The 72,089-nt window shown below is 35.6% G+C and overlaps 7 protein-coding genes and 3 pseudogenes across 7 annotated transcripts in view; all 10 read right to left on the bottom strand.

Moving 5' to 3' along the window:
• Positions 1-908, bottom strand: part of LOC122473708 (olfactory receptor 6C3-like) — a 1,105-nt gene extending 197 nt beyond the window's left edge. The window contains exon 1 of the mRNA XM_043564324.1: positions 1-908. This exon is cut by the window's left edge and continues 197 nt beyond it. Coding sequence (XP_043420259.1) covers positions 1-908 — 908 coding nt within the window.
• Positions 909-5,770: 4,862 nt separating this feature from the next.
• Positions 5,771-7,803, bottom strand: LOC122473707 (olfactory receptor 6C1-like). Its single transcript, XM_043564323.1, has one exon. The coding sequence runs from the start codon at positions 7,715-7,717 to the stop codon at positions 6,770-6,772; it is 948 nt and encodes a 315-aa protein (XP_043420258.1). The 5' UTR covers positions 7,718-7,803; the 3' UTR covers positions 5,771-6,769.
• A 4,600-nt stretch (positions 7,804-12,403) lies between these two features.
• On the bottom strand, positions 12,404-13,393 carry LOC122473632 (olfactory receptor 6C3-like). Its single transcript, XM_043564272.1, is given in 3 exon segments — positions 12,404-12,850; positions 12,852-12,943; positions 12,946-13,393. Coding segments are annotated over 3 exon segments (975 nt in total). The 5' UTR covers positions 13,382-13,393.
• Positions 13,394-23,128: 9,735 nt separating this feature from the next.
• Positions 23,129-24,360, bottom strand: LOC122473631 (annotated as a pseudogene).
• A 2,073-nt stretch (positions 24,361-26,433) lies between these two features.
• On the bottom strand, positions 26,434-27,780 carry LOC122473084 (olfactory receptor 6C1). Its single transcript, XM_043563192.1, has one exon. It carries the CDS (start codon positions 27,505-27,507, stop codon positions 26,572-26,574), a length of 936 nt encoding a protein of 311 aa, XP_043419127.1. The 5' UTR covers positions 27,508-27,780; the 3' UTR covers positions 26,434-26,571.
• Positions 27,781-34,050: 6,270 nt separating this feature from the next.
• Positions 34,051-35,393, bottom strand: LOC122473083 (olfactory receptor 6C3-like). Its single transcript, XM_043563191.1, has one exon. The coding sequence runs from the start codon at positions 34,987-34,989 to the stop codon at positions 34,051-34,053; it is 939 nt and encodes a 312-aa protein (XP_043419126.1). The 5' UTR covers positions 34,990-35,393.
• A 4,506-nt stretch (positions 35,394-39,899) lies between these two features.
• Positions 39,900-42,436, bottom strand: LOC122473630 (annotated as a pseudogene).
• Positions 42,437-42,772: 336 nt separating this feature from the next.
• On the bottom strand, positions 42,773-44,345 carry LOC122473082 (olfactory receptor 6C1-like). Its single transcript, XM_043563190.1, has one exon. It carries the CDS (start codon positions 44,093-44,095, stop codon positions 43,157-43,159), a length of 939 nt encoding a protein of 312 aa, XP_043419125.1. The 5' UTR covers positions 44,096-44,345; the 3' UTR covers positions 42,773-43,156.
• Positions 44,346-51,033: 6,688 nt separating this feature from the next.
• LOC122473705 lies at positions 51,034-52,890 on the bottom strand (annotated as a pseudogene).
• A 14,702-nt stretch (positions 52,891-67,592) lies between these two features.
• LOC122473081 (olfactory receptor 6C6-like) lies at positions 67,593-68,941 on the bottom strand. Its single transcript, XM_043563189.1, is given in 3 exon segments — positions 67,593-67,691; positions 67,693-67,741; positions 67,978-68,941. Coding segments are annotated over 3 exon segments (939 nt in total). The 5' UTR covers positions 68,769-68,941.
• Between the last annotated feature and the right edge of the window lie 3,148 nt (positions 68,942-72,089).

The following is a 72,089-nucleotide window of genomic DNA, read 5'->3' as shown; positions in this document are numbered from 1 at the left end:
ACAGTATCCTTAAAGGCTTGCTTTACTTGCTGGTTCCTCAGGGTATATATAAATGGATTCATCATAGGAGCCACAGAGGTATTCAGAATAGCTACTCCTTTGGTCAATGATGCCTTCTGTTTTGCGGAAGGGTTGGCATACATGAATATGCAGCTTCCATAAGAGATGGAAATGACAATCATGTGAGAGGAACACGTAGAAAATGCCTTTTTTCTCTGACTGGCGGAAGGCAGTTTCAGAATTGTTCTCATGATGAACATGTAGGATAGAATTATTAATGCCAAAGTGAAAAGCAGTATGACTATTGCAGAGTAAAAGCCAATCACTTCTAGGAGCCATGTGTCTGAGCAAGATAACTGCAAGAGGGGAAAATAGTCACAAACAAAGTGATTGATGACATTGGAGCCACAGTAATCTAACTGGAGAAAAAGAATAATTGGTGGGAAGATATTTAAGAATCCTGCCAGCCAAGCACAAAAGACAAGTAAAATGCAGACTCTTTTGTTCATGATGGTTGCATAATGTAGGGGTTTACAGATGGCTACATAGCGATCATAGGACATGGCAGTTAGAAGATAAAACTCAGTTATACCCATGAAGATGAGGAAAAACAACTGAGCAGTGCAATTATTGTATGAAATTGTTTTGTCTCTGGTGATAATTGTGCCCAGAAATCTAGGAATACAGACAGTTGTAAAGGATATTTCTAATACAGAGAAGTTCCTGAGGAAGAAATACATAGGGGTCTGTAGATGGGAATCCACCAAGGTGAGAGTGATGATGGTCAGATTTCCAGTGACGCTTAATATATATGTGATAATTAAAAAGAGAAAAATCACAGTCTGGAGCTCTGGGTCATCAGATAGCCCTAGAAGAATGAATTCTTTGGGTACTGTGTGATTTTTCATCGCCGATCATTTTTGCCCACTTTCGAACAGAGACTGTATGTTCCCCTATAGAAAATAAAAGAGTTAAAAGAAGATTGAGGATAGAATATAAAATCTTAAAATGTCCATGATGATGAATAATCTATGAAAGCCAAAAACACATGTTCCCCTTCAGCAACTCTGTCCAATTTCTATTGGACCTTACATTCAAGTAATAACATGATCTGAAGTTAAAGATTGATCTTTTATTGTTGAGTATATACAATCACAGGCCATGGATTATAAAAAATGTCTTTTGGTAACATTTAAGCAGAAACTATTTCTTCTAATGTTTTAAGATTAAGCTTGTAACAATTCTCTTTTTTATAAAAACATAAAAATATTCTAATGATTTTTCCTTTACCTCAATATTATAAAAACTAGTCTGGATTATGGATAATCTAAATATAGGGTTTGAAATCTTATAGGAGTCATTTAGGCTGCCCTCACATTCTATATTTTGAAGCTACATAGTTGAGGGAACTTTCACAAGATTAAACAACTTGTCACTATAGTAATCATCTCACTTAGAACATACATGTTTATCCATGGGAATGTTTTGTTCACATTCTCTCATAAATCACTTTTTTAATAAAATTTTTTTAAATGTTTACTTTTAAGAGAGAGAGAGAGACAGACAGAACGTCCAAGTGGGGAGGGGCAGAGAGAGAGGGAGACAGAGAATCTGAAGCAGGCTCCAGGCTCTGAGCTGTCAGCACAGAGCACAACATGGGGCTAGGACGCAGAAGCTGTGAGATTATGACCTGAGTCAAAGTGGGAGACAACTGACTGAGCCACTCAGGCGCCTCATCTCGTAAATTACTTTCTTAAGGGTTTGATTGATGTTATCTCTCTCTTATCATTTGTTTCCTTTTCTGATAAAAGGCCAAACAGCCAAGAAGGTACCCTTCTATTCCTTCTATTACTAAAATAAGTAATATCCTGGAAATAGTTTAATTCATATAATGCCTAACATTTTTTTTTTTTACAATATTATCATGGAAGATAAACATGTAGATAATCAAAATAACAGATACCCTTTCCAGTAGGGAATTTCAAAAAAATTTATTATCATTTTTTAATGTTTATTTTTTAGAGACAGAGTACGAACAGAGGGGTGGGAAGGGGCAGAGAGAGAGGGAGACACAGAATCTGAGGCAGGCTCCAGGCTCTGAGCTGTCAGCACAGAGTCTGACGCAGGACTCTATCGAACTCATGGACTATGAGTTCATGACCTGAGCCCAAGATGGCTGCTTAACTGACTGAGCCACCCATGTGCCCTGGGAAATTTTTTAAAAACCCTACTTTTATAACAGAATATGATTTCAAGTTAGAAAGAAATGGACAATCCAAGATTTATTTCTGTGTTCCTCCTTTAACATTGTATTAATAGTCTCGGTAGTAAACAGTTATTTAATTTTTAATAATGAAAAGTTTACAAATCCCCAAACATATACAAATAATATTTTTTGAAGATATTGGTATAAAATGAAGACATATATATTGAATGAAAAATTTACTTACTCTGGTTCTTCTGGATGATTTAATCTCACATTTTGTCATCTGATTTGCTTAAATATTTACATAATTTCAGAGCTGCTAAATTGAGTTAGCAAAAGACTTGGTTTCTATTGTGCTCTCAAAAGAAGTTTGTTGTTTTAGCTTTTTCAAGTTCTTAAGGATCATAATTCTCTTTGTTGGTAGATTAATTATATGTGACTCACGATATCCTTCATTCCTGATACTATGAATTTCTGAAAACATTTTATTGTAGTACAACTCATTCTGGCTTTTCATCTCTTATCAAGCTCCATGTACTAATTCAGTTACACCTGGGTTGGCTAGTAAAGTACCCTCCCATTTGCCTCTTTTCATATAGTACAACACACTGATTTATTAAATCATTTTTCTTTCTATTCATGTAAACATTTGAAATCAATAATTTGTAATTCTGATTATACATCTATAAAATCTAAGTAGTATTTTCCCTAGATTCAGGGACTGCTATATTTTGCTGCAAATGCTTCTTTGAAAAATAGAAAATAAGGAATGTTCCTTTCAATGTTTGCCATACAAATGGAACTGGACCTATTTAACTATGTCTTTTTGTTGGCCCAGGGGAATTCATTAAGTAAACTGAGTGCCAAGGAGAAGAATCATTAAAGATACAGGTGAATCATTTTTATAAACTTGATTAAGAAGTATAAAAGCAAATTTATGAGGTAAATAGGCAAATACATAAACAGAGTGATAATGAGTGTGTGGGAGCTGGACTTGGAATTCACCCTTCTGATTATACAAGGAATTCACATTTTCTCCCAGAAACTCTGGACTTTTCCTCAGTAGAATTGGTGTCCTTATATCCTTTGAATTCTGGCAACCCCGAGAAGAATTCTTTAGCAGAATGAAATGGTAGAAAATGCTGCTATGGATTTCTAGTGTGACTTGATTGCCTTCTGAAATGGACAACCAATTAAAGACATGAGAAGGTTTATCCCTGTATTGGCCCTTTGAATTTAGGGAAACCCTTCCCAAAGCTCCTGCTAATGTGGCTTTTATTGCCTTTTGACTACTTTCTTTCATTATGTTATTTACTTCCATTAAATCCTTGTTTATATTTGTGCATATGACATCTTTTCATTGTGAGAATATTTATGAACCAATAAAACAATCAGTCAGTTGAGACTCTTGATTTCGTCTGTATCCATGATCTCAGGGTAAAGAGATCTAAGCCCAGGCTCCGTGATGAGCATAGAGCCTGCTTGGGATTCTCTCCTTCTACCCTTCTCCCCCGCTCATGCTCTATCTCTAAAATAAATAAAAAAAATTATTAAAGACTTTCTCTGAAAACCTTAACTGACATCATATTACTGAATAATTCCAGTGCATATTACTAATTAATTTCAGTGATACATTATCATCCTTTATAGGTAAGTCCCCTCCCACCTCTCAGGATGTCTGATTGGCCTCCTACTTACTGAGCACCACCATTTAATTGAGCTATTATTCTACAAATTAAATCTATAATCTCAGAAGTTTATCAATTGACAGATGATGTTGGATCTCATGTATTATTAGGTGTAGCCCAAATAGTTGTAAGAATTTTTCTATGAGAAAAACAAGGGTTTGCATCCATTAGAGCATCCATTGCTACCATTAGAAAGCTCATTAGGAAAACCTTAACTAGAAATGTTGTAACTGATTGCATGAAAAATCAAGGAAATAGATTTTTACGTAGTTGTCAAGTGTCCTAATGTAAAATAAAAGAAAAAATGAGCACCAAATGCATTAGAAATATTCAGTTAATTATTTCTTTGTCATTCAAAGTTGTCTAGTTATGATGAAACACACATTTTATTTGAACATTGTTTTAAAAGCTAACTCAGTGTCATGTACATTATTATATAAATAGTATGTGGTTCTGTTGGACAAAATATTTAGTCAGGGCTCTGATTGCTAGGACACTGGAGCCAGTCTACATTATTTAAACTTATTCATTATTCAAAAAATATTTATTGAATACCCACTACATGGCAGACACATGTCCTAAATGAGGAGGAATAGTGACTTCCAGTAAATGTTTAACAGCTGCCTCAGCGAGTGGAGGTGAGGAGCCCATCGGTAGAGTTTATCAATTTTTAAGATGTAAAGTCTCGCACCCTGGCAGGTGATGTGGCCTTTCTGAATGCAGAATTGAGGAGACACAAGCACAGTTGGCTGTTGGGAAGTGTATAGGCAGGTCCCAGCACAGCACTGCTGGAACACATCACTGTGTCTACAAAGTGGACAGAGATCCCTGCTTTCATGGGGTGAGGGGTATAAGACAGACAATAAACAATGGACATAATTGATTAGTACATTATATGGTCTTTTGTAAATTAATGTTTTGTAAAGGAAGAGGAAATTTAAAAATCTTGGAAGTGGGGAGCCACTAAATTTTAAATAGTGTCATTGGGGTGGGCCTTATTGAGGGGACATGTGGATGTCTGGCTTATCCCATGCAGATATCTGGCAGGGGAGTATGTCAGGGTTAAGAAACATTTAGTGTAAATGCAGTAAGGCCATAGGAGGAAAATAATGTTCTTTGCAAAGAAAGATTTATTTGTTTCTTCTTTTCCAGTAGTTTTAAATGTATTTAGTATTCTTGTGCTAATGCCCTGGATAGAACCTCTAGTAGAGTAATGAATAAAAGCAGTGAGAGTGGGTATGTAACTTATTTTTGTTAAAATTACTTTTTTTTTTTTTTTTGGTGTGAGCATGTGTGAACCCAATGTTCATAGCAGCACTCTCAACAATAGCCAAATTATGGAAAGAGCCTAAATGTCCATCAACTGATGAATGGATAAAGAAATTGTGGTTTATATACACAATGGAATATTACGTGGCAATGAGAAAAAATGAAATATGGCCTTTTGTAGCAACGTGGATGGAACTGGAGAGTGTGATGCTAAGTGAAATAAGCCATACAGAGAAAGACAGATACCATATGGTTTCACTCTTATGTGGATCCTGAGAAACTCAACAGGAACCCATGGGGGAGGGGAAGGAAAAAAAAAAAAGAGGTTAGAATGGGAGAGAGCCAAAGCATAAGAGACTGTTAAAAACTGAGAACAAACTGAGGGTTGATGGGGGGTGGGAGGGAGGAGAGGGTGGGTGATGGGTATTGAGGAGGGCACCTTTTGGGATGAGCACTGGGTGTTGTATGGAAACCAATTTGTCAATAAATTTCAGAAGAAAAAAAAAATGTGTGTGTGCATGAGAGAGAGAGAGAGAGAGAGAGAGAGAGAGAGAGAGAGAATCTCAAGCAGGCTCCACGCTCAGAGCGGAACCCGATGTGGGGCTCAATCCCACAACCTAAATCAAGAGTTGCATGTTCAACTGACTGAGCCACCCAGGCACCCTTAAAATGATTTTTCTATTAACAAAGTATATTATGAAACAAATAAGATTTTGCATCTTTTGCACTTAAATGAATTGTATGTGTAAGCTTTCATATCAAAACAGCCACAAATGGTATGAGAAACTTATAACTTAACTGATTTTCAAAAAGAGCTGTTTAACATCAAGCGTTTAAATACACTACTGAAACACCGTATATGTACTCGATCTGTATCTAGGAATATTTATTTCTTTAGGCTTTTAAAAGAGCTGATATGGTGTATATGGTAATTATGGAGTTCCAAAAATAGGGGCTGCTTCAAGTTTTTCCTAAGTAAGTGTATATTTATAATTGTGTTTTCAATTAATTATGGCACAGAAAAGTTAAACTCAGTACTTGAGAAATACTTTTAGAGTTCTCAAAAAAATAATTGTTATTTTTTTAATTGCACTTTTTTTGCATAGTTACTAACCGTGCTATAAAATGGAGAGGATAGTCTCTGTAACATTCTAATAAGACTAAGTTATATTTATGATACTTATATAGTAAATTAAAAAGAATGTTACACATGACAATATTTTCTGAATTCTTTGAAAGAGTGTTTCCTGGTAAAATCATAAAACAATTTTAACTCATTGATCTTGGGTCTCTCTTTGCATTTCTTTGATTTTCTTAGTATGATTTTGAAAGAATTGGTATTTAAAAATATTTATAAGAAATGAGGCCAGTCTCATGGTTACAGAGTGGGAAGACTAGCTCAAAGGAAGGGAAATGCATGAAAGATGGATTGGAATTTAAATAGAAAAAACATGTATATATATATGTCTCCTCAGTAAACTGCTGGTAATAAAAGTTTAATTAAGAAAAAATAACTCCAGTGAGGCTGTGTAGATATTAATAAACTTTGGAAGGGCCCTACTTTTGTTTAATTGCTCATCATGTGCCTTTAATTATAATAACACTTTTATTTCTTCATTTTTTTTGAGAAAGATACAATCTTTTTTGCCCTGTCCATGAAGGCTCGCCTGACTTGCTGATTCCTTAGGCTGTAAATAAAAGGGTTCAGCATGGGGGCCACTGAGGTGTTTAGCACAGCAACTCCCTTGCTCAGAGACACTCTGTCTTTTGCTGATGGATTAATATACATGAAAATGCAGCTGCCATAGGAGATGGAGATGACGATCATGTGGGAAGAACAGGTGGAAAAGGCCTTTGTCCTCTGACTAGCAGAAGGAATCCTCAAAATTGTTCTGATGATATATATATAGGACAGAACTATTAATGCCAAAGTGAACATTAGAGTAAACACAGCGCAGGAAAAACCCACTATCTCTAGGAATTTTGTGTCTGAACAAGAAAGGTGTAGTAAGGGGAAATAATCACAGGTAAAATGGTCTATAACATTGGACTTACAGTAATCAAGTTGTATGAACAGCATAAGTGACGGGAATATGATTAAGAATGAAGCCAGCCATGAAGCAAAGACAAGGAGTATGCAGACTCTGTGATTCATGATGGTCATGTAATGCAGAGGTTTGCAGATGGCAATGTAACGGTCATAAGACATGGCGGCCAAAAGGTAAAATTCAGTGACTCCCAAGAGAATGAAAAAAAATAACTGAATCATACAATCATTAAAGGAAATGGTTTTATCTCCTGTAATCATAGTGCCCAGGAACTTGGGTATGCTGACAGTTGTGAATGAAACCTCTAATAAGGAGAAGTTTCTGAGGAAGAAATACATGGGGGTCTGGAGGTGGGAATCCAGCAGGGTAAGGGTGATAATGGTCAGGTTGCCAGTGATGCTGAGCATGTAGGTGATGAGCAGAGAGACAAAGATCACCACCTGAAGCTGTGGGTCATCTGACAATCCCAGGAGGATAAACTCTGTTATTTCTGTGTGGTTTCTCATATTTTTATTCTCTTGTATAATCTAGAGTAGAAAACAGAAATAGAAGGATTAAAGAAAAGACGGTTACATAGATAGATAGTGCTGAAATTTGTCTCTGCCAAGAAACAAATTTAATTTAATATAGAGGTCTTTAAGACAACTTAATAAAAATAGATAAAATGTTTTAAAGTAAGGTTTTACTACATACCACACTCTGTGTTTTACATAGAATGATTTTTCTTAAAGTCCTTATTTCACAGATTGGAAACTGAATCTAAAAAGATTTTTAAAAATCTTGTCAAAATCGTATACCTGAATGAGAAAACAGGGATTTTAACCTAGGTTTTCCTGATAACTGGAATAGAAGTGCTACCTGTTGACTTTTTAAAAACACTTCCCTGAAGGGTTTTCTTCCCATCGGGAAACTCCTTGTCCTTTTTCCAACCCCAATATATGTGACTCATTTCCTAATTTCTGTCACCTAATTCCCCGTGTTATTACTTACTAGTATAACGTAGAAAAGATGATGTGTTGGGAGAAAGGTCACTCAAATGTGAATGCACCAAAATTTGAAAGTCATTGAAGTTCAATTTTTAACAATGTGACAAAATTCCTAAGTTTTCACTCCGGTTCACATTCTTTTGCAGCCTCCAACTCCTCATCTGAAGCCAAAGGTAATGAATTCTTTGACATGATATCCTCAGATTTTAGAGAGTACAGAGTGGAGAGAAGGCAGGATAGAAATTTAGTAGGTTGGATCCACATAGTCACAGACTAAAGAAACCGAACTGTATGAATACTAAAATTATCTTTTACAGAACTTTCTTCCTTCAGAGTTTCTTCTATTTAAATGTTGTTAGTATTATCTCTCTATATATGAATTCTGCTTTCTATTCCATATTATACTGTTTATATTTTTCCTTTTATCTACATGAGCATTTATCTACATGAGCATTTCCTTTTATCTACATCAGTTATAGAAGCTTTATTTTGTCAATGCCTTGGAGTAATCTATGAAACAGCACATAAAACCTCCTTATTTTCTTTTCCTAAATAATTAATAATAATAATAGTAATAATAACAATGCATTTTAAAGTGAAGCTAAATTTTCTTCAGTAAATCAAACCAGGCTATTATCATATCCCGCATTGTGTTCATTGTCATTAAATAGTAAAGTATTCAATTCAGTGTCCTGAGAGAAGTTTTATAATAGAATAGTTTCAAGATATAGGATTGTTTATTTTTGGTATATAATGCATCATAATACTGTGAAATTTCTTCCTTGTTTTTTCTTATGTGCCTGAGTTCTCTTTCCACTCACTTTACTGTTTAGCAAAAAATATTGCTGTTGATAATTTAAGGCAAATTCCAACTGAGATGGATAGTGGTAATGCTACTAGGAAAGCATGTGAGATTCACAGGAAATGAACATTTCTTTTGCTATTTCTCAGGGACTGAAGAAAACAGGCTAAAGAGCACTTACAAGAGAAGCAAACATCACAATGACATATTTTGTAAACAAATGAATGGTGGTTCAAGTGTATGATGGATATTTCAATCGTAAAAGTCATTGTTCTCAATGAATAATCCTCTGTAATTAACAGCTGTGTGTACAGTCTTTGATCTATAAATTATTTTTGTGATATGTTTGGTAGAGTTATGAAAAATATACCCAAGGTTCCAAGACATCATTTCAAGCTTTCCTTCCTAACTACTCATCCATGTTTCTTTTACCCAGCTACATGTAACTTTTGTCCGAAGCTTTGTATTCCCCTTTGTTCCTTTCTTTTCAATGGATGAATTTGGCTCTGTCATAGATATGTCATTGTTGAATCAAGTGTGTCATTCATTGAAAGTGGAAATTAACCTATTCTATAAACAGCTACTTGTTATTGTGTTAAATAAATAGCTGGAAATTACTTTAAGGACACTACCATTCTATATAAATTTGGGATAAAAAAAACCCACAGTAGTATTCCTCAAATTGTCCAGTTTAAAGAAATGGCAATTTTTAAAGGCCTTTGAAAGATTAAGAGATTGTTTTTCTTTATTTTTGTAATATTTAGGAGATTAAATTCCACAATATAATTGGAAACTAACTTTATCATTATGCACTATCTGTGCTGAATTCTCTCTTCTTAAGTTAAAACTCCTTAAAGTTGTGACACATATATTCAAGGCAATTTGCACCCACAAGGTTAGTACAGTTTTCTAACTCTCTATCTTTCTCTCACTTGACACTGTTGGTGTTAGGTGTACATGTTGGGCCAATTTGTCAGAGAAGAGAACAAAATATTGGTTTAATGTGGTATCTTGAGTAACAGTTGGGTTTTGTAACAACCACTATTTTTTTTTTCCTGGAATGATTTTTTCCATTCCTGTGTTTGTTGACATCTAATGTCATGCAAAAGCTTCATCGTTACTGAACGCAAAAAATCTCATAAGAAGAACCTATTTAATGTTTTTCAGATTATGACTTTAGTAATGCCTCAGAATATTCCTCAAATTAATTCAGAATCCTGTTTCCCTGAGTCCTCTGGAAAAAAAAAAGAGCTTTCTTTTCTCCTAATTCTATAGAAAGGGAAAGTTTGAATCCCAAGTAAGATCAAAGCACCAACCAGTATGAATAGAATAATGAAGGAAAAATCCTTAAGTTTTCATAGAGATGTTCTACTTATAACCTGAATGTCTTAGTTTGTTAGCTATTTATATATATTTGAGGATAATTTTTAACTTAAAAAAGGAAGTGAACTCTTAAAAAATGTATGGCATCGGAACTTAATATTTATTTATAACGAACGGTATTACTGGGCCAACTTGTGGGCTTTGCATTCAAAGAGAAATGGATCAATAATGCAACTCAGTCACATTATAGTATTGTGACTTTGAACAAGTTACTTAACATGAGTTGTGGTTTCCTTAATTTTAATAAATGCCAATAGTACCTCACAGAATAATTGTGAAGCCCAATTTAAATGAAAAGTAAAATTATACAAAATATACAAAATTTTAATAAAATGTACTCCCAGACAGTGGTTACTATTATCTTTATTTTCCCCAAAATAAAATCGGTAACATATTTGGGGAATATTGCCCCATTGTAAAATACCAAAAACCATGTTAGAGCGCCCTCATTTAAGAGACAATGAAAAGTTTTAGGCTCTTATCTCATTTACTCAATATGATAATCTTATGTTCCTTTGAAGAATCTGACAATGAAACCGCTTAAGTAACATAAACAAGATCAGACACTTGTTCATAGTAGAATTGGAATTCCTAACTCTTTGTGCCTGAAACTGGAGCATGTACTACTTATTAAACCTGTATTCAATAAGGAAAATCAAATTCAGAGAATAATTTTCAGAAAATTAATAAAAGAATAGATTATTATGACAAACAAGAAATGTAACATCCTCATTGTTCATTATCCTTGATAAATACAGACGACATAACAGCCCCAAATTATTCTATGGATTTTGATGAAAACTTAAGTATTAATGAATCGGTGCGAACCAAAGGAAATTTTTCATTGTCCTCACTTTACGATCTTACCTTTGTCATACAAATGCACCACATCAACTGGCCGAAATGATTTTTTTAAGAAAGCATATTAACTATTTCAGTTTTAGGTCAAGAGATTCAGTAGTTTTAAAATCAATCTTTCTCAATATATTGGAATTACTTTATAGCTAATAATCTTTTACACATTGCCCATTGTAGCCATGGGGGCAAAATTAGTGAAGAGAAGCTAGGTTTGGAGTTACTTTGGGCCTTTCTGGACAAGGATTCTATATGGATTTTCACCTGCATAAGGCACATGTTTTATCATGTATGTCCATGTCTCCCAGCAAATACTCCAGGGAATCACATGTGCCAACAAAGGCCTAGAGAAAATACACTAAGGATCATACAAATGTTATCAACATATGTACCACTATTAGAATAGGAAACTTTTGAGATAATGCCCAAAGACATAGGACGGGCATAAGAAATAAGCCAGAAGCATATGGAATATTTTGCATACTATCTAAATAAGAAAATGTACAATGTACAAAGCTTTTGGAGAGGTTTCCTGAATTTCCTAGATCAGAATTTCTCTGAAAAAATATGCTCCCGCTACTTTTCTTGCTGGGTGAAATGCTGAGACAACTTAATGTTACATGAAAACATTACATTTTTATCATATACTAAAATGTCTTCATAAAAGTGGCTCTCCAAGTGAGTATCAAATTTATTCAGAAATAATAATTTATTTTTAATAATTAATTTAATAATTATTCAGAAAAAATAATATAGAACAATAAAAATTATAGAGCAATAAAAAGAGTGGGATATAGTTCAGTGCTCACTGGGTCCCCATTGAAAGGCATGAAAAAAGTATGGATTTAAATATTCATTGAACTCTTCAACCTTTTCAAAAAATCACTTGAAGTTACTCTCCCATAATAGTAATTAATTCTTACTATTAATTCTTGAGAAGGATCTACTATCCAGAAGGTCTCTTTCCATTTGAAAGATGTGCAGTGTTTAATCCAGTAATTAATAGAAGCATAAAATCCAGGAACTTGGCACGATTTTACAATTCGGATTTCTTTCAGTCTCATTTTAGAAACGACAAAAAAAAAAGTCTGTTGACTCAAGCACTATTTCTTTTGTTGAACAAATATCTATCAAGGACCTGATATCTTTAAATAGTATTCAAGATTTTACCTAGTTACACTGTAGAGTGTCCTTTTTTTGCCAAATAAATATTTATTTGAAGAAAATACTAGTGTATGGACCAAATCTTTGAAGGCTTGCTTCACTTGCTGGTTTCTCAGAGTATAAATGAAGGGGTGCAGCATGGGGGCAACAGAGGTATTGAGAATAGCTACTCCCTTGGTCAATGATGCCCTTTCTTTTGCAGAGGGATTAGCGTACATAAATATACAGCTTCCATAAGAGATGGAGATGACAATCATATGAGAGGAACATGTGGAGAAAGCCTTTTTTCTCTGATTGGCAGATGGGATTCTCAAAATAGTTCTGATAATATACATGTAAGATAAAATCACCAATGCCAGAGTGAATAGCAAAGCAACCAATGCAAAGTAAAAACCGATGACTTCTAGAAACCATGTATCTGAACAAGACAGTCGTAAAAGGGGGAAAATAGTCACATGCAAAGTGATCAATGACATTGGAAGCACAGTAATCCAGCTGGAGCAGAAGCATGAGGGGTGGGAAAATGGTCAGGAACCCTCTAGCCACGCACAGAGCACAAGCCAGGTGCAGAGTTTCCTGTTCATGGTGGCGGTGTAATGCAGAGGCTTGCAGATGGCAACGTAGTAGTCATAGGACATGGCAGTGAGAATGTAAGATTCTGTCACCTCCATGAAAATAAGGAAAGAGAGTTGGGCTGCACAATTGTTATAGGAAATAGTCTTATCCCTGGTGATAATTGCTCCTAGAAATCTAGGAATACAGACAGTTGTAAATGAGATTTCTAAGAAAGAGAAGTTTCGGAGGAAGAAATACATTGGTGTCTGTAGATGAGGGTCCACCAAGGTTAGAGTGACGATAGTCAGGTTTCCAGCGACACTTAATATGTATGTGATAAATAAGAAGAGGAAAATCACAATCTGAAGGTCAGGATCATCAGAAAGGCCGAGCAGGACAAACTCTGTGATCACTGTGTGGTTCATTTCTCCTCTCTGTTTCTCTTTTCTTCTCTTTTTTTTTTAAAAATTTTTTTTTTTCAACGTTTATTTATTTTTGGGACAGAAAGAGACAGAGCATGAACGGGGGAGGGGCAGAGAGAGAGGGAGACAACAGAATCAGAAACAGGCTCCAGGCTCTGAGCCATCAGCCCAGAGCCTGACGCGGGGCTCGAACTCACGGACCGCAAGATCGTGACCTGGCTGAAGTCGGACGCCTAACCGACTGCGCCACCCAGGCGCCCCTCTTTTCTTCTCTTAAAGATATTTAGGTGGCAAGAGTATTAAAGGGAGGAGATGAAAAGTATAATTCATGATGATCAATATCACCATCATTGATATAATTCTAAAATATATTCTATAATCCATGTATGATATTATTTTCTATTGAACTCTCTTGTTTGCACTTTGTTTTCATACACATTTGTGAGTTCTGCTTTATTTACTAGTTTTCTTATTTGAAATGGAGCAGGGGAAGTTTGGAAATCTTCATACAATAACTCACATCATTGAGAGATGATAAATGATATCAGTGCTCCTTGCTTTGTCCAATTTATGCAAATCATTACATTTTTGTTAAAAATTTTAAATATGAATTTTCTTTCTTTTCTGTTATGTATTTATTAGATATACCACCCCTTAAAAACGGAAATGAATGCTCTTAATTCCATCACAAGGTAAAAGTGAAATTTAGAAGACTAAAATAGCAACCATTATACTTTTTATGATATAAGAAATGAATTAGTGACTTTCTTAGCATAAGTTATTTAATTATTAATTGTTAGATGTTAATATTTTGGGAGATAGCTATCAAGGTAATAGGGAATGTTGTATACATATTATATAGTAGTATATTATGTATGTTTTCTATATGAGTAAATAGCCTGTTATTTTATATAACAAATAGGGAACATATTCACTTACTTATTGGTTAGCCTTGTAATTTCATCAAAATCATCAATGTTTGACATCTTCTGCTATATGCCAATAATGTACATATTGAACTTTTTTTTTTTGAGCTTAAAGGGACATACAGTATTTATCTAGTTTTTATTTTACACGGAAGCACAAATTGGGAAAGTAACTAATTGCTTCAGATCTTAAAGTTCTGTCTCTGAGATTGTTACCCAGTGCATTTTCCATTTGAACATCCTTTTTCTTAGATATTAGCTTTATGAAAAAATGTTTGATTCTTTTGTAATTCTGCGCCACACTTATCTTTTACATGAGACCATTGATCTATATTTCAGAAAAATATAGGAAAATGTCTTTTATTCATACTAACCTATTCAGTTAATTCTCAGCTGTGCTGGATATTCTATGCTGTAGATTTTGTTTCCCCAAATTATGACAGTTACCTCCTTTAAATTTTAAACAAATTTGTGCTGTGAAGAGTAGAATGCACCTCATTGCTTCTCTGTCAGACTGTAGCAAAGTTCATTAAAATCAAATTTGATTTGCTTTGTCTCCATTTTATGATAGCTCAAAGGAAATACTTCAGGATATAAAAATGGAATGTCAGAAACCTTAAAACAATGTAGAAATAATATGACAATCCTCTTCAATAATGTTGATATAAAAACTTAAGAAAGCAATAATTAGAGAACTGAGTGGGATATAGCATCATATATGGTGATGCTAAGGACAGATTCTTAAGATTGGCTTCCCTCTAGTTTCACTTATAGCTCAAATTTTCCAAGTCTACTTGTTTTGACCTCAAAAGAAAGTTTTATTCATTGATCTCCTGGGAACAAGGCCAAGTCCAGGTCAGATCTGTGCTATATGGGAGACCATGAGGGATTTCTGGAAGCCTTGCATTTCTCTCAGTAGCCTTTTAGCTCTTCTCTATGGTGAATCTCCCTTGAGAATGGTTATGTTCACCTTCGTATCCCACAGAGAACCTGAAATGTTGTCTTCTATAAAATAATTACTTCCATTAATCACAATTACCTAATATTTTGTGAGTAATAAAAACAGTTGTGAAACTGACTTTCTTACAAAAATAAAATTGAGAATCTAATGTATATTTAAGCTTCTGGAAATACAAAGTTTTAAACATATACCCTTTTTGTTATTGTTTATCCTTAGGCTTTGTTAGTGGTGAGGCACTGAGAACTAAGGCCATTTCATAATTCTAAATTAAATAATAACTATTACAATGCACAGATTATGTTCACATTTTAATGTTAATTACATAAGTTAATTAATCCTGAGTACATATTGCAATATTTACTTGTAATACCAATTTGCCCATCTTATTTTTCATCTTAGCCTTTATGTTTATTACTTATCATACATTTAATATTCTAATGATAAATATCACCAAGTAGTAATGTTTTGTTTATTTGAAATTCTGGGTAGTGGATTATTGTTGATTATTTTCTTTATTGTTGTTTTTATGTTTCTCTAATATTTGGTAATAAACCTTTATTACATGTAAGCAGTTAATAAGGCATATTTCTATAATTGTATAAACATATAATACATATTATATAATAACTAGTTAAAATTAAATAAGTGTCATATATCTAAATAAAATAACAAGCCATATATTTAACATAAAAAATACGATAGTTTGTATAATCAGATAATGGTAGAGTTACCATTGCAGAAGTAAATCACAGCTGGAATGAATGTTTATTTGGGAATTAGTTACTGAAAGAGTGGAGTTAGAGTGTGGAAAAAAATGGAAGAAAAAGGTAGGCATAACTCAAATTTATGAGTGTGTATTTAACCTAGTAATGGAGCACTTAGTAAAGAAGCCTTCTTGGCGGATGTGTCTCTGTATCATATAGAGTGATACCCTTGTTCATTTCATTTATTTTTTTCAGCTTTATTAAGGCACAGTTGACACATAACACTGTGTAAGTTTAAAGTGTACTATGTGTTGACTTTATACAGTTGTATATTGTGAAATGATTACTATGGTGGAGTTACCTAACAGATCTATCACTTATATATTTACCATTTCTTTTTTGTGGTGAGAACATTTAAGGTTTACTCAGGAACTTTCAAGTATATAATATCTTATAGATCAATTTTGTTGCAATAATGAAATGATATTATGTTTTTATCCTAAAAGCCCAGCTAATAGGCAACAAGAAAATCTATTATTATTCATGGAGGGCAATGTGCAGTCATGCTTCACTTGATTGCAAGCTGATCTTCATGACTTCCTCTAGTTGCTAGTTAGATTTAGAGGCTTAATCCAGGTTTAGGTTTGGGTTCTTTATTTGCAAGAGTAATCTAGAGATGGTATTTAAACTTTAACAGGAAATACTTGTTCAATTGTCTTATTATTATTTTTTTATTCTTAGCAGCCATTGTTGATCAATGTTTGGGCCCATTAATTCATTATGTACTGCAAGATGGTTCTGTTCTTAATCTGTCATTTTCTTTGCTCATTCATTGGTACAATTTATACTGAAAAGCCCAGATGAATGCCTATTTTATTTCTATTGCATAGTCAGAGTTGGTTCTCTAGTATCTTTTTCAGCCAGTGAGAAAACTCTTCCTTTTGGGCAGTACACTTTTCCTCTTTGATTGCTTCCTTCCCATCTTGGATGACAAGTGTTCCCAGGCTCATGCTATACTTTTCTGTATGAGAACTGGACTGAGTCATTTCTCTAAAGAGTCCCTCTTCCATTGATTAGGAAATGGTAAATCAAGTTAAGAATCTGGACACTAGCTGTGATAATTACTATGAGTTCAATCATCCTTTCTAGGTATTTTCAGTGGACAGGACCAGCAAAAACTTTTTTTTTTCAAATAAAAGGTCTATGAGTGCAGTTTATTTTTATTTTCTTTAATTTTTTAAAATGTTTATTGGGGCGCCTGGGTGGCGGAGTCGGTTAAGCGTCCGACTTCAGCCAGGTCACGATCTCGCAGTCCCGGAGTTCGAGCCCCGCGTCAGGCTCTGGGCTGATGGCTAGGAGCCTGGAACCTGTTTCCGATTCTGTGTCTCCCTCTCTCTCTGCCCCTCCCCCGTTCATGCTCTGTCTCTCTCTGTCCCAAAAATAAATAAAAACGTTGAAAAAAAAATGTCCATTTTTGAGAGAGAGGGACAGAGAGCACAAGTTGGGGAGGGACAGAGAGAAAGAGACACAGAATCTGAAGCAGGCTCCAGACTCTGAGCTATCAGCACATGGGACTCAAACTCATGAACTGCGAGACCATGATCTGAGCTGAAGTTGGACACTTAACTGAGCCACACAGGCACATTTATTAGTGCAATGTAAGTGTATCATTCAAACTTAGGACTACAATATTTTTAAGAACCCCCTTTTATCTTTTATAACTTTATATTTCCTTTATCTCATGATTAGAGCCCTGGCTATGAATAGCATTAGACAAAATTGTAATATCATGTTAATCTTCATTTGCTTTTTCTCACGTTGCACATACAGCATTATTAGAATAACAGTGATAGCCTACCATCCACAATATTATTCCTACCTAAGAACAACTTCAGATATTTTAAGCTATTCTTTTTGTCCCTGGATTAAATCCCACTTGGATATATGGTCCAATTACAGCATTTAAAATCTCTTGGAATAATTTGGCTTCATGTGGTTATCTCACCAACTAAAAATGCACTTAATTACATTTATTCCAGTTAAGTGTTAATGGCTTACGCTACTAAGATACACATTTTATTCCATTCCTTTTATCACAATTAATACTGACTTGCCTTCTAAGGATTCCTGAGACAGATTCACTGAGCCATTTGAAATTGAAATTAAAAAATAATACTGAACATTGGCTAAATAAGAAGACTAGAAAGCATCTTCAGGGCTTTTGTTCTTAAAATGTGTCGATATCCTGGCCTTCTGAAAAATGTACCATCAAGTAAATATGTAGTGACCTTCTGATAAGCTAGTTAATGATATTCATGTTCAAGGTAAGAAAATGACACTATTTAAAAACAGACATGAGTTTCAAAGTCCCAAAGAACGTCCCTTTGACAGCCTGAGAGAGGACCTTTTGAACGGTTCCACTTCATTTCAGTTGTTTTAAATTAAAAAAAAAAAAAAAAGACTTTCTGTTGTGCTGGGTGATGCATTAATTTTGAAAGTGTAGGTTTTTTCATCATCTTGTGTATCTATTCACTGATCTCTCCTTTAGAGTTAAGGCGCATTGAAAGTCATTAGAAAAATATGTTCAGAGACTATCTCCAAAGTAATTTGCTTTATTGTATCTATTACCCTGTTTCTTTTTCTTTTATGGAATTGTTCAATAAAGTAATTGCTCACATTCAACCTAATATGTTAGAGAAAGAAAAAGAATGTAATTCAGTGTAATGGGCAACATCCTGCTCAGCTTCATAATTACACTAAAATGCACTTATGGCACTGCTCATTCACTCTTGACAAATTAATGAGAGTTCATGTGACACTTTCTCTGCCTGCATGAAACAAAATCTCCACAGTTGATCCCACTGAGTGGTTGGTAGAATTGTTTTATTGGAATTTGCTTTTATTCTTCCTTATAATAATTTTTGATGACTGTTTCCCAAAATCAATCGAATATTTTATATTTCTTCATTTCAATAAAGTTAAGCTGACTCAGTTTTGTTGAAATTCATACAGTTATAAATATAAACCGTTGGTTAAGTGAGTGACTCTTCATTCTGGCTCAGTTCATGCTCTCATGGTCGTGAGACAGCCCTGTGTTAGGATTTTTGCTGAACACGGAGTCTGTTTGAAGATTCTCTCACTCCCCCTCTCTCTCTCTGCCCCTCCCCTGCTTGAGTGTACGTGCAAGCGCACGCACACACACACACACATATGTGGTTTTATTTAAATCCAAGTTAGTTAACATATAGTGTAATAAAGATTTCAGGAATAGAATTTAGTGATTCATGACTTACATATAGCAGCCAGTGCCTATCCCAACAAGTGCCCTCCTTAATGCCCATCACCCATTCAGCCCATCCCCCTACCAAACACTCCTCCAGCATTTAATAATATTTTCAGAAATAGTAACACACATATCCATAGGGGTTTATGCCTGAATATCAACTCATAACTTAATGCTCTGTAATTTATGTTGTATTTACTAGGATATATGAATAACTGCTTTATTTATTTTATTTTTCTTTTAGTTGGAATTAATTCCTAATTTTGGGAAGGATGTTCACTGAAGTTGTCATTTAGCAAAGTTATTATTTATTTCAGTAGTATTTAAGGACTTTTTAATTTATGTCATTTACTTCTTATAACACAGTTGTTAGACTTTTTAAATTTTTTTAAACTTTTTTTTTAAGTTTATTTATTTTTAAGAGAGAGACAGAATGTGAGCTGGGGAGGGGCAGAGAGAGAGTGGGGGGGGGGACACAGAATCCGAAGCAGGCTCCAGGCTCTGAGCTGTCAGCACAGAGCCCGACGCGGGGCTTGAACTCACAAACCGCAAGATCAGGACCTGAGCTGAAGTCAGATACTTAACCGACTGAGCCACTCAGGCACCCCTGGACTTTTTAAATCTTAATTCCCAAATCAAGAACTGGCTCAGAGCAATCATGTACCTTACATAAATCCATTCAGCTAGAAAGTGTCAAATATAATGTGAAATTAAAGTCTCTTCTCCTAAACACAATACCACCAGCCTATATTTAGTTGGAAACACAAGATGGAGACATAGTGACTTCCTGTCTTTCACTAAGAATGAATACATTGTTATAATAGAAAATATAGGGGCGCCTGGGTGGCGCAGTTGGTTAAGCATCCGGCTTCAGCCAGGTCACGATCTCGCGGTCCATGAGTTCGAGCCCTGCGTCAGGCTCTGGGCTGATGGCTCAGAGCCTGGAGCTTGTTTCCGATTCTGTGTCTCCCTCTCTCTCTGCCCCTCCCCCGTTCATGCTCTGTTTCTCTCTGTCCCAAAAATAAGTAAACGTTGGAAAAAAAAAAAAAAAGAAAGAAAATATATGCTATCTTGTTTTTTATACTTTTTGGTATATACAAATTGCAAAGTATAACCCCACTACATTCCATTTAATTTGATTACAGATTGACCTAAGTAATGAACCAATGATTAGGTCTGAGAGACTTTCACTGCCTTCTAATATGCCTGACAACTCTGCTTTTCCTAAAGGTTCACAAACAGTCAGAATGGCTAGAATGGTAAAAGATAAGCAAATCTGATCATTGTCCTCTAGGAAAACCATTTCTGATAGACTTCCCTTTGCCATTGAGCAAGTATATTTTCTGTTATCAACATTTTGTTTTATCGGTGCCATTTTTTCCCAGGAGGAATATACTTATTTAAGTGTAGACAGTAAGAAAGGACCAAATATACAAATGAGAAAAAAATATCAGAGTGTGTTTTAACTCTTTGACATGGTTTCTACACAGATTTAACTGGTACAACTACTTACTATTGTATCTATTCTCTCTGCCACTGACTCAAGGGGAATAATTCAGTGAATCAAAATTGTCAGAACAGGAGTGTACATAAACTACTAACATATAAAATACTGACATGAAAAGAAATCCTGTGGGATAGTGTCCAATGAGAAATGAAAAGAAAAATCCCAAAACATTGTTTTTCACACAGATTAGCAACCAAATGTCTTAATTTCTAATGTAGATCTCTACTGAATGCATCTCTACACCGTGCCATTTATTTTTAAACTGGTAATCTACCACATTGTGCTAAGTCCATTCTTTGACTCCATTATTTTTAATCTGCCTCCTGGAAGAATTTTTGGTATCATAATACCTCTTATACATAATACATAAGACTCTTTTTCCTGCTCACTGTATTGCTCACCAGTAATGGCGGTTGAAGTTTCCTGTTTTGATTGATTGAAGTTCTCATTTATATGCCGAGTATTAAGAGTTAGTACCTTCCCTGACTAGACTATAATAATATAAATAGAACTCTATAATAGTAATATAATTATGCACAAAGGAGATCATGTGTTAAAAGCACCAGTAAAATTGTGCTTGTGGTAAAATCGATGCCAAATTTGCAGCTCCTTGAAGAGTTTCAAAGATGTGTAAAAGAGAGCAAACACAAGTTTTTCTTTGTTTTGTTGTGTTTATTTTCAAATTAGGCTATTGTATGGGCTGGTATAGCTCAAGATCTTAGGCAAGTCACTCAAAACTTAGAAGCATCAATTTACACATTGGTAAAGAGGGATAACTATGCCTAATTTGTTATATAGCTGTGAAGATTAATTATGATACGGTGTAGAACATACCTGGCTTATATATGACACAGAATATATGATCTGTATAGAAGAGGTATTGTTTATGAAATTCCTATCAAACTTTTATGTAGCATAAGAGGCAGTGGCTGCCTAAATATTTGTGTTACATTTTTTTAGAAGCAATAATGCAGAAAATAAGAAGAGTTCATAAAATAACACATAACACATGACTTCAGCATATACAGAAAACAGGGTACACAGGGCCTTCAGATAATTTGAAAGTAGTAAAATATACACCCAGTTTTATTAACTGAATGGGAAGAATTGGACAGACACTACAGGTAGTATGAAAAAACAATGGTGCTGTAGATATTTATTTCATGATTCATGTAACTTTTAAAAGGAAAAATATTTTTATATCAAGAGAAAGAGATATTTAAAATCAGTTGATTAAAACAGTGTTACTTCAAGTCATTAAAGTAGAAAACATTTTTTATTGAAATGTGGCTAACACACAATGTTATATTAGTTTAAGTTGTACAACATAACATTTCAATCAGTCTATACATTATGATGTGCTCACCACAGTGTAGCTGCCACCTACAGAGCTATTAAAATAGTGTTGACTATACTCCTTATGCCGTAACTTCTGTTTCTGTGACTTATTCCACAATTGGCAGTCTGTACATCCCACTCTCCTTCGTACATTTTACCTATCGCTCAATCCTCTCCTTCTGGCAACCATCAGTTTGTTCTCTATTTATGGATCTTTTCTGCTTTATTTGTTTGTTCATTGCTTTATTTTGTTTTCGAGATTCCACATACAAGTGAAATCATATGGTACTTGCCTTTCTCGGTCTGATTTTTTACATTTAGCAAAATACCCTCTACGTCCATCCATGTTGTTGCAAAACATCCTTTTGTATGGCTGAGCAATATTCCATTGTGGATATATCACATCTTCTTTATCCTTCCGTCTATCAATGTACACTTGCGTTGCCTCCATATCTTGGCTATTGTGAATAATGTGGCAAAAACCACAGGGATTTTGTATTTTTTTTTTGGAATTAGTGTTTTTGATAAAACATTTTGATTAATAAGAATAGTCATTAAAATGAGTTATGTTTCATAACTACTGGTTTTATATTCACAATCATAAATCACAATCATAAATCACTGACATGGAACCTACAGATAGTTAAATTTTTTTTTAATGTTTATTTGTTTTTTGAGAGAGAGAAATAGAGCATGAGTGGGGGAGGGGAAGAGAGAGAGTGGGAGACACAGAATCCGAAGTGGGCTCCATGTTCCGAGCTTTCAGCACAAGCCCAGTGTGAGACTTGAACTCACAAGCTGTGAGATCATGACCTGAGCCGAAGTTGGATGCTTAATGAACTGAGCTACCCAGGCACCCTTACAGATAGTTTTAAAGGAAGACACAACTCATCCACATCTATGTTATGAACATTGCTTAACAAATGAGCTCAGCATTTCCTGTAGCTGTGACATAGATATAGGAAGATAGTACAAATTAGTTTAAAATTTCATTTTCCTTTATCAAATCTTTATGATAACATTCATTCATACTACCCCAAATTTGGATTTGCTTGTATGAAACATACCTTAAGGACCAAATATTTGAAGGTTTGTATATTTTCTGGCCCCTTAGGGTGTAAAGGAAGGGGTTCAGCCTGCTTAAGAATAGCTACTGCCTTTGTCAATGATACTTTTTATTTTTGAAGATGAATTAGCATATATGAAAACAGAAAAGGCATTCATGTAAGTAGAACAAGCAGAAAAAACTTTTTTCTCTGACTAGCAGATATGATATATATGTAGGACAAAATCACAAATGCCAAAGTGAATAGTAAAGTAATGAAAGCAAAGTGGAAACCAATTACTGCTAGGAGCTATGTATCTAAATAAGACAGTTGTAAAAGGGAAAGATAGCCACATGTAAAATGATCAGTGACAATGGAAACACGGTTATCCAGCTGGAGGAGAAGTATAAGGGGAGGGAAAATGGTCAAAAACATACCTGGCCATGCACATAGCATAAACAGGGTACAGAGTTTCCTGCTCATAATGGTTGTATAATGAAGGGGCTTGCAAATGACAGCATAGTAGCCAAAGGACATGGAAATTCAAATTGAAATTCAGCCACTCCCATGAACACAAAGAAAAATAGTTGGGCTGCACAGCTGTTATAGGAAATGATATTATCCCTGGTGATAATTGTCTCCAGATATCTAGGAATACATACAGTGTAAATGAGATTTCTAAGAGAGGTTCCAGCTAAGAAATATATAGGTATTTCTTTCTCTTTCATTTTTATTTCATTTAAAGATATGTGACAACATTGATGAATCTGGAAGACATTAGATGAAATAAGTCAGTCACAAAAGAACAAAAAATGGATAAATCCACTTTTATGAGGTATTAAAATTAGTCTAACTCATAGAAATGGAGAATAGATGGTGGCTGCCTTGGGACAGGTTGGGGTGGGCAATGGGGGAATTGATGATAGTTGCTATATGTGGGGAATAAGCTTAGGAATTCTCTGAGCCTGCACTGATGGGTTAGCAAGGCATAAAGAATTAGAAAGCCATAGGATGAACACACCCAAGTTTGGGTAAACAAGATTAGGTAAATAAGATTAGGTAAATGGGGCAAAGGCCCCCAGTTTAGGACAAAGATATGGGACAATAGCAGAAAGATGGTTTCACAGGAAGGAAGGACCAAATTAGGTAAACAGGCAAATAGGGCTATAGACCACAGCAGTGCAGAGTTGCCCAGAGTGGAGCTAATTAGCAAAAGAAAGCGCCTTGTTGAACCTGAGGTAGCATGCTCTGTCTTTCTTGTCCCCTAGGCCAGTTTAGGTAAACAGAGGTGGGTCCTCATGTTTGCTGTAAACAACCTTCCACCCAGCACCAGAATCTTGTTTTGTATTGACCCAAATCCCTAACACCACATATCCCCAAAACCCCCTTTTCCCCATGCCCATGACTTAATGTTCATGGTTTCATTGTCTCTCTATGCACATCATTCACTCTTGTAAGCCTTCTGATCCTAATAAAAATGGAGCAAGGACCCTTACTCAGGGCTCTTGTCTCCTCCCGGACATTAGCTTCTCTCACATTTTCAATCCTGTGTCCCGCTCTCTTGCTAGACAAGAGAGAACTCCAGACCCAAAGTCTACGACACTACAAAGTTCAGTTCTGTAAAAGGAGCAAGTTCTGAAGATGTTGAAGATGAATATTATTGAAGAATATTGTTTGCTATGGTACATTTTTACCTACAGTTAACAATACTATATTGTGGCCTTAAAATATAAGTGGGTAGATCTCATATTAAATGTTCTCATCACTTTATAAATATCATTTGTACTGATTTTCAACTGTAGCAGTTAGATATAGAGACCAATATTAATAACAATCCCTACTTTTTCCTGATAGCTAATTATTGTCTATGACAGGTTCATTTCCATCCCTATAGTGCATTATATATACCAGATTTATTGGACACTGGCCTTATCAGTGGAAGTATATGTTAAGAGGTTATAGAACCCTGTTTGCCAGCTATTTGTCTTATTTAACACACAAATTATACTTCAGAGAAGATGAAATTGAGAAACCATTTATAAGTTTTCTCCTACATTTTGAATCTCCTTCAGTTTTCTATTATTTATTTTGTTTTTTGTTCTCTAACAACTCCTGTATTTGTCAATTGAATAAATTGCATAGAGATCCTTAGGAATGTTGCACCACTAATTAGGATTCTATTATATTTTCTATTACTAAAAAGTAATTTATATAATTTAGAATACTTTTTTTGTACCCATAATTCTTATTTTACTCTCTCTCTGTCTCTCTCGCTCTCTTTCTCTCTCACACACACATCTCTACATCTTTCTAAAATACTTTAGTCATTTAATGCCTTAAGTAGAATGAGTGGAAGAGTATTTTAACAGGTGAAATTCTAGTTTTATAGATTTTTTTTGCTCTGCTATAAATTTATATAATATAAATATAAATTTATATAAATATAAAATTTTGCTCTGCTATAAAGCTTTTACAAAGTTTCTACAAAACCTAAAAGATTTTGTCTAGGCATTAAACAATTCAGACACATGTCTTGTTTCAAACGTGTCCAAAAGTAGAGAAAGAAGTATAATTAATATTTCAGCATAGTTAGAACGTGGAGCTTACATTCTATGAAATTAGAGAAAATAAACTGATCCTACATATCTAAAACAGCTATTACTTCATAATTTTCTACAGTATGTGCAAATGTATGCTTACTATATATAGTATATATAGTATACTATGCTATATATATTCTATAGTATGTATGTATGCATACATGTTTGTATATATGTATCTACCTGTATATCTACCTATATCTACTGAGTAATTATGGAATTTGTAAATATGGAGATCTATTTGGCAACATGAATACAAAAGTATATATTATTAGAGATTGCTTTTTTTTTAACCAATAGATAATTTGTATGGACATACCTATTAAGTGTACAATGTTTCTTGTTTTTTAAATGTGTTTTTTAAATGAAAACTTTCACATTTTTTTCTGTAAATCATATGGCATTTGAAGAATTTTTTTTCCTAGAAAAATGACAAGATGGTGAGGGAATTCCTGTCAATGAAAATCATATAATTATATTTTCTGTATAGATTAAATAAAATATATCAATATTTACAGAGCCTCTCCATTCCTGGTGATAATGGTTTTCCTAAACAAAACTCAAACTATGATACTGTATAAAACAATAGTTGCTCAAGAAGTTGCAACTAACAATGTGTTCAGAAGACTGGGAACTAGAAAGACATATGAAGTTATTATAATTGAATGGGAAATATATTAAAGGTGCTTCTAAATTGTTAGAAACAAACAAAGAATGAATAAGGAAACAGGAAGGCCATTGTGACCTGAAGAATTCCTTGAATTTCATGTTTGTATATTTTAAATTGCCATGTGGTATGTGGCTAATTCATGACACCACAGCCTTTCATTATCTGGAGAAAAACACAATCTTCCTTGCCCTGTCCATGAAGGCTCGCCTGACTTGCTGATTCCTTAGGCTGTAAATAAAGGGGTTCAGCATGGGGGCCACTGAGGTGTTTAGCACAGCAACTGCCTTGCTCAGAGACACTGTGTCTTTTGCTGATGGATTAATGTACATGAAAATGCAGCTGCCATAGGAGATGGAGATGACAATCATATGGGATGAACATGTGGAAAAGGCCTTTTTCCTCTGACTAGTAGAAGGAATTCTTAAAATTGTTCTGATGATGTATGTGTAAGACAGAAATATCAAGGCCAAAGTGAACATTAAAGTGAACACAGCGCAGGAAAACCCCAGCGCCTCTAAGAATTTTGTGTCTGAACAGGAAAGTTGCAGCAGGGGAAAATAATCACAGGTAAAATGGTCAATAACATTAGACCTACAGTAATTAAGGTTTAGGAGCAACATGAGTGCGGGGAATATGATTAAGAATGACGTTAGCCACGAAGAGAAGACAAGGAGTATGCAGACTCTGTGATTCATGATGGTCGTGTAATGCAGAGGTTTGCAGATGGCAATGTAACGGTCATAGGACATGGCGGCCAGAAGGTAAAATTCAGTGACTCCCAAGAGAATGAAAAAAAATAGCTGAGCAATGCAGTCATTAAAGGAAATGGTTTTATCTCCAGTCATCATGGTGCCTAGGAACTTGGGTATGCTGACAGTTGTGAATGAAACCTCTAATAAGGAGAAGTTTCTGAGGAAGAAATACATGGGGGTCTGGAGGTGGGAATCCAGCAGGGTAAGGGTGATAATGGTCAGGTTGCCAGTGATGCTGAGCATGTAGGTGATGAGCAGAGAGACAAAGATCACCACCTGAAGCTGTGGGTCATCTGACAATCCCAGGAGGATAAACTCTGTTATTTCTGTGTGGTTTCTCATTTCTCAGTTGCTTATTTTGTCCTCCAGCCAGATCTCTAGGAGAAAGCCCAAGGAACAAATTTTGAATGTAGATTAACAGAAGTTTAAGTGTGGAGCCAGAGTTTTGCTGAAATAGTATGTCATTTCACCTACAGGGGAAAGTTTAAGAGTCTTTGATTTATTTTTCTCAGCACACTAAACATCTGTGCTGAAAACTCCCGTGAGCTCCTCCACTACATTGTGCCTGTCTGAAATTTAGCACAGATTCTTACCCTCAAAGCCATTGCAACCCAATCCAGTGCCTAGAAGAGTCATAGAAGGCTTAAAATAAACACATGTCTCATTCACTAATTAAGTGATGTTGAGTTTGTTGTTGAATCAAACACACCCATGAGGTGAAGTTCTCTATTGTATTTCAAATTCCAGGCTGCAGATCACACAGGGTGGGTCTTAGTTTTGCAAAAGCTTTTTTTTTTTTTTTTTTTAGTTTATCTACTTTTCAAGATGTATGTATCTACTAGGCCTAAATTCCCTATATCAAGTAAATATATAACAAAGATATGTAAAAGAAACCCCAATTTTTTGGATATACAATTTAGTTTTTTAAAAGTGTTTAGTGTTTGTTTATTTATTTTGTGTGAGAGAGAGACAGCACAAGTGGAAGGGGCAGAGAGATAGTGAGAGAGAATCCCCAGCAGGCTCCACACTGCCAGTGAGGAGGTCTATGTGGGGCTCAGACCCATGAAGCCATAGATCATGACCTGAACCAAAACCAAAAATTGGATGCATAACCCACTCAGGTGCCCCTGAATATGCAATTTAAAAAAGAAAACTTCATAAAACATTATTTTAAAGTTACTTTCATTAAATTTCTTTAGAATTCATTCCTTCAATTAACTTTATTCCTGTTCAGTAACATCAGTCTTCCTTCATCAGGGGTTGCTTTTTTGAAAGCGCTAGTTTTTCATAACACCTAGAAATCCCCAAATGCACTCTCATCAAATAGACAATATTTGGTTTCAATCTCAAGATTGAAATTTCTGCTCTATTTAGCTGGCATTGGAGAGCCAGCTTTTAAAAATCTATTATTGCTGTTCCATAGTTAATAATGTATCAGTGCACTGTATTTTTACCCTTATTTAAAATTTTTGCATAGTCTTTTTTTCTCCCATGTTTCCTTTCAATTTTAAGACTTTTCTGAAAAATAATACCATGATTGACTTTCATACTCTAGCTACTGATGAAACCTTTGAGGGAATGTATGAAAAGCTATGAAGGAAGTTACAATAGGTAAGGAAGGGTTCATGTGAACATCACTGAAAATGAATACTGATACCCCAGTTTTGTAGGGTCAGAGAACATGCTTAAAGAAACTGTAGGGAGGGGCACCTGGGTGGCGCAGTCGGTGAAGCGTCCGACTTCAGCCAGGTCACGATCTCGCGGTCCATGAGTTCGAGCCCCGCGCCGGGCTCTGGGCTGATGGCTCAGAGCCTGGAGCCTGTTTCCGATTCTGTGTCTCCCTCTCTCTCTGCCCCTCCCCCATTCACGCTCTGTCTCTCTCTGTCCCAAAAATAAATAAACGTTGGAAAAAAAAAATTAAAAAAAAAAAAAAAAAAAGAAACTGTAGGGAGAGATGATCAATATCACAGTCTTGGGGAAGGTATACTATACTATTTTTGTAAAGATGTTAATGAAAATTCAATGGATTATATTCATTTACCAGCATCAACTAAGCCTGATGCATGTTATGCCTTCATTCATTCAGCAGCCTTTTGGGAGAAATCAACTTCAGTGTTTAACAAGGAGCATATGATTCCTCAAGTCTGAGACCATCCCAAGGAAGTATTCATGCAGAGGATAAAGGATATCTCTAAGCATTTAACTCCTCTTTATTGTTTCTTTTTTTCCCCCATATATGAAATTTATTGTCACATTGGTTTCCATACAACACCCAGTGCTCATCCCAAAAGGTGCCCTCCTCAATACCCATCACCCACCCCCCCCTCACCCCCCATCAACCCTCAGTTTGTTCTCAGTTTTTAAGAGTCTCTTATGCTTTGGCTCTCTCCCACTCTAACCTCTTTTTTTCTTTTTCCTTCCCCTCCCCCATGGGTTTCTGTTAAGTTTCTCAGGATCCACATAAGAGTGAAACCATATGGTATCTGTCTTTCTCTGTATGGCTTATTTCACTTAGCATAACACTCTCCAGTTCCGTCCACATTGCTACAAAGGGCCATATTTCATTCTTTCTCATTGCCACGTAGTACTCCATTGTGTATATAAACCAAAATTTCTTTATCCATTCATCAGTTGATGGACATTTAGGCTCTTTCCATCATTTGGCTATTGTTGAGAGTGCTGCTATAAACATTGGGGTACAAGTGCCTCTATGCATCAGTACTCCTGTATCCCTTGGGTAAATTTCTAGCAGTGCTATTGCTGAGTCATAGGGTAGATCTATTTTTAATTTTTTGAGGAACCTCCTCTTTATTGTTTCTGAAGGCAGATCCATATTTCCCTCCGGAAGAACACGGTTTAGTTTAACCTCTATATTCTCTTCCACCCTTTTAGTCAAAATCAAGAATCCCTTCAAGGACCCCTGAGACAGGCTCTTTGACATATTCAAAATGAAAGTTAACAATAATACTTCATATTTGTTGAATAAGACGGCCACAAAGTATCTTCAAGGTTTCATTCTGAAAGCACCCCTAGTTAATGCCCTTTCAAATTTTTTACCATCAATTTAGTATTAACAATGACCCTTTAGATAAAGTAGAAACTGATAACTTCTTTGAATGCCACGATGAGAAAGGGACTCTGTATTAAAGGATATGTGAAGAACCAAAACGATGTTCCTTTAAGAGATTAAGAGCCTTAGACTGATTCCATTTTATTTGCGGTGCATTTTGTTGTTGTTAATAATGACCTAGTTGCACTGGATAGACATATCCCTTAGTAATACAATAACTTTGAGAGGCTAATTGTTTCAACTTTTTCTATGTTTACTAAATTCACTCTTCAGTTAAACCTTATTAGAGATCATTAGAGAAACTTCATGAATCATGGCTTCCAAGCATTGTGCTTTATGATCACATCACTCTTTTTTTTTTTTTTTTTTTTTACTTTATGAGTAAAGAGTTCTTCAGCATTTTGGCTGATACGTTAGAGGAAAGGAAAATTGTTTAATTCAGTGTTGTGGGTAACATCTAGGTTGGCTTCATAATTACTCTAAATTTACTTTCAATGTTCAATCTTGCTGGGCTTTGGGCCATGGCACAAGTGTTCACTAAGAACTTCTTTTGGTCTGAATAAAGCTAAGACTTCCCTGGAGAAACCAATGAGTGGCTGGAAGGATTGTACCTGTAGGAATTGTTGGCAAATACCAACTCCTAACCTCAAACTTCCAGTTCTTTATTTAGACAAAAATAAGCAAAGAGGAAGAGTACATAAAGTGATAATAAGATTATGATATAAAAACACTATTAATTTTTGGAGTGCCTGGGTGGCTCAGCTGGTTAAGCATCCAACTTTGGCTCAGGTTATGATTTCGTGGTTTGTGGGTTGGAGCCCTGTATTGGGCTCTGTGCTGACAGCTCAGAGCCTGGAGCCTACTTCAGATTCTGTGTGTGTGTGTCTCTCTCTGCCCCTTCCCCACTCACTCTCTCTCTCTCTTTCAAAAATAAATAAACATTAAAAAAAACCCACTTAGTGGGGCGCCTGGGTGGCGCAGTCGGTTGAGCGTCCGACTTCAGCCAGGTCACGATCTTGCGGTCCGTGAGTTCGAGCCCCGCGTCAGGCTCTGGGCTGATGGCTCAGAGCCTGGAGCCTGTTTCCGATTCTGTGTCTCCCTCTCTCTCTGCCCCTCCCCGTTCATGCTCTGTCTCTCTCTGTCCCAAAAAAAATAAATAAAAACGTTGAAAAAAAAAATTTAAAAAAAAAAAAAAAACCCACTTAGTATCTTATTCATGACAGTCTAGGGTAAATTACTATCTCAGAAAGTATATGGGTTCTGCAATTAGAGAATGTGATTTGAAGATACAAATGGAAGTGTGACTTTGGCAGTTTCTTAAATTCCCTAAGCATCATTTTTTTCTGTTTATCATGGAGTTAAAATTTCAAGGGTATCTTCAGAATGAATTTAATAATATATATGCAAGTGCTCTATAAACCATGTGGCACTTCTATGTTTTAAGAAGAACTGGTGTATTTATTTTCTTTTGGTTGTAATTGATTTCCAACTTTGGGCAGAATATTCATAGTTAACTGTAATTGACCAAAACCATTATTCCAATGAAATTCTAAGGACGTTTATATTCTATCTCATATAGCCATTAGGACACACCTATGGAAGTTTTATCTTTATTCCCAATGAAGCATTAGGGTCAGTGTGTTTTTGTACCTTAGATATATTCGTATAGCTAACAAGTGTTTAATCAGAGAATACCTAAAATTAAAGTCTGTTCTCTTAAAGATAGTGCTACATAGTCTATATTAAATTAGAAACACAGGCATAGAGTGGTAATTTCTTGATTTTTATTTAAGAAAAGGAATAAATTTATATAATAAAATATGCTAAGATCTCTTTAATTTATAAATCTATCCAGTTGCAAAATACTACTCCAATATACCCTACTGAATCTGCTTAAACTTTGAGCTGATAAGTAATGAATCAATGATAAGGTTTGAGAAACTACCATTCCCTCCCCTATGTCCTACTTACCTTGATTTCATACAGTCTCACTGATATGCAGAATGGCTGAAATATAAAAAATATTAGTGGTTTCCATTGTTGTAATCCAGGGAAATCAGTGTCCTGAACACAGTTCCTCTCACTGAACACATTTGCTCTCTACTGTTAATGTTTTTGACTTAAATTTTCCATTTTATCTAGAGGGAATAGATTTCTTTGAGTACAGAGGGTGATAAAGAAGCAAATATATGAAAGAGAAAAATTTCAGACGGTGTTTTAAAACTGTCTGATACAGTTTCTACATGGATTTTATGTAGCATAAGCTAGTTAATGTTTTATCTATTCTCTGCCACTGGCTCAAGGGGAATAATTCAGTGAATCAAATTGCCAGGACAGGACTAGACACAAAACACTAAGGAATATAAAACATAACACATTTGTACAGAAATTTGAAAAGGAAGCTTGGGGGACAGTGTCCGATGAGACAGAAAAAAATAACAACCTCGTAGTGTGATTTGTTTCTCTTGAGAAACGGAGACCAACAGATGATTTTCCAGATAGAGATTACTATAAAGTATCTTAATTCTTACATCAGCTCTCTACCAAATGCATCTCTCCTCCATGCCATTTTTAAAAACTGAGAATCTACCACATTGTATTAAGTCATTCATTGGCTCCATTAACTTAAATGTGCCTTCCACAGAGAATTTTGGGACTATAATACTGCTAGTACTTTATATTTTGTCCTTGTCACTCTGGTGGCACCAGCAATGGCAGTTGAAGCGTTCCTTCTTTTGATTGATCAGTGTTCCAAAGTATATGCCAACAATATTAGGGATGAGTACCTTCCCTGACCAGACTATAATCATATGATCATGGCCAAATGAGATAATGTGAGTGCGAAACACCAATAAAATTGGGCAGGTCCTTAGTAAAAGCTATGCAAAATATGCAGGTCTCTAGATTTGAAAAATGTACACAATAAAGCAAATACAAGTTTTTGTCATTTTGTTTCATTTTTCAAATCAGGTTATCACATTGACTGTGATAGCTCAACACCTTGGGCAAGTTCCTCAAGCTTAGAATTTACACATGTGTGAAAAATAGATAATCACTAAAATTTGCCATATAGCTGTGACAGCTAAATATGATATGATTTAGGATATATCTAGTTGAGCAAATGGCATAGAGTAAATATTCTCTACAGAAGAGATACTATTATTTGTGAAATTCCTATCAAACTTCCAGGTGCCATGTCTTGGTGACTGCCTAAATTTATCAATCTCGTATGTTTCAATATAAAACAGATAAACAAGGGGAGCATATAAAATAAGACGATGTATGCCTTAAGCATAAATAGAAAATAAAAGACATTTGACTTTCAAATAGTTTATATACAGTAAAATAAACCCTCAAGCCTATATCAGAGTGGAAAGAATTAGATACTGCAGATAGTATACAAAAAATATGGTTGTTATAGATATTGTATTTCATATATTTTATAACTTTAAGAAAGAAACTTAGATATTAGTACAAGAAAATAAAATATAAAGAGTATGTTTTTAAAACATTTTACTCCATTAGCCATTATAGTATACAATATTTTTACTATTTGGAGCAATCAGCAAAATGGTATGTTTTATATCCACTGCCTTCCTATTCAGAATTGTAAATCAATGAGGAAATGGAACGTATACACACTTTGAAAGAAAGACACAACATAGTTACTTTCAGCGTACAAGAAAGCTTAAGCAAATGAGCACAGCCTTGCAAGTATCTGTGAGATGGATATGGGAGCATATTGTAGAAGTCAAAATTTTGTTTTTCCTTCAGTGCATCTTCCCAATAACATCCTTTCATGTTAATACATGCTTTCATTTGTTTCTAGAAAACACTACTTTATGAAGCAAGTTTTGGAAAGCTTGTTTTACTTGCTGGTTCCTCAGGGTATAAATAAAAGGGTTCAACATAGGGGCAATTGAGGTGTTGAGAATAGCTACCCCTTTGGTCAGTGATGCTCTTTCTTTTGCTGAAGGCTTGACATACATGAATATACAGCTCCCATAAGAGATGGAAATGACAATCAAGTGAGAGGAACATGTGGAGAAAGCCTTTTTCCTCTGAGTAGCAGACGGGATTCTCAGAATGGTGCTAAGAATGCACATGTAGGAAAGAATCACGAATGCCAATGTGAAGAGCAGAGTAACAAAAGCAAAGTAAAAGCCAATCATCTCTAAAAGCCACGTATCTGAGCACGAGAGTTGTAAAATGGGGAAATAGTCACAGGAGAAATGATCGATTACATTGGCAGCACAGAAATCTAGCTGGAGGATGAGCATGAGTGGTGGGAAAATGGTAAGGAATCCCCCCAGCCATGACCCAAAGACCAGCAGGGTGCAGATTTTCTTGTTCATGATGGTGGTGTAGTGAAGAGGCCTGCAGATGGCAACGTAGCGATCAAAAGACATGGCAGTGAGAAGAAAAAACTCAGACACACCCATGAAGATGAAGAAAAATAGCTGAGCTAAACAATCGTTATAGGAAATGGTCTTGACTTTAGTAATGATTGTCCCCAAAAATCTGGGAATAGACACACTGGTGAATGTAATTTCTAAGAAGGAGAAATTCCTCAGGAAGTAATACATAGGAGTCTTGAGATGAAAGTCTGTTAAGGTGAGGATGATGATGGTTAGGTTTCCGGTGACACTTAATACATAAGCCATAAACAGAAAGATAAAAATTATAATCTGAAGCTTTGGGTCATCTGAGATGCCTAAGAGAACAAATTCTGTAATCACTGTATGGTTTCTCATACTGATTTTTTATTTTCTTTAAGCAAAATCTGTTGCAAAACAAAACGGAAAGAAAATGTGCACAGTAAAGGAATTGAAGATTTAAATGTTTGTATTATTAGCCCCAAGAAATGAAGCCAATGGAACTTTTTTCCTGTTTGCATTTTTGCAGTATCCACTCAGTCCCATTACAGCAGAAGCATTTTGCACATCCTGTTGAAAAGGAAAAATTTATTCACAGATCTATGTTAAAAGTCCCCTCATGAGTGTCTGTATACCACATCTATACCTGTGAGCAAATTTGTAACCAAATTTCTAATAGCGCACTACATCTTTTAATATTTAGCTATTCATTTTTATTTTATTTTAATTCCAGTATAGTTAACATACACTGTTATGTTCATTTCAGGTGTACAATATAGTGATTCCAGAGTTCCATACATCACCCAATGCTCATCCTGACAAATGAACTCCTTAAACCCCATCACCTATTTTACTCATCCCTCTGCAAACCTCCTCTCTGGTAACCATAATCTTGTTCTCTATGGTTAAGAGTGTGTTTCTTGGCTTGACAAAGCAGGAAAGAATATCTAATGGGAAAAAGAATATCTCTTCAACAAATGGTATTGGGAAAACTGGTCAGGACATGCAAAAGAATGAAAATACACCCCTTTCTTAGACCATACACAAACTCCAAATGGATTAAAGACCTAAATGGGAGACCTGAAACCATAAAAATTCTAGAGGAGGGCACAGGCAGCAATGTCTCTGACATTAGCTTTAGCAACATTTTACTAGATATGTCTCCTGAGTCAAAGGAAATATGTTTCTGCAACAATACTTACTCTGTTTCTAATTTAGATATTGAGACATTGTTTTCCAGTTTCTAAGACTGTGTTCTTAGGACCAAAATGTCCAATTTTGAGTTTTAATTTTGATGCCATTTACAAACCTCATTGTCTTATAAAATTGGGTAGAAGCTGATGACCAAATCACAATTCCTGAGCTTAATAGTAGCTATGATTAATGTTATTCTTAATATATATTCTTTTAAATATGAGCAGAGGAAATAAATGTGTTGTCTATCAGGAGATATTAGAATCTCCTTAGTGATAGATAAGAGTAAAGTTCTCTATTTATGAGAAAGAAAACTAAAGCCAGAGATATTAGTTAATACTCACATAGGTAGAGCTATATCAATAATATATTTTGACAGCATACTGTTTCACTTATGTCATTTTTATGTTCCTTATTTAAATTAACAACTGTTTTATGTTTTTTCTTTTTCCACTATTTATCTTTTAAAACTCTCAAATTTGTCTGAGGGCAAGCAGGAACTGATAAGGAAGTGTTTTTGCTAACAAAACCTTTCATTGTCTTCTTTCTAGGAGACTAAATAAGTAGAATGAATAAAATTCTTTGTAAAATTTACTTTATAGAAACCACAAATTTCTAAAATGTAAACTATATGACTTTTACCTGTCTTTTTCTCTTTTTATTCTTAAAAATCAATCAGATTTTATCTACGGTCTAAGTCCTCAATAATATTTGCTGTATTTTTTTTTCCCCATGGGGTGAACTGGGTAAGTCTGTAGGAGTAACTGTCAGGCTTGTATTGTGTCTTTTTATTTTATTTTCTTTATTCCTGACAATCAGCATTCTCTTCCTTTAGGAACAGACACATATTTGTTGTAACATACCGGCAAAATTGGCAGATCAAAAGGCAGAGACTATTATTGTATTTTGAAACATGACTGGAATGCTAACATATAAAATTTGTTTTAGTAAATATGCTGATGTGATAAATTGGGGATCACCCTGCTTTATTCCAACAAAGTAACCTTTGGAATGGGAGAAAGATAAACACATTTATTGACAAATCTGGAACATACTTACGTTTTGATATGTCTAATGATTCCAGTCATAAATACAACCCCAGATTGTCTTATTTACTTAATATGTGAGAGAGGATGCATTCATAAACTACTTCAGGATACTTTGTCATCAGTTCTCCCTTGCCTCTGTTATGTAAAAGCCTCTCATACCGAGAAAAAGGCAGGCTTGAGTGCATGCAAGCTTTCTATAGCCTCTGCTCTAAGTGAAGGAATTTCTCTCTATCACTTTTATCTTTCCATATAACCACAAACATTGTTCTGACCTGAACTTAATGAAGTTCTTAAGTTCTTAAGTTCTGAGAGTTCTTTAAGTGATTTCCACGGAATACTGCCTTATGACTGGAAGTTAAAACATTTCAAAGCTCCCTGGATAAGAGGAAGATTGACTACTATCCAAAGATAAAACAATTTTACCTTCCCTGGTCACTGTATAAATCCCCCAAGAGACCTCGGTCAAGAAAGGAAAGGTGCAAGGACAGATAAACTCAGATGTGTAGTGATGCCATGACACGTGTCTTTCCAGAAAGCTAAGTGATACAGTGAGGTAAAAGCAAAAGTGTACCTGCTAGCGTATACAATCACCCTGGTTTCCCTTTGGCTGTACTTACTTTTCCTAATATGCCCATGGCACTTAGTCTACATTTGGGCGGTAATTTATTCTCAGTTCCTTTGGGGCTCTTTAAATACAGAGCTGAGCCACATGGTAGTGGACTCTTCATTGAAGGTGGCACCAAAGCTTTATTAATTGATACATCCCCACTTGTATAAAGTAGAATGAATACACGAACAACTTATTTCATTTATTTTTGTTGTGCATTTTTATTATTAACTTTAAAATGAAAATGTCCTCAATGGTTACCAAATTTGTTATAAAAAATCATAAAACATAAAAACATTCTGACTTGAGTGTTAGGTTACTGCCCACGCTCTCCCAAAAACATGTGGATGAAATCCTCTGCCAGATATAAAAATCTTCCCAGAAATCCTTCATCTTGTCACCTGTCAGCCCCAACCAGCTTACTACATCTGTATTCCTTGTGACCCAACTGTGGATCTCATTATGCCTTGAAAATGCCTGTTCTGTGCTCAACAAACTTACTTTTGCTCTCTTTTTCAAGTTATTATTGAGGTTTTTTTTTTTATTTGGTTATAGTGCACACACGCTGTTACATTAGTTTCAGGTGTACAACTTAGTGTTTGGCAAGTTTATACATTACATTGTGTTCACACAAGTATAGCTACCAGCTCCCATTACTTGCTATTACAATATCTTTGACTGTAATCCTTTTGGTGTCTTTTATTTCCATGATTTATTCATTCCATAACAAAGTCTGTATCTCCCTCTCCCCTTCCCCCATTTTCCTACCCCCCCCCCCCCCCGGCAACTATTAGTTTTTTCTCTGTATTTACAGATGTGATTGTGCTTTTGGTTTGTTTACTTTTTTTTTTTTTTTTTTTTTTTTTAACAAGCCACTTACGAGGAGAATCATATGGCATTTTTCTTTCTTGGTCTGAGTCATTTCACTTTACATGATGCCTTCTGTGTCCTTTCATGTGGTCTCATACTTCTCATTTTTCAGGGAAAAAAAGGTTTCTTAGTACCCTCAATATATATATGTCTAAATTTTTTTAAAACTTTTATTTATTTTTGGGGGGGGACAGAGAGAGACAGAGCATGAACGGGGGAGGGGCAGAGAGACAGGGAGACACAGAATGGGAAACAGGCTCCAGGCTCCGAGCCATCAGCCCAGAGCCTGACGCGGGGCTCGAACTCCCTGACCGGACCGCGAGATCGTGACCTGGCTGAAGTCGGACGCTTAACCGACTGCGCCACCCAGGCGCCCCTAAATATATGTCTAAATTTAACAGGGCTAAGGCACAGTAATATTTGACCCCTTTCTGCCATTTCGGACTCACTTCTTACCATCCACCCTCACTTTTTCCACTCCAGAATACCTGCAGTTTTATTTGTGTATTTATTGTAATAATCTTACTTTTTCTTCTCCTTTAGGACATTCACAGTCACCTATGATCTTTACCCTGTTGGAAATGAGGAAAACGTTGGCACTTCAGTTCACTTCTACTCATTCATCAATGATACTTTGTTTATATTTATTTCTTTGTTTTTACTTGAGTATTGATGACACACAAAGTTACACGAGTTTCAGGTTATAATACTGCAGTTCAGCAAGTGCATACACTGTGCTGTGTTCACCCTAAGAGTAGCTACCACCTGTCACAATACCACACATTTATAAAAGCATTGACTGTATTCCTTATTCTGTACCTTTTATTCTCATGACCTATTTATTCCCTAACTAGAAGCCTATACCTCCCACTCCTCTTGCCTATTTTGCCCATCACCCCAACCCCTCCCATCTTGCAAAATCAATTAGTTGTCTGTAATAATGAGTTTGTTTCAGCTTTGGTTGTTTGTTAATTTTTTTTTTTTTTTTAGATTTTATATATAAGTGAAATCAGGTGGTATTTGTCTCTGTCTGTCTGGCATATTTTATGTAGCATAATCTCCTCTATGTCCATCAATGTTGTTTTACATAGCAATATCTCATCCTCTTTTATAGTTGAATAATGTTTCATTGTATATGTGTGTGTGTGTGTGTGTGTGTGTGTGTGTGTCTGTGTGTCTGTGTGCATGTATGTATAATGTCGTCTTTATCCATTCATCTATGAGTGTACACTTTGGGTTGCTTCCATATCTTGGTTTTTGTGAATAATGCTCCAAAAACTGCAGGGCTGCATATATCTTTTGGAATTGGTATTTTTAGTTGAATATTTGTATTACTTAGAATAGTAAGAAAAATGATTTGTGTTCCATAACCACTGGTTTTATGTTCACAATCATAAATCACTTACATGGGAACTTGGAATGTTTAGCTAATGAACTCAAGATTTCCTATAGCTGTATATAGCAAGATAGTGGAGATTAGAAGGTTAAAATTTCGTTTTCTCTTATTAAATATTCATGATAATATTCATCTTAATCAAAATTTTGATGTATTTGTGTGAAACAGTAATTTAAGGACCATATCTTTGAAGGTTTGTGTACTTTCTGGTTAAGGGGTACGTGAAGTGTTTCAACATGGGGACAAAGGAGTTATTGAGAATAGCTACTACTTTTGCCAATGATGCCCTTTTTTCCTGCAGAATAATTAGCATATTTGGAAATGGAGGTAACAATCATGTGAGAAATACAAGAGGAGAAAAACTTTTTCTTGTCTGACTGACAGATGTGATATACATGTAGGACAAAATCACAAATGCCAAAGTGAATAGCGAAGTAATCCAAACAAAGTAAAGGCCAATTACTTCTAGGAACCTTGCATCTGAGAATATGGTTGTACAAGGGAAAGATAGTCACATGCAAAGTGGTCAGTGATATTAGAAGCGCAGTTATCCGGCTGGAGCAGAAGTATAAGGGGTAGCATAAATGACCAGAAACATGCCCACTCATGCACAGAGCGTAAACAGGTTGCAGAGATTCCTGTCTTTGATGGTTGTGTAATGAAGGGGTTTGCAAATGGCAACATAGTGGTCAAGGGACATGGCAATTAGGATGGGAAGTTCAGCCACCTCCATGAAAAGAAAGAAAAATTCTTGGGCTATACAATTATTATGAGAAATGTTTTTGTCTTTGGTAATAATTGCCCTCAGAAATCTAGGAATATATATAGTTGTAAAGGAGAGTTCTAAGAAAGAGAAGTTCCAGGTAAGAAATACATAGGCATGTGTAGATCCATAGATCATCACCAGGTTAGAGTGATGATTAGTCAGGTTTCCAGTGACACATATATGTATGTGATGAATAAAAAGATGAAAATCACAATCAGAAGATCAGGATCATCATAAAGGCCCAGCAGGACAAACTGATCATTTTGTGCTTGTTCATTTCCTTCTCTTTTCTTTCCTCTTTTTTTTAGCAATATGTGACAGTGTTAATGGATCTGGAGAACATTAGGTTAGATGAAATAAGTCAGTCACATGACAGAAGAACAAAAAAAGGATAAATCCACTTTTTTTTTTATTTAAAAATTTTTTTTTCAACGTTTATTTATTTTTGGGACAGAGAGAGACAGAGCATGAACGGGGGAGGGGCAGAGAGACAGGGAGACACAGAATCGGAAGCAGGCTCCAGGCTCTGAGCGGTCAGCCCAGAGCCTGATGTGGGGCTCGAACTCACGGACCGCGAGATCGTGACCTGGCTGAAGTCGGACGCTTAACCGACTGCGCCACCCAGGCGCCCCGGATAAATCCACTTTTATGAAGTGTTAAAATTGGTCAAACTCATAGAAATGGAGGATAGATGGTGGCTGCCTTGGGACAGGTTGGAGTGGCCAATGGGGAATTGATGGTAGCTGCTATAAAGTTCCGTTCTGTGGGGCTCCTGGGTGGCTCAGTTGGTTAAGTGTCTGACTTTGGCTCACATCATGATATCTTGGTCCATGAGTTCAAGCCCTGTGTCAGGCTCTGTGCTGACAGCTCAGAGCCTGAAGCCTGCTTTGGATTCTTTGTCTCCCTCTCTCTCTGCCCCTCCCCCACTCATGCTCTGTCTCTCTCTCTTTCTCTCTCACTCACTCACTCAAAAATACACATTAAGAAGAAAAAGTTAAGTTCTGCTAGAGAATAAGTTCTGAGAATGTTGAAGATGAATATTGTTGAAGAACATTGTTTGCTGTAGCACATTTGCCTACAGTTAATACTATATTGTGCTTTTAAGAAATAAGAGGGTAGATCTTGTGTTAAATATTCTCACCACTTAATAAATATAATTTGTACTGATTCCAAACTGTAGAGGTTAGATATAAAGACCAATATTAACAATAACAATCACTGCTATTTATTGTTAGCTGTTTATACTATATGCCTGACAGGTTCATTTCCATCCCTAAGTACATTATATATGCCAGATTTATCCGACACCTGCCTTATCAATGGGGAAGTATATGTTGAGAGGTTATAGAAACCCTCAGTTTGCCAACTATTTGCCTTATTTAGCATACAAATTATACTTCAGAGAAGATGAAATTGAGAAACCATGCATAGGTTTTCCCTTACATTTTGAGTCTCCTTCATTTTTCTATAATTTATTTTGTTTGTTTCTCAACAACTCCTGTGATGTATTCCTCAATTGAATAAATTGCATAGTGATCATTAGGCATGTTGGGCTACTAATTAGGATTGTAGTATATTTTCTATTACTAAAAAGTAGTTCATATAATTTAGATTACATTTTAAGTTTCCACAATTCTTATTTAATGTACACACACACACACACACACACACACACACACATACATACACATCTTTCCAAAATACTTTAGGCACTTAATGCCTTACATAGAGTGAGTGGAAGAATATTATCAGGTGATATTTTATTTTATATGAAATAGATAAATTTTCTTCTTATGAAGCTTTTATTTTCTATGAAACCTAAATGATTTTGTTTAGGCATTAAATAATTTAGATACATGTCCTGTTGGAAACTTGTCCAAAACTAGAGAAGAAGCTATACATATGTATTTCAGCATAGTCAGAAAATGGAGCTTACCCTCCATGGAATTAGAGAAAGTGACTTATCTTACATATCTAAAACAGATATTGCTTCAATATTGTCACACAATATGTGTACACATGTATATGCATATATATATTTACCTGTATATCTACCTATATCTACTGAGTACAGGATTTGGAAATATGAAGATGTATTTATATTGTTAAAGATCTACACTTCTTTTAGCCAATAGGTAAATTACATGCACATACTCCATTAAGTGAGCAGTATTTCTTGGTTTTTAAATGAAAGCATTCACATGTTCCATAAATCATATGGCAGTTGAATAATTTTTTCCCTAGAGAAATGGTAAGATGTTTAAGGAAAATTCTGTCAAATATCAATGAAATAATAAAATTGTGTTTTCTGTATAGAGTAAGTAAAATATCATAACAATATTTACACAGTGTCCCCTCCATTCCTGGTGATAATGGTTTTCCTAAACAAAACTTAAAGTACAACTTTATCTTACAAAACAATTATTGCTCGAGAAGTTGCAACTAACAAAGTGTTCAGAAAATGGAACCTTTAGAAAGACGTATGAAGTTTCTGCAATTGAATGGGAAATATATTATAGTGCTTGTAAGCTGTTAAAAACAGAGAACAAAAGTATAAGGATGACAGGAAGGCCATTGTGATTTGAAGAAGTTCTTTGAATTTCATGTTTGTATATTTTAAATTGCTGTGCAAGTGTGTGTCTAATTTATGACACCACAGCATTTCATTTGCTTGAGAAAAATACTATCTTCCTTGCCTTGTCCATGAAGGCTTGCCTGACTTGCTGATTCCTTAGGCTGTAAATAAAGGGGTTCAGCATGGGGGCCACTGAGGTGTTTAGCACAGCAACTGCCTTGCTCAGAGACACTGTGTCTTTTGCTGATGGATTAATGTACATGAAAATGCAGCTGCCATAGGAGATGGAGATGACAATCATATGGGATGAACATGTGGAAAAGGCCTTTTTCCTCTGACTAGCAGAAGGAATTCTTAAAATTGTTCTGATGATATATGTGTAAGACAGAAATATCAAGGCCAAAGTGAACATTAAAGTGAACACAGCGCAGGAAAACCCCAGCGCCTCTAAGAATTTTGTGTCTGAACAGGAAAGTTGCAGCAGGGGAAAATAATCACAGGTAAAATGGTCAATAACATTAGACCTACAGTAATTAAGGTTTAGGAGCAACATGAGTGCGGGGAATATGATTAAGAATGACGTTAGCCACGAAGAGAAGACAAGGAGTATGCAGACTCTGTGATTCATGATGGTCGTGTAATGCAGAGGTTTGCAGATGGCAATGTAACGGTCATAGGACATGGCGGCCAGAAGGTAAAATTCAGTGACTCCCAAGAGAATGTAAAAAAATAGCTGAGCAATGCAGTCATTAAAGGAAATGGTTTTATCTCCAGTCATCATGGTGCCTAGGAACTTGGGTATGCTGACAGTTGTGAATGAAACCTCTAATAAGGAGAAGTTTCTGAGGAAGAAATACATGGGGGTCTGGAGGTGGGAATCCAGCAGGGTAAGGGTGATAATGGTCAGGTTGCCAGTGATGCTGAGCATGTAGGTGATGAGCAGAGAGACAAAGATCACCACCTGAAGCTGTGGGTCATCTGACAATCCCAGGAGGATAAACTCTGTTATTTCTGTGTGGTTTCTCATTCCTCAGTTGCTTATTTATTGTTTTCTCCAAACCTCCAGAAGAAAGCCCAAGGAACAAACTCGAAGAGTGGTTAACAAAGGTCCAAGTGTGAAGCCAGAATTTTGCTTAAATAGTATGTCATTTCCTCTGCAGGGGAAATTTTAAGTGAATTGATAATAGCAATGACCTGTTAATTTCTTCTGTTTTATAGGAGAAAACTCTTGTTTAGGCAGGTTTGAAAACATTCAATATCACAAAACTTGAAGTGCTAGAGCACGGTTTTTTCCCAGGCTTTTCTGACTCCAAATATTACCTTTCAACTTTCAGAGACATGCCCATGACGTTTCTTTCCAGTGAGAACTACCTTTGTGCTTTTGTTCCAATTGTACACCAGTTTCTTTTTCTCTGTAACTTAAACCTTAATTACACTGAGAATCCTAAAAAATGGAAAGATACTGTATTTTTTTAATATAGAGTGTGTTTTGTCTTTCACCATTGATCAACTTTTGCTAACGCTCAGCTTTTACAATTCTTCCTAGTACCTCACAAAGTCAGATATATTACAGTCATCACTACCAGCAACCTTAGGTGTTAGAGTTACAGGCAAGAAAGAGGCAGAAAATAATTTAAGCTGGAAGAGCTTAGAACTGAGCTTGATCACATCTGAATCCCTGGCAATATTTTATAATTTTTCAGCCTATGTGTAATTATTATGACCCATGTTCCTATACAAATGATTTTTCCTTCTATTTAAAATATTGTTGTTGTTGAAGAATTTCCCTCAGTTAAAGAGTTACATAAGTGCTCTGCAAGAAGATGGGGTAAATAGTTTAATTTCTTTATTTGCATATGGTTTCAAAATAGTGAGTTTTAATTTCTTTTTTTAAAACAAAATTTAAATGATATTATCATAGTTATTTCCGTAAGGAAGAGTGACGATATCTAGGTTTGATTCCAACCCACTTATTAGGTATGAAGCCATGTGGTCTCTCTGTGTTACTTGTATAAATACAGTTTATTTCTCTGTATACAGGCCTATCTTACAAAGTCATCATGAGTATTAAATGAGTTAATATATATGAAGCGTTTAGAAACATGCTTAGTGTTTTTAAAAAGCCATAATAAGATTGCTCAGTGGAGAAAATGTTCTCTAACCCCTGAGCTGAAAACCTCTGGGATTTGATGGTGTCTTTTTTTAAAAGATTTACCTAAAATAAATAGTAATGAATAAATGAACACGGAGAGAATCACATAGGAACAATAACAACAACAAAAATGAGGTGGAATCACCTGGATGTATGGTACCTGTGAAAATCTTAGCTTTGTTTTTCCACTTTATGACCATGGTGACCTCTCGCCACCATGGTGTATCTGCTTCCTGCACTCCATCACACTCTCTGCCCTCCAACAATTCACTTCTCTCAATCAGCTAAGATACAATCACCACATGTAGAAATTTGCTGCACTTCAACACTGCTACCAATGGCTGCCAATGGCCGCTTAGTTTCTCTGCCCCTCCTTAGTAACAGTATTCTTTCTGAGAATGATTGTGAAACTTGCCTTAAATAAAATATGTATATGTAACTAGCCTTGTGGGTAGCAGATTTCAATGACACCTCAAATCACCTTCTTCCCAACTTCACAACACTAGGTTTAATACCCTTAGTACGAGTCTGTCCCCTAAGAATCTTAGACTTATTCTTCCCAGCCCACCAAACATCTGTGCTGACATCTCCTATGAACTCCTCACCACATTGTGCGTGTCTGAAAGTTAGGATGCAGTGTTGCCTTCAAAACCATGTAACACAATCTAATGTCCAGAAGAGTCCCAGTAGGCTTAAAATAAACACTTGTTTAATTCATTAATTAAGTGATGTTGAGTTTGTTGTTGAATCACACCAACAGGTGAGATTCTCCATTGTATGCCCAATTCCTACCTGCATTATGTAGGTTGTGTCTTTCTTTTACAAGGTGTAGTTGCCTACTTTATCTACTTTTCAGAGTGTATTTACCTACTGGACCTAAATTCCCTGTACTGAGTAAATTTATAACAAAGGACATGTAAAGGAGCCCAATATTTTTGGATATATAATTTTTAAAAACATCATAAAATATTATTTTAAAATTACTTTCTTTAAGGGCGCCTGGGTTGCTCTGTTGGTGGAGTGTCCAACTCTTGGTTTTGGCTCAGGTCATGAGATTATGGTTTGGGGTCAAGCCCCATGCTGCCAGCCCAGAGCCTGCTTGGGCTTGTCTCTCTCTTCCTCTCTCTGCCCCTCCTCAACTTACACTGTCACTGTCTCTCTCTCTCTCAAAATAAATAAATAATCTTTAAATACATAAAATTACTTTCATTAAACTTCTTTAACGTTCATTCTTTTATTCTTTTTCAACGTTTTTTTTTGTGTTTTTTTTTTTTTTTTTTTTTTTTGGGACAGAGAGAGACAGAACATGGATGGGGAAGGGGCAGAGAGAGAGGGAGACACAGAATCGGAAGCAGCCTCCAGGCTCTGAGCCATCAGCCCAGAGCCTGACGCGGGGCTCGAACTCAGGGACCGCGAGATCGTGACCTGGCTGAAGTCGGACGCTCAACCGACTGCGCCACCCAGGCGCCCCTAACGTTCATTCTTTTAATTAAGATCATTTCTGCTCAATAACATTACTTGTCTTTGATCAGGGTTTCCTTTTCATTGAAAGTGCTAGTTTTTCTTAACACCTGGAAGTCCCAAAAGGCATTCTTATCCAATAGAAAATATCATTCTGAAAATTGAAATTTCTGTACTATTTTACTGACATTGGAGATCCAGGAATAAAAATAGTGTATATTACTCTTCCATAGGTCATAATGTGTCAGTGCACTGTATTTTTACCACAATTTCAAGGTTTTTTTTTTTTTTTTTGCTTTTTCTTTTTTCCTCTTACATTCCTATCAATTTTAAAACATTTTTGAAAAATAATACCATGACAGACTTACACATTCTGGCTACTGATTAAACCCTTTGTAGGAATGCACAAAGAGCTGTGAAGGAAGGTATTAATAGATAAGGAAGACTTCATGTGAACATCTGAAAGTGAATACTGACAGGCCAATTTTGTAGGACTAGAGAACTCACTTGAACTGCAAAAGAGGGGCATTTGGGTGGCTCAGTCCGCTGATCGTCCCACTTTGGCTCAGATCATGATCTCACGTGGGTGGTTTTGAGCCCTGCTTTGGGCTCTATGCTGACAGTTTAGAGCCTGGAGCCTGCTTTGTATTCTGTGTCTCCTCTCTCTCTGCCCCTTCCCTGCTCGCACTCTGTCTGTCTCTCTCTCAAAAATAAACATAAAAACATTTTTTTAAAAAGAACTGTAAGAAGAGATGATCCACTATCACAGACTTGGGGGAGATATGCTATACTATTTATGTAAAGATGTTAATGAAAATTCAATGAATTGTATTCATTTACCAACATCAACTAAGCCTGATACATGTTATGCCTTCATTCATTCAGCAGCCTTTTGGGAGAAATAAACTTCAGTGTTTAACAAGGTGCATATGATTCCTCAAGCCTGAGGCCATCCCAAGGATGTATTCATGCAGTGGATAAAGGATATCTCTAAGCATTTAATTCCTCTTTATTGTTTCTGAAGGCAGATCCATATTTCCCCCTGGAAGAACACGGTTTAGGTTAACCTCTATATTATCTTCCACCTGTTTAGTCAAAATCAAGAATCCCTTCAAGGACCCCTGAGACTGGCTCTTTGACATATTCAAAATGAAAGTTAACAATAATACTTCATTTTTGTTGAATAAGATGGCCACAAAGTACCTTCAAGGTTTCATTCTGAAAGCACCCCTGCATAAGCCCTTTCAAAGTTGTTAACCACCAATTTAGTATTAACAATGACCTGTTAGTATTGTGACTAACTTGAATTTAAATAAATAAATTAAAAAAAAAAAGACAATGGGCCTTTAGATAAACTAGATACTGATGACTTCTTTGATGCCCAAGATGAGAAAGGGAATTTGTTTTAAAGGATACATTACAGACAAAAAGGATGTTTTTTTTTGAGAAACTAGGAGTCTTAGACTGATTCCATTTTATTTGTGGTGAATTTTGTTGTTGTTGTTGTTAATGTCTCAGTTGCCCTGGATGGACATATCCCTTAGTAATGCAATAACTTTGAGAATTTAATTGTTTCAACTTTTCTGTTTACTAAGTTAAACTTCGTTAGAGGTCATTAGCAAAACTTCACAAATCATAGCTTCCAAGCAATGTGCTTTATGATCAAATCACTCTTTTTTTTTCTTTTTTTTTACCTCATGAGTAAAGAGTTGTTCAGAGATTAGGCTCATACATTAGAGGAAAAGAAAATTGTTTAATTCAGTGTCATGGGTAACATCTAGTTCTGCTTCATAATTACTCTAAATTTACTTGCAATGTTCAGTCTTGGGCTTTGGGCCATGACACAGGTGTTCTCTAAGAACTTCTTTGGGACTGAATAAAGCAAAGTCTCCCGCAGAGAACCTAGTGAGCCACTGGAAGGATTGTACCTGTAGGAGTTGGTGGCAAATACCGGTTCCTAACCTCAAGCTTTCAGTTCTTTATTTAGACATCAATAAGCAAAGAAAAGAGGGAAAGTGCATAAACTGATGATTATGGTATCAAAACACTATTAATTGCTTATTCATGACACTCTAGGGTAAATTACTGTCACAGAGCGTATGTGGGCTCTGCAGTCAGAGAAACGTGAGTTAAAAATACGAATGGGCTGCTTAATGGATGTGTGAGTTTGGACTTTACTCAGTTTCTCTAAGCATCAGTTCTGTTTCTCATGGAGTTGAAATTTGAAGGGTGTTTTGGGAACTAACTGAAATAATATAAATGCAAGTGCTCTATAAACTATGTGGCACTTACTATGCTTTAAGAAGAGCTGGTGTATTTATTTTCTTTTAGTTGAAATTGATTTCCAAGTGTGGGAACATTCTTTTAGTTGAAATTGATTTCCAAGTGTGGGAATATCATACTATCTGTGATTGAGCAAAGCCATTATCGATTCCAATGAAATTCTAAGGACTTTTATATTCTATCTCATTTAGCCTTTATGACACATCTTTGGAACTTTTATCTTTATTTGCAAACGAAGCACCAGGGTCAGTGTGGTTTTGTACATGAGATATATTTATACAGCTGACAAGTGATAAATATAATCACAGATTCTCTAAAGTCTGTTCTCTTAAAGAAAGTATGATATAACTTGTATTCAATTAGAAACACAAGCACAGAGATGGTAATTTTCTGCTTTTTATTTAATAGAGAATGAATGAATTGATATAACAAAGCAAAATATACTAACATCTTTACATTTTAAAAAATATATCCAGTTACAAAATAAAACTCCAATATACCCTATTTGATCTAATTAAAAGTTGAACTGATAATTGATGAATCAATGATACGGTTTGGGAGACTTCCATTGCCTTCTATATGTCTGACTTACCTCTCATTTTCATACAGGCTCACTCACACGCAGAATGGCTGGATACAAAAAATACTAGCAATTGCTATTGTTGTAATCCAAGGAAACCAGTGTTCCTGGACATACGTCCTCTCCGTGAACCCCTTTGCTTTCTATGTTAATATTTTGGTCTTAAGTTTTCATTTTATCTAGAGGGAATATATTTCTTTGAATGAGAAAGGAATGCATGTATAAAAGGGGAAAAAAATCAGAAGATGTTTTAAAACCATCCACTATGGCTGCTACACAGATTCTGTATAATATGAACTACTTAGTGTTTTATATATTGTCTTCACTGCTGCCTCAAGGGGGATAATTCAGTGAATCCAAATTGCCAGAACAGAACTATACACAAAACACTAAGGAATATAAAACATAATACACATTAGTATTAAAATTAGAAAAGGAAGCTGTGGGACTGTGTCTGATGAGACAGGAAAAAAAAAAAAAAAAAAAGCAAGCAAACAACCACACTAAAGGGAAAGTTCATGTCCCCTGACAGTATTTTTCAGAGATTAACAACCTAGCTCATAACACATAGCTGTACTGAATGCGTCTCTAACCTGTGCCATCTTTAAAAAACTGATAATCTACTACCTAGTACTAAGTCTTTTCTTTACTCCATATTTTAATCTGCATTTCAATAACTTAATCTGCCTTTCAGTAAGAATTTTTGGTATTATAATATGGCTAATACTTTATAATTTTTTTCCTTCTCCCTCTGTTTCTCACCAGTAATGGCAGTTGAAGAGTTTCTGGTTTTGAACGATTACAGTTCCAATTTATGTGCCAAGTATAATCTTAGGAATTACTACTTTCCTACTAGACTATAATAATATAATTATGCCCAAGTAGTATAATGTGAGTGTAAAACACCAATAAAATTGTGCATGTCCTAGGTAAAAGCTATAGATATTTGCAAGTTCCCACAGATTCTTAAATGTGTGTGAAATAAACACAAGTTTTTGCCTTTGTTTTGTTTTTCAAGTCAGGTTATCACACGGGCTGTTAGGCCTCAAGACCTAAGGCAAATTACTCAGCCCTTCTGAACATCAGTTTGCCCACTTGTAGGAAAGATATAATTAGTCTATGATGCCATATAGCTGTGCAGATTAAATACCTAGGACATACCTAGTTGAGCATATGGCACAGAATAACTGCTCTCTAAAGAAGAGATAGTATTATTAATGAAATTCCTATCAAACTTTCATGTGGCATAAATATAATAGTGACTGCCTAAATATTTGTCTTTACATATTATAAAATATAATATAAATAAACAAGGGGGAGTATATAAAAAAATAACACATGCCCTGAGCATAACTAGAAAGCAAAAGATATATGACTTTTAAATAATTTATAAGCAGTAAAATAGACATTCAACTCTATTAGCTGAGTGAGAAGAACTAGACAGATACTATAGATATTGTGCAAAAAATATAATTGTTAGAGAATTTGTTTCATATTATTTATAGCTTTAAAAAGGAAATGTAAAAAAAAATAAGGAAAATGTGATATTAGTAACAGAAGATAAAATTTAAGGATAAATCAATTAAAAGAGTGTTTCCTCAAGTCTTTTTAAAACCTTTTTATTATTTGGAACAATCAGGAAAATGATTTATACTTTATAGCTACTGGCTATATTCAGAATTGTAAATCAGTGAGGAAATTGAACCTACAGACAGTTTGAAAGATAGACACAACATAGTTACTTTCAGTGTACAAGAAAGCTTAAGCAAATGAGCACAGTCTTGCTGCCAGAAGCTGAGTTATCCAACCAGCCTGATGGCAGGGCCCAGGCGGTAGACGGATCAGGACTGCAGGGCTGCCCATCAACAGTGAAACTTCTTGTACTCCCACTTTTATGTAATTTGGCCTTAATAAAAGTACCTGGGGAATTGTCTGTTGGGGAATTGCCCTCGACAGGCCCCCTGGGAAAAGAACCATTGGGGAAAGAAAATAAGGTTCCTTAAGCTGGGGTTGGACTCTGGCACCTTGCAGATATCTGTGAGCTGGATATGGGAGCATATTGTAGAAGTCAAAATTTTGTTTTTCCTTTAGTGGATCTTCCCAATAACATCCTTTCTTGTTAATACATACTTTCATTTGTTTCTAGAAAACACTACTTTATGAAGTAAAGTTTTGAAAGCTTGTTTTACTTGCTGGTTCCTCAGGGTATAAATAAAAGGGTTCAACATAGGGCAATTGAGATGTTGAGAATAGCTACCCCTTTGGTCAGTGATGCTCTTTCTTTTGCTGAAGGCTTGACATACATGAATATACAGCTCCCATAAGAGATGGAAATGACAATCAAGTGAGAGGAACATGTGGAGAAAGCCTTTTTCCTCTGAGTAGCAGATGGGATTCTCAGAATGGTGCTAAGAATGCACATGTAGGAAAGAATCACGAATGCCAATGTGAAGAGCAGAGTAACAAAAGCAAAGTAAAAGCCAATCATCTCTAAAAGCCACGTATCTGAGCACGAGAGTTGTAAAATGGGGAGATAGTCACAGGAGAAATGATCGATTACATTGGCAGCACAGAAATCTAGCTGGAGGATGAGCATGAGTGGTGGGAAAATGGTAAGGAATCCCCCCAGCCATGACCCAAAGACCAGCAGGGTGCAGATTTTCTTGTTCATGATGGTGGTGTAGCGAAGAGGCCTGCAGATGGCAACGTAGCGATCAAAAGACATGGCAGTGAGAAGAAAAAACTCAGACACACCCATGAAGATGAAGAAAAATAGCTGAGCTAAACAATCGTTATAGGAAATGGTCTTGACTTTAGTAATGATTGTCCCCCAAAATCTGGGGATAGACACACTGGTGAATGTAATTTCTAAGGAGAAATTCCACAGGAAGAAAATACATAGGACAGTCTGTCAAGGTGAGGATGATGATGGTTGGGTTTCCAGTGACACTTAATATATAAACCTTAAGCAGAATGATAAAGATTATAGCCTAAAGCTTTGGGTCATCTGAGATGCCCAAGAGAACAAATTCTAATCATTGTATGGTTTCGCATACTGATTTTTATCATCTTTAAGCAAAATCTGTGAAAAACAAAACAGAGTTTGTGAATGGTAAAGGAATTGAAGATCAAATGTTTGCACTATTAGTTCCAATGAAATGAAGCCAATGGAACTTTTTTCCTGTTTGCCTTTTTGCAATATCCACTCAATCCCATTAAGGAGAAATATTTTGCACATCCTCTGTTGAAAAGGAAAAATGTATTCTTAGGTCTATATTAAAAGTCCACTCACGAGTGACTTTATATAGCATCTGTACTTGTAACCAAATTTTCTATACGTGCAATACATCTCTTATTTATATATTTCTACAACAATATTTAGTAATTATATCTGTAATTTAGATATTGAGATATTGTTTTCAGGTTTCCAGGATTGCATGCTTTTAGGACTGAAATATCTCATTTTGAGTTTTAATTTTTATGCCATGTATAAACTTTAGTTTGTTGTAAAGCTTTGTTGGAAACTGATGACTCAAACACAATTCCTGAGCTTAATTAATAATAACTGTCATTATTTTTATTCTTAATATACATTCTTTTTAATATGCTCATTAGATAAATGTATTTCTAATCATAAAAATATAGGACTAGAATTGTCTTAGCTGTAATAAGAGTAAAGTTCTTAATTTATGGGAAAAAAAACCTTGAAGCCAGTGATATCCATACTTACATAGATAGAGCTATATCAGTAATATAGTCCCTTTATATCATTTTTATGTTCCTCATTTAAATTAACAATTAACTTTGTTTTGTAACTATATTCACTTTGTCTTTTCACCCTTAAACTTGTTTGAGTACAAGAAGGGACTCATAAAGGAGTTTTTTTTTTAATCACAAAATATCTCATTGCCTTCTTTCTAGAAGACTAAGTAAAAAATTCTCTATAAGATTTACTTTATAGAAACCACAAATTGCTAAAATGTAGTCTATATAACTTCTATGTTGTTCTCTCTTTATCTTAGCAACCAGCTTTTATTTGTGCTATTTATTGTACTTTTTTAAAAAATGAAAATCACTGGCAATGTAATGTGAATCAAGTTAGTATCAGTAATTAATTCTCCCATGTCACATTTTATACACTAGAATGAAATTCACTTATTATGCATTGTCACATTTCAAAGAGCTCCTTTTTATGTCTGTACTTCTTTTTACAGCATTAATTGGAGAAGTCAGTAGGTGGTAAGTGTCAAAGATTGTATTGTGCCTTATTTTCCTTCTTTTATGTTATTTCCTTGACAATCAGCATTGTCTTCCTTTAGAAAAAGACACATTTTTGGGGCACCTGGGTGGCTCAGGTTGAGCTTCCAACTTCAGCTCAGGTCATGATCTCATAGTTCATGGGTTCGAGCCCTACATCGGGCCCTGTGCTGACAGCTCAGAGCCTGGAACCTGCTTCGGATTCTGTGTCTCCCTCTCTCTGTCTGCCCTTCCCCATTCACACTGTCTCTCTGTTTCTCAAAAATAAATAAACATTAACAATATTTTTAAAAAGACACATTTTTGACACATTTCAGCAAAATTGGCATATCAAAAGACAGAGACTGTTAATAGTTTTTGAACAAACTGAAATATTAAAATATAAAATTAAAAATAGTAAATATGTTAAAGTAGTAATTTGGAGATCCCTGCAATGTATTCCAAAAAATAACCTTATTAATGGGAGAAAGATAAAAATACATGTATTCACAAATACAAAACATACTTTATTTCTGATATGTCTAATGATCCCAGACAAAAATATAATCCCAGATTTTCTTAATTTGCTTAAAATATGGGAGGCAATGCATTCATAATCTACTTCAGGAGACTTTTTGTCCTTCATTTACCCTTGCTCTGTCTATTGCATTTTCACACAGAGAAAATGCAGGCTTGATTGCTATATAGCCTCTGCTAAAAGGAAAGGAATTTTTCTTTATCTCTTTTATCTTTCCATATAAGCATAAACATTGTTGTGACCTAAATTTCAAGAAATTACTATTGTAACCCTGAGAGTGCTTTAAGTAAATTTCCAGGGAATACTGCTTCCTGACTGTAAGGTAAAACATTTCAAAGCTCACTGGATATGATAAAGATTAATACTATCTGAAGATAAAACAAATTTACCTTCTCTAGTCACTCTTATAAATGTATGAGAGACCAGAATAAAGAAAATCAGAATGCAGGCAAGATGGTCTTACGCGGTATAGTGATGTCATAACATCCATCTTTCCAGAAAGCTAAGCAACACAGTGAGACTAAAAGCAAAAATGTACCTACCAGTGTGTACAATCAACCTGGTTTCCCCTTGGCTGTATTTAATTTTTCTAGTATGCACATGGCATTCAATCTATACTCAGGAGATAATTTATTCTCAGTTGCTTCGTGGTTCATTAAATATAGAGCTGAACTCCACCACAGTAAACCCTTCATTGAGGGTGGCACTCAGGTTTTATTCATTTATACATCTCTACCAGAACAAAGAAGAATGAATTAGTCAAGAAAGAATTGTAATATTAAAAATTTTTTTAATGTTTCTTTATTTTTGAGAGAGAGAGAGAGAGAGAGAGAGACAGAGTGTGAGTGGGAGAGGGTCAGAGAGAGAGTGAGACACAGAATCCGAATCAGGCTTCAGGTTCTGAACTGTCAGCGCAGTGCCTGATGTGGAGCTCAAACTCATGAAGGATGAGATCTGAAGATCTCATCTGATCTGAGCCGAAGTCAGATGCTTAACCGACTGAGCCGCCTCGGCGCCCCCGTAATATTTTTAAAAATCAGAAAGGTATTTTAAACTCATTTTTAAATTTTAAGAGTTATATAGACTTAATGCCTTGAGAAATAATGTCAGAGAATCAATTATCAAATCAATGGTATATGATGTCAGATGGCATGGCCCTTATGTTTTCTAACTCATCCTCCATTTGCCCTCACAGCTTCAAATCAACCAGTATTAAATATTTATAGTATATCCTTTCAGAGATTTTTTCTGTATATTCACTCACAAACACAGTCATATTCACACACCCAGAGGCAATTTTTAAAATATAGTAATGCAGTTTTACTACAGAAAATATTTTTGCAATTTTTCTTTTTTTCTTTTTCAGTTAACAATATACAATGGGTATCATTCCTTATAAATTTTCTACATGGGACTCATCCTTTTATAACGAGTTCATGGAACACCAAAGGAGACTTCTAATAATTTAATAATTACATTGTTTGTTAAGATTCAGGGGATTAACTTGCCATCGATTTTCCATCATTTGCTACAATGCTAAGTCCATTTTTATGCTCATTTGCATATATACAAGTGCTACCTGAAAATATATATGAGTACCAAATCTTGATAGATACTTCAAAATTTCACTCCTACAGACAAGAATGTGTCCTTTTCATTGCATCCTAACCATCACAGGTATTAAAAATCATTTATACATTTTATAAAAGAGAGATAAAAATGGAGCCATAATTCACATAATGATATAGTATCATATAGATCAGATCACAGTTCCTAGATTTTGAGGTTAAAGTGACCCAATATCTTAGTAAAATTGCAAAATTTATTTAATTTACAAAATGTATTAATCCTTTATATCAATTTCTTTATTCATAAAATGGGAGGACTAGTAGTCTTAACTCCTAGGATATTGTAAAAATTAAGTGAAATAATGAATGGAAGTCATTCACCCTCACATATGTTATTTTCCCTACTGGAACTGGTTTCTTTGGCATCTAAATTCACTTCTAATCATTCATAAATGTTAATTTATCTGTTTATTTGCTTATATTTGAGTATAGTTGACACAAAACTATTAGTTATATTGGTACATTAGTTACATTATTACATTAGCTTCAGGTGGAAAAGTAGTGATTCTACAGGTTTATACATTATGCTACTTTTACCACAAGTGTAGCTATACAATGCTGTTACCATACAATGCTATTACAATAACATTGGCTGTATTCCTCATGCAGCATGTTTTATTCCTATGACTCATTCATTCCATAATGGAAGCCTGTACCTCTCACTCCTATTTAGCCATTTTGTACCCCTGCTCCCCTCTGGCAACCTTCATTTTGTTCTATTTATGGTCTTTTTGTCTGTTTTTTGTGTTTGTTTATTCCTTTGTTTTGTTAATGCTAGTTTAATTTTACCCTTTATAGTAGTCTTCTTGATTCTTTGATTTTCTCAAACTTTGGTAATTCCCTGTGCTACCTCTTTGTAGTAGTAATTATATTTTGATTGTTAACAAGGTGTCATCCTTCCTAGAGTAAGTTTCACAGTGTGCTACACATGTGGTTATTTAAAGTATGAATCCAACAAAGTAGGTTTAGAGGGAACATACCTCAGCATAATAAAACCCATATATGAAAAACCCACAGCTAATATCATCCTCAATGGAGAAAAATGGAGAGCTTTTCCTCTATAGTCAGGAACAAGACCGGGATGTCCATTTTCACCACTGGTATTTAACATAGTACTGGAAGTCCTCGAAATCTGCAAGGAGGAAGTAAAACTTTCACTATTTGGAGGTGACATGATAATATATATATAGGAAACCCAGAGTCACCTGTGTGGCTCTCAGTTGGTTAAACATCTGACTCTTGATTTTGGCTCAGGTCATGCATCATCTCATGGTTTGTGAGATCCAGCCCGACATTGGGATCTGTGCAGACAGCGCCCAGCCTGCTTAGGATTCCTTCTCTCCCTTTCTGCTCCTCCCCAGCTTGTTCTCTCCCCCCCCCACTTCTCTCTCTCAAAATGAAAAAATAAATGTAAAAAACAAAACCAGAAAAATGAATTCAGTAAACTCACAAGATACAAAATCAATCTACAGAAATCTGTTGCATTTCTATACACCAATGATGAAGCAGCAGAAAGAAAAATTAAAACAACAATCCTATTTACAATTATACCAAAAACAATAAGATACATAGGAATAACCTAACCAAAATGGTGAAAGAACTATACTGAAAAGTATAAAACTATAAAACTATACTGATGAAAGAAATCGAAGATGACACAAGCAAATGGAAAAACATTCCATGTTCCTGGATTGTAAGAACAAATATTGTTAAAATGTCTATACCACACAAATGCAATCCCTATCAAAATACCAACAGCAATTTTCACAGAGTTAGAACAATCATAAAAATTTGTATGGAAACAAAAAAGACCCCAAATAGACACAGCAACCTTGAAAAAGTAAAGCAAAGCAGGAGGCATCACAATTCCAGACTTCAAGTTACATTACAAAGCTGTAGTGATCAAAACAGTATGGTATTAGCACAAAAGAGACATATAGATCCATAGAACAGAATGGAAAACCTAGAAATGAACCCACAACTATATGGTCAATTAACCTACAACAAAACAGGAAATAATATCCAATGGGAAAAAGACAGTCTCTTTAAAAAATGGTGTTGCACAGCAACATGCAAAAGAATGAAACTGGACTAGTTTCTTACACCATACTTTCTTACTTTCTTACACCAAAATAAATTCAAAATTGATTAAATGTGAGAGCTGAAACCATAAAAATCCTAGAAGAGAGTCCAGGTAGTAACCTTTCACATCAGCTGTAGCAATTATTTTCTAGATATGTCTCCTGAGGCAAGAGAAACAAAAGCAAAAATAAACTATTGAGACTACACCAAAATAAAAAGTTTCTACACAGCAAAGGAAGCAGTCAACAAAACTAAAAGGCGACCTATGGAATGGGAGAAGATATTTGCAAATGATACATCTGCTAAAGGGTTAGTATCCAAAAATTTTAAAGAAATTATAAAACTCAACACTCCAAAAACAATCCAGTTAAAAAATGGGCAGAAGACATGAATACACATTTTTTTTACAAAGAAGACATCCAGATATGAAATAGACACATGAAAAGATGCTTAGCATCACTGATCCTCAAGAAAATACAAATCAAAACTACAATAAGGTATCACCTCACACCTGTCAGAATGGTTAAAATCGACAATATAAGAAATAACAAGTTTCATAAGGATGTGGAGAAAGGGGATCCCTTTTGCACTGTTGGTGGCAATGCGAAATGGTACAGCCACTGTGGAAAACAATATGGAGTTTCCTCAAAAAGTTAAAAATAGAACTACCCTATGATCCTGCAATTGCATTACTAGATATTTACCTGAAAGATACAAAAATTCAAAGGGATACATGCACCCCAATATATGTATACATATATATGCATATATAATGGAATATTACTTAGCCATATATGATGGAATATTACTTAGCCATGAAAAATAATGAAATCTTGCTATTTGCAATGATGTGGATGGAGGTAAGAAATATTAAGGTAAGCAAAATAAGTCAATCAGAGAAAGACAAATACTGTATGATTTCACTCATATGTGGAATTTCAGAAACAAAACAAATGAGTAAAGGGGAAAAAAAGAAAGAGGGAGGCAAACTAAGAAATAGACTCTTAACTATAGAGAACAAACTGTTACCAGATGGGAGGTGGTGGAGGATGGGTGAAATAGTTAATGGGGATTAAGGAGGGCATTTGTGATAGCACTGGGTGTTGTATGGAAGTGTTGGGTCACTGAGTTGTATACCTGAAACTAATATTACACTATATGTTAACTAACTAGAATTTAAATAAAGATTTAAAAATAAACAATCAAAATAGTTAATTGATTTATTAAGGAATAAATGAACAAACACTTCTCCTTTCAAGATCTGGTATTTACTGAGTAAAAAGAATTTATTTTAGAATACCTTGTTGCAGAGGTCTTACTCTCCCTGGGATATTCTAGAGCTTAATATTTAGACTTGTGCTACCCTCATGGGAAATTAATCTACTTTAGTGGTGACATAATTCATTACCCTGCTTTTATCACTCTTTTTTTTCTCATTTTTTCCTCCATTACATTAGAAATATAATTTTCAACCAGGCTGCAAAAGATATTGGAATTTATATGAGTGGGTTACATGGATTAAATATTCATAGTGTCAGGATCTTGAAATAATGTCCTATAAATTGAACAAAAAGATGCAGAATGAGTCTCATCTCTTCTTCTTTTAATATATGAAATTTATTGTCAAATTAGTTTCCACACAACACCCAGTGCTCATCCCAAAAGATGCCCTCCTCAATACCCATCACCCACCCTCCCCACCCCCCCATCAACCCTCAGTTTGTTCTCAGTTTTTAAGAGTCTCTTATGCTTTGGCTCTCTCCCACTCTAACCTCTTTTTTTTTTTCTTCCCCTCCCCCATGGGTTTCTGTTAAGTTTCTCAGAATCCACATAAGAGTGAAAACATATGGTATCTGTCTTTCTCTGTATGACTTATTTCACTTAGCATAACACTCTCCAGTTCCATCCACATTGCTACAAAGGGCCATATTTCATTCTTTCTCATTGCCACGTAGTACTCCATTGTGTATAAAATGGATCCAAAATGGATGAAGGACCTGAATGTGAGACAGGAAACCATCAAAACCCTAGAAGAGAAAGCAGGAAAAAACCTCTCTGACCTCAGCCGCAGCAGTTTCTTACTTGACACATCCCCAAAGGCAAGGGAATTAAAAGCAAAAATGAACTACTGGGACCTTATGAAGATAAAAAGCTTCTGCACAGCAAAGGAAACAACCAACAAAACTAAAAGGCAACCAACGGAATGGGAAAAGATATTTGCAAATGACATATTGGACAAAGGGCTAGTATCCAAAATCTATAAAGAGCTCACCAAACTCCACACCTGAAAAACAATCCAGTGAAGAAATGGTCAGAAAACATGAATAGACACTTCTCTAAAGAAGACATCTGGATGGCCAACAGGCACATGAAAAGATGCTCAATGCCACTCCTCATCAGGGAAATACGAGTCTCATCTCTTCTAATTTGCTCCCAATACTGATATCACACTATGGACAAAGCCATGCAATAATTTGCAATTTCTGAGACTAGGTCTTTGGTTATTTTTAAAGTATCTGCATTGTCTGTTGCCAGCTTGACCTTACAAATACTTTCTTAGTTGTTCCTTCAGTGGAGTGGAAAAACTGGGATGCTATTTCTGAGAGTTCCCTTCTCTGAATGGTTCTAATTTATATTTTGTCCATGAGAGGACTTGGTACAAAATCTGAAAGTTGGAAGGGAAGCAGAGGATATTGTTCAGTTTGTAGTCAGGCTGGTGAGTGGAGGCTAGATCCATAGTGGATTTTCAGGAAGTATTTGAGAACTACCTACCCACTTTATTGTTAAGATTATGCTTAACAATATGCTCTCTCAGAAATAACTGAGAGTCACTATGATTTCCCATTAAGCTTTCTTGACCCATTTTCTATAAGGCTTCAACATGAGATACTTGGGGTTAGTTTCCTCAACATTCTATCTGGTGTTCAAACGTTTCCTTCTCTATCTCTGTCATCAGTTTTATTTATTTTATTTTTAAAGTTTATTTTTATTTATTTTTGAGAGAGAGAGAGAAGGGAAGAGAGAATACCAACAAGGCTCCACACTATGAGCATAGAGCCTGATGTGGGGCTTGATCTCATGAACAGTGAGATAATGACCTGAGCGGAGATAAAGAGCTGGATGCTTAACTGACTGAGCCATGCAGGCACCCCTATTTCATTATTTTAAAAGCTACAATTCCTCCATTATCTCCTTTATTTCCAGAGTAGTTACAGAAATCCTACCTTCAAATGAACCCTGACTAATAATAGGACCCATGCTGTAAGAATTTACAAATTTGTGATTTCCTATAATTACAATATTTTGTGATTTCATATATATCTGACAGCATAACTCTAAAACAAATAAATACGCTGACTCATGAGAGGTTAGCAAAGACAGGAGGTAAGACAGTGTACTATTATTCTTCAGCATCTCTTTGTGAGTATCAACTCCTAAAGATCAACTGAGCTGCTAGCACAAAGGAGAAAAGTAGGTAGAATTTTGCATCATGCTACATTAGAAGAATAGAAGATGTTAATTAGGAGTTGGGATGAGATGCCAAAAAAGCCACAAAATGGTGATGGTATTCCTCTACATGTGTCCTTCTTATGTTCCTCTAAAAATAATTCCTGTAATTCTGTAACTCCAACTGCCATGGAGAATGGGAATTGAGTAGTAGATTCACCAAGGCATAGGGGGAATAACTCCTTCCAATTAGTTTCCCTTTGGCAGACGCTTATCAGAAGGACATTATGGGAGGATACAGGCTTTTAGGGATTGACGTTTCAGTATATGGTGTGTGCTTGATTGTTACAGTGATCAAAGCAAATAACTCAGTCTTGTGGAAAGATTCCTCAGAGAATATGGGCACCAGTGTGTGGGAATTGGGAGGGAAATCTGGCTATCACAAAAGATCACCAGAGGTCTAAATTTTCTAAATCAAATATGCTAAATTAGATTTTGCTAAGTTGCATTAGCAAAAAGGAAAAAAGTAAGGATGCATGCAATAAAATGGGTAAACGTCAAAAATATGACTGAACAAGAGAAACCAAACTTTAAAGTTCATAATTTGTGATTTATTTTATAAGAAATTCCAAAAAGAAAAAAGAAAAAAAAAGAAATTCCAGAAAAAAACAAAAGTAATGTATGTGACCATAGGACATCAGTGGACACCTGAATTCAATGGCAGGCATGGAGAGTAGAGGGAATGGTTTTGAAGAGGCAAAGAGAATTATTTAGTATAATGAAGATATTCTGTATATGTTTTGTCCATATTTGCCCAAATCTATGGGATAAAAATGATTGCATATGCTTTTATGTAAGATATACTTAATAAATTTGATTACATTGACACAACCAGAATGGATCAGGAATTTTTAATTTACAAATGGTTTAAAATATAGAAAGATCCCCAAACACAGAAATAAAAAATTATACCTTGAATTTCTTCCAAGGGTCACTATCATTTGCATAATATAGTGATTTTGACCAATGTCCAGGGTTTGATTATTTCTACACAGAACACTAACTGATAATGTTTATAAATACTGTATACTGCAATCAACTTCTTCCAAACTCTTGTTCATGTTGGCACTTTTTGGCCTCTTCCTATGAATCACAAATGTTCTTAATGGCATCAGAGTGGTAAATCCTTTCCAGAAAATTTTCGATTTACTTTGCCCAGATCCATCAGAGGAATTAGTATCTATGGCAAATCTAGCCTTGGGAAATGTATTTCTTAGATTATAAGACTTGAAAATCAAAATTATTTCTTGGTCCATGGGCTGCAGAATAGTTGTGTTAGCAGCCATGAAAACAACATCAATCTTATTGTACAACTCCATGAGAGCTCTTGAGTGGTCAGGCGCATTGTCAGTGAAAAGCAATATTTCAAAAGGAATCTTTTACTGAAAAGTCTCAACAGTGAGCTTAAAATATTTAGTAAACCATGTTTTAAACAGATGTGCTGTCATCTAGGCTTTGTTATTCAATTTACAGAGCACAGAGCGTAATTCTTTTTTTGTTTGTTTATTTTTGACAGAGAGAGAGACAGACAGAGACAGAGACAGAGTGGGGGAGGGGCAGAGAGAGCGAGAAGGAGACATAGAATCCAAAGCAGGCTCCAGGCTCTGAGCTGTCAGCATAGAGCCCAATGGGAGGCTCAAACTCACAGACTGTGAGATCATGACCTCAGCTGAAGTTGGATGCTTAACTGACTGAGCCACCCAGGCACCCTGGTTTAGCATAATTCTTAAGAGCCCTAGGATTTTCAGAATAGTCAATGAGCATTGGTTTCAATTTAGAGTTACTAGCTGCATTAGCCCTAACAAGAGAGTCAGCCTATCTTTTGGAGCTTTGAAGCAAGGCATTGGCTACTCTTCTTTGCTATAGAAGTTCTATATGGCATCTTTTCCCACTATAAGTCTTTTTCATCTACATTTAAAAAATTGGTGTTTAGGCTACCTTCATTAATTATCTCAGCTAGCTCTTCTGGATAACTTGCTGCAGCTACTACATGATACTTCCTGCTTCATTTTGTAATTTTATGTTATGGAGATGGCTTCTTTCCTTAAATCTCATGAGCCTTTTTGGATAAATACCTAGTAGTGCAATTGGTGTGTGTGTGTGTGTGTGTGTGTGTGTGTGTGTGTATACATGCATACATACATATACATAAATACACACACACACACACACAAAATAGATACTACTCAATGATCAAAAAGAGTGAAATCTTGCTATTTGCAACAATGTGATTGGAACTAGAGCATATTATGCTCAGTGAAATAAGTCAGGCAGAGAAAGACAAATATATGACTTCAATCATATGTGGAATTTAAGAAACACAATGGATGAACATAGAGGAAGAGAAGGAAAAAAAAGATTAAATCAGAGATGGTGGCAAACCATAAGAGACTCTTAAATACAGAGAACAAATGGGGTTACTAGAGGGGTACTGGGTAGGGGGATGGGCTAGTGGGTGATGGGCATTAAGGAGGACACTTGGGATGAGCACTGGGTGTTATATGTAAGTGATGAATACTTGGGTTCTACTCCTGAAAGCATTACACTGTATATTAACTAACTGGCATTAAAAAAATACAAAAACAGCAAAAATACAAAAATGAAATCTCATGAACCAATCTCTGCTAGCTTCAGACTTTTTTTTTTTTTCTGTAGCTTCCTCACCTCTCTCAATCTGCATAGAATTGAAGAAATTGCTCTGGATTAGGCTTTGGTTTATGGGAATGTGGTGGCTAGTTTGATCTTCTATCCAGACCATTACAACTTTCTCCATGTCATAAATAAGACTGTTTCACTTTTGGAGTGCCTGGGTGGCTCAGTCAGTTCAGGTGGCTCATCAGCTCAGGTCATGATCTCGTGGTCTGTGAATTCAAGCTCCCTGTCGGGCTCTGTGCTGACAGCTCAGAGCCTGGAGCCTGCTTTGGATTCTGTGTCTCCCCCCGTGCCCCTCCCCCACTCGTGCTCTGTCTCGCTCTGCCTCTCAAAAAATAAATAAATGTTAAAAAATTTAAAGAAAATTTACTCACTTTCTTATCACTCGTGTTCGCTGGAGTAGCACTTTTAATTTCTTCAAGAACTTTTTCTTTGAATTCACAACTTAATAATTAGCACAAGAGAACTAGCTTTTGGCCTGTCCTGGCTGTTGACATGTCTTCCTCATTAAGCTTAGTCATTTCTAGCTTTGATTTAAAGTGAGAGACAAGTGATTTTTCCTTTCACTTGAACACTTAGAGACCACTGTAGGGTCATTATTTAGCCTCATTTTAATATTGGTGTGTGTCAAGGAATAGAGAGGCCAGAGGAGAGAGAGAGAAAGGGGAACAGCTGGTCAGTGGAACAGTCAGAACACACATGACATTTACTGATCACATTTGCTGCCTTATATGGACATTGTTTATGGTGTTCTAAAACAATTACAATTACTATTGTATGTTACTACATCAAAGGTCACAGATTACCATAACAAATATAATGATAATGAGAAAGCTTGAACTCTTGTGAGAATTACCACAATGTGATACAGAGATGAGCAATGCTGTTGAAAAAATGGTGACTACATTTGCTTGATGCAGAATTGCCACAAATTTCAATTTGTAAGGAATGCAATATATGCAAAGTGCAATAAAGCAAAGCAATATCTCAATAAAATGAGATGTTCTTGTACCACATTTTTTTTTTTTTGTCCATTCATCATTTCAAGGTTACTTAGGTTGTTTCTACTTTTTGGCCCTTATGCATGATGCTACTATGGAAATGTGTGTAAGAGTTTTTGTGTGAGCGTGTGTTTTCAATTCCCAGAAGTAGAATGTCTGAGTTATATGGTAACTCTATATGTAACTTTTTGTTGAGCTGCCAGACTTTTCCGAGTGGCTGCACATTTTACATTCCCGCCAGCAATGTATGAGCGTTCCAATTTCTGTACATCATCACTTGTTATTCTGTATAATAGCACTTGTTATTTTTTGTGATGTATATAACCAACATATATGTACACAGCACACATACATATTATAACTGCCCCAGTGACTGCAAAATGGTATGTCATTGTGGTTTTAACTTGCATTTTCCTAGTGACTACTGTTCTGGAGCATCTTTTCATGTCATTTTGTCCATTTGTCTATCTTCTTTGAAGAAATGTCTACTCGGGGCCTTTGTCTATATTTTGTTGAGTTTTGGGTTTTTTTATTGTTCCCTTAGAGAAGTTAGTTTATATGAATTTAACCAAGGAGTGCAACACTTGTACAAAAGACATAACAAAACAAAAAAATTTTAAAAGTCCTAAATAAATAAAGGCATCCCATGTTACTGGATAGTAGATTTGACATTGTTAATTAAGATGGTAATATTGCCCAAACTTATCTACTCTATGGAATCAGTGCAATCCTCATTAAAATTTCAACTGCTCTTTTTGCATAAACGGCCAAGCTAATCCTGAAATTCATCTGGAATTTCAAAGGACCCTGAATAATCAAAACAGTATTGAAAATGAGGAACAGGGGCGCCTGGGTGGCGCAGTTGGTTAAGCGTCCGACTTCAGCCAGGTCACGATCTCGCGGTCCGGGAGTTCGAGCCCCGCGTCGGGCTCTGGGCTGATGGCTCGGAGCCTGGAGCCTGTTTCCGATTCTGTGTCTCCCTCTCTCTCTGCCCCTCCCCCGTTCATGCTCTGTTTCTCTCTGTCCCAAAAATAAATAAACGTTGAAAAAAAAATTTTTTAAAAAAGAAAAGTCCAAGGAAGACACAAAAAGTCTGTTTTCATTTATGCCATATATCTAAATGTTCAACAGTTCGGCTCAGTTTGTTTTCCTAAATATCCCTGGAACCATCACCTGGAGCTTCAGATTCATTGACTCTATTGCATTTCAACTCTCAGAAAACTCATTTTGTTTAAAATATTAGCCCTCTAACTTGTCTTCCTGACTCCAACATCCAAAAACCCATCCTCAATATGTTTAACATAGCAGTCTTTAAAAATAAAAATCTACTTGCATAGGTTCTTATATTAAAAAAGAAAACTCTCGGGGTGCCTGGGTGGCTCAGTCAGTTAAGCATCTGGCTCCAGCTCAGGTCATGATCTTAGGGTTTGTGGCTGCCCCAGCTCTCTGCGGTCATCATGGAGCCACTTTGGCTCCTGTCTCCCTCTCTTTCTGCCCTTCCTCTGCTGTCTCTCTCTCTCAAAAATAAATAAACATTAAAAAAAACACACAAGAAATAAAACTCTCATTGGAGCCACATGCATCAGAATCAGCTACAGTCCATGTTTCTATACAGCAATCCAGGCAAATTGAAAAGACATTTTAGGGATAAGAACATTGACTTTGTTTAAAAAAGCTAACCAGGTGTGTGATTCTTATTCACTCCAGATTTTAGGTCTATAGACCTACCAGATAAAGTCCTGGTGCATTTTAGGACATATGAGCCTTTTATGATTTGAAGCCTGCCTTTTTTTCTTGCCTTGTTGAAAATATTGGAATGACATTTGAAGAATTTCCTAGAGCCCCAGTGGTAGCACATGTTGTTATATTGATGTCTGTATAATTCATAACATTCTTATGATGAATATCTAATACTTTTTTTTTTTTGAGGAGGTCAGTACCATGTTTTGTAAAGTAAATGAAATTTAACATTTGTGTTGTTAACTAAAGAGAGGACTCCTGCTGAGGCACAGAAAGGAATGCTAATCATAAAGAGAAACAGGAAAGGATAGATGTATTGTGCTGAAAGTTCTGGTTAAAATATTATCAGGTTAACTAATTGAAGGGCAGATTAATTTATGAAATGAGTAAACATTTCTATTTACTTTTTTCTCCAAGTTTTTTTTTTTCAACATTTTTTATTTATTTTTGGGACAGAGAGAGACAGAGCATGAACGGGGGAGGGGCAGAGAGAGAGGGAGACACAGAATCGGAAACAGGCTCCAGGCTCCGGGCCATCAGCCCAGAGCCTGACGCGGGGCTCGAACTCACGGACCGCGAGATCGTGACCTGGCTGAAGTCGGACGCTTAACCAACTGCGCCACCCAGGCGCCCCTCTCCAAGTTTTAAAAATTAAAGTTTCTTTTCATTTTTTGAAAAAAGAGAAAGTCTTTTGGAGTATATCTTTGAAGGCTTGTTTCACTTGCTGGTTTCTTAGAGTGTAAATGAAAGGGTTTAATAAAGGGGGCAACTGAGGTATAGATAACAGTTACACCTTTGGATAAAGTCACCCTTGGGGCGCCTGGGTGGCGCAGTTGGTTAAGCGTCCGACTGCAGCCAGGTCACGATCTCACGGTCTGTGAGTTCGAGCCCCGCATCGGGCTCTGGGCTGATGGCTCGGAGCCTGGAGCCTGTTTCCGATTCTGTGTCTCCCTCTCTCTCTGCCCCTCCCCCGTTCATGCTCTGTCTCTCTCTGTCCCAAAAATAAATAAAAAACGTTGAAAAAAAAATTAAAAAAAAAAATCACCCTTTCCTTTGCTGTTGGTTTTATGTAATTAAAGATACAGCTACCATAAGTAAGGGAGACCACAATTATATGAGAAGAACAAGTAGAAAAAGCCTTTGTTCTTTTCTGAGCAGAGGGGATTTTTAGAATGGTCTTGATAATATATGTGTAAGAAAGAATCACTAACAGCAATGTGACTAGGAGTGTTAAAATAGCTAAGACAAATGAAAATAATTCCAGGAAATGAGTGTCAGTGCAAGAAAGCTGCAGCATAGGGGAAATGTCACACATGAAATGATCAATTACTCTGGAAGCACAGAATTCCAATGTCAGTCCCAAGGCCAATGGTGGAAATGTAAATAGAAAGCCTGATGTCCATGAACTGAATAGAAGTTGGTAACACACTTTGTTGTTGATAATCACTGGATAATGTAGGGGTTTGCAGATTGCTACATAACGGTCAAAAGACATGGCAGCCAGTAGGTAAAATTCTGTAATTTCTAATAAGAGGAAAAAGAACAACTGAGATGCACAACTATCATAGGATATTGTTTTGTTTTTAGTCACGATGCTTATCAGGAATCTGGGAATACAGACTGTTGTCAATGAAGCTTCCAAGAAGGAGAAATTTCGGAGGAAAAAATACATGGGAGTCTTGAGGCTGGGATCTAGCAAGGTAAGAAGGATGATGGATAAGTTCCCCATTACACTCAACACATAATTTAGAAAGAGAAATACAAAAATCACAATTTGCAGTTGTGGGTCATCGGTCAGTCCTAGGAGAATGAACTCCATCTCTCTTGATTGATTCCTCATTTCAGATTTCAGTCCTATGAAATAGACATAGGAAAACAGCCCCAAAAGTGGAAAGAAGAAATTTTTTTTTAAAAAACTACAAACAGAAAGATAAACATAGTCAGAAATGTAAACAAGTTTAAAAGGTTGATCCAATTTAACAAGACAGATGATACTTAAAATTATAGCATAGATCAACCTATGCAGCCTCTGATTGTTCCATTTGAGCCACAGTTATAACAGTATTGAATTTTTTCTTTTTCCCTATTTGCAATTGAAAGATAATTTAAATTTGAGCTGATCATCTCCAGATGAGCTGAATTCTGTTTAAATGTTCTAAATAAACATAAGTATGACTTTAAATGTATTTTCTTTGTATATCTTATAAATTATTGAAAAAATACTTATAACATCTAGAAAATTGTACCAATGTCAACTTACAGCGTTTATTCAAAAGTCCTTAGCTCACTAGAACACTTAAAAAATATGTGAAATATAGAAATAATGACAATTACATATTTTTATATGATTGAAATATTCTAATAATTAATATTCATTAATTATTTTGTCCCGATGTAGTACATCCCCATTGTTCTTTCATCTCATTTCACTTTATTATTTTTCTTTGGTTTCAAACACATCAGTCTTCTCATATTAGTTGCATTTAATCAGGAAGTTTTGACTATTGCATCTGCATGAAAATAGAAAAATCTATGACAGTTCTAAAGTCAATGGATTTTATCTGACTTGTACTTGCAGAATTGCTTTTTATATATGATCTAGATATTTATTGCTAATTATAAATGACTTACCATATCTTGGATACATTGATATACTTTTCTCCCTGTGGGAATATGGTAAAAACAGGAGTAAAAAATAAATGATGAGTATTTTCTCTCTTACAATATTATAAAAAAATTCAATATTTTAAGAGGAAATTTAATTCCAAAGGTTTTCTGGAGAAGAATTCTAAAACAGATATGTATTCTGGAAATTATCTGCATCTTTTAATATCTTTCACTTTCACTCACGCTCATTAAAATGACCCAGACATTACAAATAATTCAGTTAAAATCCTCTTTCAGGCCAGATAAGATTCATTTTCTGTCTTCTTTTCTTATATATTAAAATGAAGGAGAATATCTCCATAAAAATTCTAAGTGAAAATGCAATGCTCTAAATAGAAAGATGTTTTAGGAAGTTTCCCATATGAAAGGAACCCGAATTTTGTAACAAAGAATTCTTGCTTCAAATTGTGTGCTAACAATTAGAGCCACAGTTTTATCATTTTGCTCATAAGAGACACACAGGGATTAATTAAAATTACAAAAAAAAATAATGCCCCCTAAGACTAGTGTCAGGGGGCATGTATGTAAAATATAAAATAAAAACAATAACAACCAAAAGAAAGAAGGAAGGAAATAAAAACTTTGAATTGCTTTAACCATAGAACTGAATTTCTTTGGGACACCTGGATGACTCAGTTGGTTAAGCATCCCACTCTTGATTTCAGCTCAGGTCATGATCTCACAGTTCATGACAGTGTGGAGCCTCCTTGGGATCCTCTCTGTCCCTCTCTCTCTGCTGCTCCCCCACTTCTCTCTCTCTCTCTCTCTCTCTCTCTCTCTCTCTCTCTCTCTCTGTCAAAAATAAATAAATTTAAAAAACTTAATTTCTTTGACTATAAAACAGAACAGATATTCCCCCCAAAAGGTAGCTAGAACTAATTTAAACTCTAAAGTTGATGCCAACAAGAATTTCACATATTCCACTTCCCTGGGACAATATGACCAATTCTACATGTAAGAGGGTTTACCCCAAAAAGAAACCTCTCTCTTGCTTCCTAGTCAATGTTAGGATTTCATTAATTTATGACACATGCCCCAAATTGAAGGTGTACGGCAGTACCTACATGTTTCCTTATTTTTAAATTTTGAAACAATATAAATGTAAATAAAAAGAACAAATACACGATGAAGATCTTTTATTCCTGCACCATTTGATCCTCCCTCCATCTGCTCTCAGTAGAGTAGTATGTGTTTATGACAAAAAAGAATATATTCTACTAGATAAGTACAATATAACCATTGCTATCAGTACATTAACATTGCTACATTATTAACATGTTCTTCTCCAATCCTATTTAAGTTTCACCAATTGTCTAAAAATTTTCTTTATACAAAAAAAAATCCAATTTAGAATTACATGTTACTTTAATTACCATGTTTTAGTCTCCTTTAATTTGGAATAGTTCCCTAGTCTTTCTTTCACTTTCTTTTTTTTTTTTAAGTTTTTTTTAATGTTTGTTTATTTATTTATTTATTTATTTATTTATTTATTTTTATTTTTTTTTAAATTTGTTTTTCAACGTTTATTTATTTTTGGGACAGAGAGAGACAGAGCACGAACGGGGGAGGGGCAGAGAGAGAGGGAGACACAGAATCGGAAACAGGCTCCAGGCTCTGAGCCATCAGCCCAGAGCCTGACGCGGGGCTCGAACTCACGGACCGCGAGATCGTGACCTGGCTGAAGTCGGACGCTTAACCGACTGCGCCACCCAGGCGCCCCAATGTTTATTTATTTTTGAGAGAGATGGAGTGACAGAGTGCAAGCAAGGAAGGGGAAGAAAGAGAGGAGACGCAGAATCCGAAGCACGCTCCAGGCTCTGAGCTGTCAGTACAGAGCTGGTCGCGGGGCTCAAACCCACAGACTGAGAGATCATGACCTGAGCCAAAGTCAGTTGCTTAACCAACTGAGCCACCCAGGCATCCCTGTCTTTCCTTCACTTTCAAGAATGTTGGTTGCAAATTCTTTTTTTCCTTTTTCTTTGTTTTTTTCTTTAAATTGACTATAAGCACACGTAAAAATTTTTAATCCAGTGTAGTTAACATACAATGTTGTATTTGTTTCAGGTGTACAAAATACTGATTCAACAATTGTATGTATTACTCAGTGCTCACCATGATAAATGTACTCTTGATCCCTTCATCTATTTCATTCATCCCCTCACCCACCTCCCCTCTGGTAACCATCACTTTGTTATCTATAGTTAAGAGTCTGTTTTTGGTTTGTCTTTTTTTTTCTTTCTTTCTTCATTGGTTTTATTGCTTAAATTCCACATGAGTGAGATCAAATGGTATTTGTCTTTCTCTGACTGACTTATTTTGCTTAGCATTATACTCTCTAGACTCATCCATGTTGATGAAAATGGCAAGACATGGGGCGCCTGGGTGGCACAGTCGGTTAAGCGTCTGACTTCAGCCAGGTCACGATCTCGCGGTTCGTGAGTTCGAGCCCCGCGTCAGGCTCTGGGCTGATGGCTCGGAGCCTGGAGCTTGTTTC

The sequence above is a fragment of the Prionailurus bengalensis genome, chromosome B4 (genome assembly GCF_016509475.1).
Source record: "Prionailurus bengalensis isolate Pbe53 chromosome B4, Fcat_Pben_1.1_paternal_pri, whole genome shotgun sequence".
Lineage (NCBI taxonomy): Eukaryota > Metazoa > Chordata > Mammalia > Carnivora > Felidae > Prionailurus > Prionailurus bengalensis.
Note: the sequence above shows the minus strand (reverse complement) of the source record. Positions and strands in the feature narration are given on the sequence as shown.

Bases quoted from the DNA above. Each gene is read 5' to 3' on its own strand.
- LOC122473707 (XM_043564323.1), bottom strand. From the start codon at position 7,717: ATGAGAAACCACACAGAAATAACAGAGTTTATCCTCCTGGGATTGTCA.
- LOC122473084 (XM_043563192.1), bottom strand. From the start codon at position 27,507: ATGAGAAACCACACAGAAATAACAGAGTTTATCCTCCTGGGATTGTCA.
- LOC122473083 (XM_043563191.1), bottom strand. From the start codon at position 34,989: ATGAGAAACCATACAGTGATTACAGAATTTGTTCTCTTAGGCATCTCA.
- LOC122473082 (XM_043563190.1), bottom strand. From the start codon at position 44,095: ATGAGAAACCACACAGAAATAACAGAGTTTATCCTCCTGGGATTGTCA.